At 43.9% G+C, this 69727-nt stretch overlaps 5 protein-coding genes and 1 long non-coding RNA gene across 22 annotated transcripts in view; 1 reads left to right on the forward strand and 5 right to left on the reverse strand.

The window, feature by feature from the left end:
* Window positions 1-4584, reverse strand: part of LOC101016766 (HLA class II histocompatibility antigen, DM beta chain) — a 7161-nt gene extending 2577 nt beyond the window's left edge. For 2 of the 3 annotated variants that reach the window (XM_009204886.4, XM_003897424.5), the window contains exons 1-3: window positions 3551-4570; window positions 1404-1685; window positions 1-232 (exon numbers count right to left, since the gene is read on the reverse strand). The exon at window positions 1-232 is cut by the window's left edge and continues 53 nt beyond it. In XM_009204886.4, the coding sequence (XP_009203150.2) occupies window positions 1-232; window positions 1404-1685; window positions 3551-3605 (569 nt within the window). In that variant the 5' untranslated portion in view covers window positions 3606-4570. Of the gene's footprint in view, window positions 233-1403; window positions 1686-3550 lie in introns of all 3 variants that reach the window. The other variant, XM_021936723.2, reaches the window with a different exon arrangement.
* A 2130-nt stretch (window positions 4585-6714) lies between these two features.
* Window positions 6715-16018, reverse strand: LOC103883612 (HLA class II histocompatibility antigen, DM alpha chain). Of its 7 annotated transcripts, none has more exons than XR_002521332.2 (6): window positions 15861-16018; window positions 13384-13668; window positions 12488-12766; window positions 12128-12256; window positions 7957-8103; window positions 6715-6921 (listed from the first exon to the last, which is right to left on the reverse strand). XR_002521332.2 is itself a non-coding variant. In XM_021936721.2 (5 exons), the coding sequence occupies exons 1-5, from the start codon at window positions 15946-15948 to the stop codon at window positions 8084-8086; spliced, it is 801 nt and encodes a 266-aa protein (XP_021792413.2). In that variant the 5' UTR covers window positions 15949-16018; the 3' UTR covers window positions 7761-8083. The 7 variants fall into 7 exon arrangements, 4 of the variants coding, with proteins under 4 accessions (XP_021792413.2, XP_021792414.2, XP_009203151.2 ...); XR_002521331.2 differs by having other exon boundaries at window positions 6715-6924; XR_002521330.2 differs by having other exon boundaries at window positions 6715-6924; window positions 7916-8103.
* On the reverse strand, window positions 16019-21761 carry LOC110742982. The gene is made up of 3 exons (XR_002521336.2): window positions 21058-21761; window positions 17662-17712; window positions 16019-16408 (listed from the first exon to the last, which is right to left on the reverse strand). It is a non-coding gene; the product is annotated as an uncharacterized LOC110742982 (long non-coding RNA).
* Window positions 21762-30147: 8386 nt separating this feature from the next.
* LOC116275446 lies at window positions 30148-32467 on the reverse strand. Its single transcript, XM_031667656.1, has 2 exons — window positions 32233-32467; window positions 30148-32004 (listed from the first exon to the last, which is right to left on the reverse strand). Exons 1-2 carry the CDS (start codon window positions 32435-32437, stop codon window positions 31898-31900), a joined length of 312 nt encoding a protein of 103 aa, XP_031523516.1. The 5' UTR covers window positions 32438-32467; the 3' UTR covers window positions 30148-31897.
* On the forward strand, window positions 32252-45046 carry BRD2 (bromodomain containing 2). Of its 4 annotated transcripts, XM_021936709.2 has the most exons (14): window positions 34458-34821; window positions 35210-36549; window positions 38072-38375; window positions 38630-38722; window positions 38971-39108; window positions 39647-39785; window positions 39872-40086; window positions 40181-40555; window positions 41069-41197; window positions 41388-41639; window positions 41758-42020; window positions 43587-43891; window positions 44100-44222; window positions 44315-45045. In XM_021936709.2, exons 5-14 carry the CDS (start codon window positions 38998-39000, stop codon window positions 44449-44451), a joined length of 2049 nt encoding a protein of 682 aa, XP_021792401.1. In that variant the 5' UTR covers window positions 34458-34821; window positions 35210-36549; window positions 38072-38375; window positions 38630-38722; window positions 38971-38997; the 3' UTR covers window positions 44452-45045. The 4 variants fall into 4 exon arrangements, with proteins under 4 accessions (XP_021792398.1, XP_021792401.1, XP_021792397.1 ...); XM_021936706.2 differs by lacking the exons at window positions 34458-34821; window positions 38630-38722 and adding an exon at window positions 32252-32696; XM_021936705.2 differs by lacking the exon at window positions 38630-38722 and having other exon boundaries at window positions 34522-34821; window positions 44315-45046.
* Window positions 45047-68992: 23946 nt separating this feature from the next.
* Window positions 68993-69727, reverse strand: part of LOC101017941 (HLA class II histocompatibility antigen, DO alpha chain) — a 5847-nt gene continuing 5112 nt past the window's right edge. For all 6 annotated transcript variants that reach the window (XM_031667658.1, XM_009204891.4, XM_031667657.1 and 3 more), the window contains one exon: window positions 68993-69727. This exon is cut by the window's right edge. The gene's annotated coding sequence lies outside the window, so the exon portion shown is untranslated.

Here is a 69727-nt window from a genome sequence, read left to right on the forward strand (position 1 = left end):
TAGGTGTCCCCGTAAGAGGGGGTTAAGGCTAAATAGGAGAGGGTCTGGTACGTCCAGTCTCCATTGGGCTGGGCAGTCTTCTGGCCACTGCTGTGAGGGATGACAAGATTCCCGTTCTTCATCCACGTGATGGTCACATCTGCTGGATAGAAGCCCCACACATAGCAGGCCAGCATCACAGGCTCCCTCGTGTTAAAAGGAGTGGTTTGGGCTACTTGCACAGATGGTGGCCCTGCATAGGAGAAAAAACATCTTTAGGAAGGAGGGTGACATTCTGGCCTCTTCTCCAACCTGGTTTCTTTTTCTATCGCAACTCTTCATAGATTTCGCAACCCACTTCCCACCCCAGCCCCCCTGCCATGCTGCCCCTTGAAAGGGAATCGTTAGAATATATTCCTGCATTCCTCTTTCTTCTCTCGCATTCCTTCATTGCCCCTTTCTTTCTTTCCTCCTCCAGAGTTATGTTTGATTACAATTAGTAAAAACCAGATCTGAACTGCAAGCTGTTCTGGAAGTCATTGTATTATACTTCAAGTACGTAAGCTGGAAAGTATTTGAAATAAGTAAGCTAAGAGTAATCCAGAGTTGTACATTGGGTTTTTTTAAGGTGGAAAAGGAATTTTTCTCCAAATCTTGTTTAATACATTAATTTGCTAGTTAAAGCCTTTTCTCCTCACATAGTTTAAGGAAACAAGCCTAACTTAAGATTCACTCTTAAATTTGGAATGAATGTAGTCAAATTAATGAGATTGCTAATACTGCCATATTTTACTGATTTACTCTCCTAGGTGACCCTCTTGCTTGCCTCTATCTTGACATTTTTCAAACACAATCTTAAATAAAAATCCAAGAAATTATGAGTGGTACCAAGGGGCTTGCATATTTAACAAGCACCTCCTCCAGGCAATTCTGAGAAAGGTGGTTCAGAAACCACCCTTGAAACACACTATTCTGTACTGTGGAGAGCTTCAAGTTTACTTTTACAAACTTCAAGCCATTGTCAATGCAAGAGTTTAAGTGTGAGAAAAAACATGTGTCAGGATCCCCTAGGATTCGGAATATTCCCATGCCTAGGCCCACCTCAGATCTAGAACACCAAAATCTGGGATAAGAAGGCATGAACATCTTGGGTACCCATCCTGAGATACCCCAGCCTCTGCATAAGCTTCCCTCATGATTCCTCGCGGTTCAAACCTCACCTCCCCTTCTCTACTCCTGTTCCACTCAGGTCAGCCACCTTGTTCCCCTTGAGGTTCAATCCTCCCTCTTTCTACATTTCAGATCCACACATTTTCTCTTCTTTGCTGCTCAAATCTCAAACCCCTGGGCCACTGTGGGATCCTCCCTGGCCTGCCCTCCTAACTGCACTTCCTGGTAGCCCCTCTGCATCCCTCTTTGCTCACGTGTCCTGTGGGTCAGTGATCCCCAGAAGGGCTGGGTGTGTGTGGTACAATTCTGAAGCCCATTGCGCAAGCGCTGCATCAGGGTGTCCTGTTGGTTGAGGTAATGTGAGATGCCATTGGCCACGGGATTCAGCACCCCAAATTCACAAGGGACCATCTTGTTCTCCTCTGGATCCCAGCAGGTCAGCAGATCCTTGTTGAAGGAGATACAGTATGTGAAATCCTTTGCAGTCCCATCATCATCCAGTAGACAGGTGCTTTCCACATGGGCCACAAAGCCACCTAGAGGAGCCAGGGAAGGGAGAGCAGGTCAATGTCTTCTATTGGCCTGACAATAAATAAATAATAAATATACATAAATAATAAATATACATAACATATAGACATATATTTAGGAGCTCTGCACTGAGCTCTTAAAACCCTTGTAATTTCCTGAGTGATAGGGATGGTAGGTGCACTTTTGTTTTTGTTCTAATATTTTGTCTTTGACCCTGATTCCTGAGATAGAGTGCCTAATCGCTTAGAATTTCCTAGATAACAGGAGTGTCTTTTGTTCTAATGGGGTAACTCTTGGTGGGCTCCTAGAGGAGGGGCTGGTCACCAGAAAGACCAAGCCATGATTAGAAGCCTGGAACTTTTAGTCCCTTCCCCCATCCTCCCTGAAGGGGAAGGGGCTGGATTGAGTTAATAATCAGTCATGCTTATGTGATGAAGCCTCCATAAAAATCCCGGAACTGTGGAGTTCAGAGAACTTCTCAGTTGGTAAACACATCCACGTGCCAGGAGGTGAAGTACCCCAATTCTGTTGGGACAGAGCTCCTGTGATTGGGACCCTTCCACACCTGGTATTTCTTCATCTGGTTGTTCATTTGTATGCTTTAAAATATCCTTTGTTAAAGGATGCAAAATTACAATCTAGTGTTCTATACCACTGTGGGATGACTATCATTAACAATAATACATTATATCATTTCAAATCACTAGAAGAAGGATATTGAATGTTTCCAACACAAAGAAATGATAAATGAGATGATGGATATGCTAATTACTCTGATCTTATCACTGTACATTACATGTACTAAAATACCATTATCCACCCCAGGAATATGTATAATCATTATCAATTAAAATAAAATATCCCTTATAAAAGTCTACAATAGTAAGTAAACTTTTCCTGAGTTCCATAAGCCACTTTAGCAAATTATCAACCCCAAGGAGGGGGTCATGGGAACCTCTGATTTGTAGCCAAGTTGGACAGAAGATGTAGGTAACTCGGGAAGCTACTACTTGTGATTGGTGTCTGAAATGGAGGCGGCCTTATGGGACTGAGTCTTTAACCTTTGGAGTCTATGTTAACTCCAGTTAATGTCACAATGGAATTGAATTATAGGATATCCAGCTAATGTAGGATAATTGGTTGCTATGAGTTAAAAAAAAAAAAAAAAAAAAACCCACACAATTGGTCAAAGAAGTGTTGAGTGTGAGCATATAGAAGAAAAAAAGTTGATTTTTCTTATATTCAGCTGAGAACCTAAGCCTTGGTGACATCCAGTTAGTCTGGCACAGATTTCCTGCTCAGGGACCGTCTACTGACCAAGCTCATACCCTGAAGTTTCTGAAAGCCTGATTTGAGGGAGTTGATAGAAATAGTAGATAAGTTTTTAGATCCAGTCTCCTCTTTATGCAAGACTAAGCACAGGGATAGGAGTGGCCCCCCGAGATTATTTGCATATTTAAACATGACAATCTGCCCAGAACACAGACCTTCACTATGGCAAATTATTGAGAGAGAATAAGGGTCAAGAGAAAGAGTCAGCCTTGTACTGTGCTGGAGATATTAAATATTCAGTTTGCACATATTTGCAAAGCACTTGCTGCATGCAGGCACTGGGCTAGGAGCTGGGGATGCAGCAATAGATAAGATGAACAATGTCCTTGCCTATATTCCAGCAGGGAATATACACTGCACAGATAATTATACAGATTAATTACATTAAAATTGCTACAAAGATAAAGTACAAAGTGCTATAGGAATACATACCAGGGAGACAAACTATCCAGGGGGTCATATGCAATTACAAAACGGAACACCCTTATCCTGAAACAGGAGCAGGGGAAGGGAGAGTCCCCGGAAGAAGTGTCCTTACCTGCTCTTGTGCAGCCCAGGCTGAGCCCCAGCAGCAGCGGCAGGAATATGATCATGCTCTGCTCTGTAGAGATGCCGGGAGTTCAATCCCCTGGACCAGCTCTTCCAGGGTCCGTGGGTCCTCACCTGTCCCAGAAGCTCCAGCCTGGGTAGATGATCTCCAGACACTGAGCAGAATACTATATTGCCCGGGTCCCTTGATCCCCCCAAATGAGTGAAATGGGGATACCCAGCCCCAAGATATTAAACCTGTTCCTTCCAGCTCACGGGAGTCCAGTGTTCCAAACAGGGACAGATTGGCTAGGTAGGCGGGGACAGATGCAGAGACAAATCGCTGAGTGCCTCAGCCTAGCGTCATCAGTTACTAGGTAAACCTCATCCTGCCTTAGGCTTAGACAACAGGTCTCCTGTTCTCTCTTAATTCTTTTTCTGCGGAACAACCAGTAGATTTCCCTAGATTACTGGAGAGAATAATCGCAATATTCCCAGGATGTATGCAGCCTGGGCTGCCCACTGGTTTAACTTTTTCCTCTCAATGCTCTCCCAAAAGACCAGGACCAGATAACCTCTCCTATTCCTTACAGGGAGGTTACCCAAGAAGATAATTACAAAAACCTTTGTCTGTCCTGAGATGAGAGGACCCAGAGCCCTTCTGGGGCAGGTGGCAGAGGCAGGGCTGCTGAGAAGGAAGGAGGCACAGACAGAGTACAGAATTGTCTGGTCTCAAAGCAAGACTGCAGAATAAGGGAAGCAGCGCCACTTTAGAGATCAGGAATAGGGGCCTGGAAAATCCCTCCATGGGCCTCCATTGTTGCTTCTGTTCTAGCCAGTCAAGCTTCATTTCCTCCTTAGTTATAATAGCTGCTTTCTGGAGCCAGTAAACCATATCCTCCTACACTCTGAGCAATCTCACGGGGTAGACTGCAGGTTAACACCACTCAGACTCCTTGAAAAATAGCTGGTGACGGGTCAGTGCCCAGAGCTCACCTGCCTTCCCCCAAACTCTAAACACCCCTGTGTGTTTCCTCTACTGTACCCTGTTTCCTGGGGGCAGGTCCCTGCATTATGAAGCCACTAGGAAAATGAGATAAAGCTTTCCTACTTTTCTTCCCCTGAAAAGACAGATTTTGGTTTTTATTTTTTGAGAATACCAAGTAAGATTTTATATTTTATTTATTTTTAATTATTTTAACCTTTGTTTTAGGTTCAAGGGTACATGCGCAGGTTTGTTATATAGGTAAATTGTGTGTCATGGGGATTTGGCATGCAAATTTATTTCATCACCCGGGTAATAAGTATGGTATCTGATAGGCAGTGTTTTGATCCTCTCCCTCTTCCCAACCTCCACCCTCAAGTAGGGCCCAGTGTCTATTATTCCCTTTTTTGTGTGTCCATGTGTACTCAATGTTTATAAAAGTGAGAACATGTAGTATTTCATTTTCTGCTCCTGTGTTAGTTTGCCTAGGATAATGGCCCCCAGCTCCATCCACGATGCTGCAAAAGACGTGATCTTGTCTTTTTTTGTCTGTGTAGTATTCCATGGTGTATATGTACCACATTTTCTTTATACAGTCTACTGTTGGTGGGCATTTAGGTTGATTCCATGTCTTTGCTGTGATGGATACTGCTGCAGTGAACATTTATGTGCGTACGTCTTTATGGTAGAACAATTTATACTCCTTTGGGTATATGCCTAATAACGGGATTGCTGGGACGAATGGTATCTCTGCTTTAAGTTTCTTGAGAAATTGCCAAACTGCTTTCCTCAATGACTGAACTAATTTATGTTCCCACCAGCAGTGTATAAGCCTTGTGTTTTCTCTGCAACCTCTCCAACATTTATTTTTTAATAATAGCCATAATGAGATGGTATCTCACTGTGATTTTGATTTGCATTTTTCTAATCATTAGTAATGTTGAACATTTTTTCACATGCTTGTTGGTCACGTGTGTGTCTTGAAAAGGCAGATTTTATGTATTTGCATATTTATTTTTTCACGGCTTTTTTTAAAGAGTCTCACTCTGTTGCCTAGGCTGGAGTGCAGTGGAATGATCTCGGCTTACTGCAATCTCTGCCTCCTGGGTTCAGATGATTCTCATGCCTCAGCCACCCGAGCAGCTGGGGTTACAGGCATGTGCCACCACACCTGGTTAATTTTTGTAATTTTTTTTTTTTTTTTTTTAGTAGAGACGGGGTTTCACTATGTTGGCCAGGCTGGTCTTGAACTCCTGACCTCAAGTGATCCACCCACCTCAGCCTCCTAAAGTGCTAGGATTACAGGCATACATTGTGCCTGGCCTGAAAAAGCAGATTTTAAATGGCAATTCATTCTTCTATCCCATTGTGAACTATACAGTTGATGGATTTTCCATTACTAACTTGAAACTCTAAATTGGCTTCCTTCTGCTCCTCAGTAGGTTTCAGGGCTGCCTCTCCACACCTTAGTTTCTGAGGACTCTTGGATTTCATTAAATAGTGAGCTAAACAAAAGAAGATGTGGAGGGGTCCCCTTGACACCACACTTAGCTGCCCTCCCCCAAAGTCCCTGATCTCAGGAAAATCTAATACCTACAGAGAAAATGGTTAGAAAAAAATACATACAAAGATCATTACCAAAAACAAAAGGCTCCTCGTGTAACTAATTGAGATTAACTGAAGCTCTGCCATAGCTCCCAGCCACTGCCCCCACTCACCTTGATTATATACTCCAACTCTGCTAATGAACTGTCAAGTGTGTTGGAGTGGGCAGAATATGGGGTGGGGAGTGCATAATTTGTAGAGCTTCTACTTTAGAACAGATACAATGCTAGGTAGGTCCATTATATACTATCTCATCTCATCTTAAAAGACTTGTTGGCCAGATGTGGTGACTCACACCTGTAATCCCAGCACTTTGGGAGGCCAAGGCAGGCACATCGCCTGAGGTCAGAAGTTCGAGACCAGACTGGCAAACATGGTGAAACTCTGTCTCTATTAAAAATACAAAAATTAGCCGGGCATGGTGGCGCGTGCCTGTAATCCCAGCTACTCTGGAGGCTGAGGCGGGAGAATCGCTTGAACCTGGGAGGCAGAGGTTGCAGTGAGCTGAGATCGTGCCACTGCACTCCAGCCTGAGTGACAGAGTGAGACTCGTCTTAAAAAAAGAAAATCACACACACAAAAAACTTGTTAATTGTCCTCATTTCCCAGGTTGGAAAACAGGTCCAAAGATTCACACCCAAGGTCTAAAGGTTGTAACTCCTCTTCTTATACAGCTCTTACACATGCATGTGCGTGCACACACACACACACACACACACACTTGAGCATGCCCACACACTCACTACGTCCTGGAACTGGGATGGCTCAGATAAAGGGAGTCACTGAGGCCTCTGCTGAGAAAGGGAGAAAGAGAAGAGTCACAATCCATAACCCAGTTCACCCAAGTCTTATCTTTCCCGTCCTCAGAGTTCCTTCTGCTCTGCGAACCACCGTCCCTTCCACTTTCTCTTTTGACAAGTTTTAAAACTGAATTTTCCCCCGCGCCCCCCACTCCATACATTTCCCCCTCACATTCCTCCCCATCCTGTCCAGGTAAGCTGTTATCCTAACCTTATAGGAACCAAGTCCTGGGATCCTTTTCAATGTCTACAAAGCCTAGCCCTGGCAAGGGGGCACTGGCTGTGTGGTCCTGTGCCAGCACTGAACATGGCCATAGCCAGTAACAATGAGGCTGAATGTAGTTCCCTCTTATGTCTAGATCTCTGCTCCAGCAGTCAAAGGAGATGTGAAACCTTCTGTGAGGCCACAACAGGAGATGACAGGAGAAGATTTCACTTCTCTATTAATTCAAACACTGAGGGAGCTTTTTAGAATAAAGAAGGACAGAAAACCCAGACACCTGTGCTCAGCAGTGTTTTCCTTCCTCTCCTCCTCCCAGCCCTTCCATTTTTACAGATATAGCTCTGTCTTCCCACCTCCAGCCAATCCAAAATAACATCTCAATTGCTCTGTCCATTGTTGCTTTTTGTTAATTATTGATATAGCACCAGGACTGAAGAGGCATGGAGCCCCAACAGGGTTCCCACATGTTGCCTTTCTTTTACTGACTCTACACAACCACCCAAAGAGTGAGTCCTCTCCTTTCCCACTGCCTCTGCCCTTAGCCTGGCCACCACATGCCTGCAGTGGACTAGTCCCAGGGTTTGTGTGCAAAGCATTACTGGGAACATTCAGAATGAGAAGATATGGATTCTGCTCCCGTATCACTTTGCTTGTAGGTCAGTTGGGGAGTGAGAACAAACACTTTAAATAGTTTATATTAAAGCAAGTAAGCAATAAGAGAGCAATAAGGCCAGTGGTCTTAAAAAAGAAGAGAGAAATCACCATGGGCATAGTAGACAGGGAGTACTCTCAATCAAGAGGACCTGGAATGAGCCTTGAATACTGGGCTGGATTTGTGCTGGAGAGGAGGAAGGCAGTTGGCATCGTAGGTCTGGTGTATAGCTTCACAAGCTTGACAATGCTGTGAGGTGCCATCAGGGAGGAGGTGTCCTACGAGGAGCTTGGGGTAGCTAAAACAAAGACAAGCTACAATAACATCACTGGCACTGCACATTGGAGGAAGTCACAAATGCAATCTCTTGTGTTTTTCTGAGAGTATGGCCATAATAATAAATCTCTTCTAGGCACTTCCTAAAGTTGCTCCATGTCAGTTCTCAGGTTCCTCTTTGGGGCAGATGGTTTTAACTGAAGTCTCCATTTTATAAACACAAAATTGCTCAACCAGTTAATCATGCCTCATAGCATAAGACCACATTCGTGACTTCAGTGTCTTTTCAAAACTACACACACCTACATCCTGCCAAGATTATATTACTTGCCCAATCTGTCCAATCCCCACCCCACTCCTGCCATCTACGCCTTACCTCACCTCCGCCCACACATACACCCTCCTACCCTGTCAGGATTCACTGCTCTAGATCTGACCTTTGGATTATAGTTTCTGTAGCCAGTTCACCATCCTTCCATCCTACAGCCAAATTACTTGAACTACTAGGGGATAGTCTATCTGATTTGCCACCACAACTATTTTTCCTTTTTTATTTTTATTTTTTAACACCACAACTATTGAAGAATGCTATCTTCATCTTACCCATGAGAAAATGGAGGCAGAGGGAGGTTAAATGGTTGCTGAGGTTTACCCAGATACTAAGTAATAGAATCATTACTTGAACTCAGGATTTCTTACTTTAAATCCTGTATTGCTAATAATCAATTGGAAAATAACTGCAAATTGCCTTTTATAATAACAATAAAAACCATAGCATATTTATGAATTAACATATCAAATATAAGAATTTTAAGAAAAAAGAAAACTTTATTGACGTGCACAAAGACCTGAGAGGTGTAGAGATATACCATATTCATGGATAGGCCATGCTAACATAATGACAACCTCTCCCCACATCTCTAACCTAAATGCTACCCCAATTAAAGTAACAGTAGGATTTCAGGAGAATTTAACAAACTGATTATAAAATGTACATGGAAATATAGTCCAAGAGTATCTTAGAATATTTTGATAAAGAAAAGAAAAATAAGTTTTTTGGGAAGATGGTAAAGGAATGGAGACTAGTTCTACTAAATAGTAATACATATTAAAAAGCCAAAATCATCAAACAATGTGATACTGATTAGTAATGAGAGAAAAGCAAATTAAAACAACAAAATACCACTCTATACCCACCATGTTGCCAACATTTAAAAGTCAAATAATTACAAGTATTAGTGAGCATAAAGGGAAATGTGAACTATCTTGCTCTGTTGGTGAGAGTATAAACTGTTTATGATCCCTGAATTACAGAAATTATAAACTAGTTGGGTGAAAAAAAATTAACATAGGAAATAAAGCGGCATATCCCAATCCTTAGGTTGAGTGCTTTAAGTCTTGGAAGATTTCAGTAAAGAGAAATTAGGGGCAGGTTCATGGAATAAGTTGAACTGGAGTTGGACCTATGGAGTGGGTTAAGACAGGAACAAGATAAGCAGAATAAAGAAGGCATTCCTGTGAGAGGAAAGAGCCTGGGCAAATGCCCTAAACCAAAAACAGATATAATACCTCAAGAAAGAGTGAAGAAAAAAGATTCATTCAAGAACATCATTCCTGCTGGGAATAGTGAGTAATATTTTTTATTAGAAAAGGGGCACCAGACTAGAGAGGATACTGAGTGCTTCTAGAGTACTTAAGTAACAGTATCATAGAAGGTTTGTTCAGAGAGCATCTAATCTAAGCCCATCATTTTATAGATGAGGACTTTGAGGCCCAGAGAGGCGAAGTGACTTGTCTAAGGTCACACAGCATAATAAAACACTTTTAAAGCTTGCCTGACAGGAAATATCTAGATAAGTTGGAAAATAGAGAGCGAGAGAGAGAAATTAGGAAGAACTAGAAAGCACCATATCTAGAATTAGTAAAGTAAGAATAAAAAGAAAAACATCTAAAATGGAGAAAACACAATACTTGAAGCTAGTATTAAGGTGTATTTCAGAAAAGAGAAAGAAGTCTACGAGGCAACTAAGTTCTCCTCTGAAGATCAAGACAAGTAATGATAAGATTAGGTTACTGAGCACATTTTGTATGTGCCAAACACTATTGTAAGCATTCTATAGATATTAACTTATTTAAGCTTCACAGCATGAGGATATGCTGCCTTATTTCCTATATTAATTTTTTCACTCAACTAGTTTATAATTTCTGTAATTCAAGGGTCATAAACAGTTTACAATCCCACCAACAGACCAAGATATTAGAGTTCACCTTTCCCTTTATCCTCACCAATATTTATTTGACTTTCAAATGTTGGCAACATGGTGGTAAGGTGGACACCATTGTTATCATCATCCTTTTACACAAAATGATACCAAAGCACAAGTTAAGTAACTTGCTCAAGGGCTCACAGCTAAACGCTGACAGTTACAATTGAATCCCCAGCAGTCTGGTTCCAGAGCCCGTGCTTCTTAACCAGCACACATGATGCTGTTAGAAATGAGATGGTTCAGAGACAGTGCTAACTTCTCTTAGGGGGAATTCTTATTTTAGATTAGACTCTAATACAATGCCAAGAACAGAAACTCCCTCACCAAGTAATTGCCCTCTCGACTTTATTGCCACCCTGTCATCCTAAGCAACTCCCAGACCCTAAGGAATGCAAGAAAGAACGCACATGCAAAGCAATTTACCACCAGTGGTCATGTGCCGCCAGCTTTCATTATCTGCCCAGGACAGCACCTGTGCAGTTCTCCTTGGACAGTTCACTCAGGCCAAGGACAGATTGTCAGGAAAGACATGTGAATTCTTTGCCCTTCCAGGCTGTTTTCACTTCATGTTAGGGGCTTCATGATACTGTTTTCCTAGAACTGACATGACTGACTGGAATTGCACCTGGGGACTTACTCTACCCATCCCTGAGCTTCCGTTTCCCAGTTACAGTGAGGGTTGAAGGGAGTTATATGTTCCTCAGGGCAGCCTACACAAGACATAAACATTTTCACAAACAGTAAAATACTCACACACACACACACACACCCCACACAAGCAGCTTCCTTAACCATTTGGTAAGCAGATTATTAGAAAATAACTCTTCCTTCGTTTCTCACATATTTTGCACAAACCGATAGAAGGAAAAACATCATGTACCGCCGAGACCGGGGAATAAGAACTCAGCCGGCAAATTAGGGGTTTTCCCTATTTCCCTCCCTAACGAGGGCAAGCTGTGTTCAGGTTAAGGCATGCTGAATTTGAAATGACAACCCACTAAAGTTGAGCTATCCAGAAACAAATACTGTGAGTTAAGAAAGAAGCCACCCTGATATAAAGAAATGGAGATGATTTATTGTCTTGTGCAGGGAAGGGATGTGGTTGTGATAGGCAGGCCACTCTGGGATCCCTGGGATGCAAGCCCAGGGATAGCAGAGTCCCCAGGTGGGAAATCTACACACACACACCCCAGGGATGTCCCAGAGACTTCTTCTACCCTGAGAAGAAGAGATCCTGAGGAACCTGAGCATCCTCTGTTTGGATGGCCGAAGCTGTTGGCATCAAACTCTGGTCTGGAAGAATCAGTCTGGGGAGAGACAGGGATGGAGGAAAGGCATCAGGGGATTCCTCCTCCTCCTTCTCCTCCTCCTCCTCCTTCTCTACCTCCTCCTCCTCCTCTTCTTTCTCCTCCTCCTCCTCCTCCTTCTCCTCCTCCTTCTCCTCCTCCTCCTCCCCAAAGGCTTTGCTCGCCCTGCCTTCAGCATACCCTGCAGAGGTTGATCTCTCCTTGTTCCCAGATCATCTCCAAGCACCCTTCCTACAGCACCCCATGATTCCTTTTTTCACTCAAAGCCATTCTTATGACACATAACTGTATGTGTGTAACTGGGTCCCCAACTGGGAAGATGTGCTCCCATGGTGCTGGATACAGGCCCCCACACCCAAGAGCCTGAGGATCGCTATGTGTCCCCCCATGCCACAAAATAATGCTGACACATGCACACATGCACCACCGTATCTGGCTCCCACGGCTCACCCGCCCCCTCCAGATGACATACCACCTGAGCAAGGCTTCCGGAAGTAGATGATGAGAACAATGCCCACGATGATGCCCAGCACACCTAGACCAAAGGCCACGCCACACAGCACATCCTCCAGCAGATCTGAGGGTAGTGCGTTCTGGGGCACTGGAGGAAATAAGGAGCGGCTCAGCCTGGGGACCTAGTTAGTGAGCCTCCCTCCCAGGGGAATGACTTGGGTGTCTGGGATGACATGGGAGAAACTGAGGCATGGAAGATTGGGATGGGCTTAGGGTAGGAATGGACTAAACAAGGTACCAGTGGAGAAAGAAGACTCCTCCCATGGGTCTATCCCTTTTTGCCCCCAAAAGGACCAGACTTCCAGGGAGAAAGCCTCACCCCAATAGGCAATCGCTGTGTAGCGGTCAATTTCGTGAGTCACAATGCAGGAGAAAATGTCAGAAGATTCCGGTGTGATGTTTAAGTAAGAAAAGGCCTGGAAGCTGAGTCCATCGACAGCTGAGACAAAAGTAGGCCCAGATCCTTCCACAGGGACGGAATGATGCTGCCAGTTCACTGTCAGCATGGGTGGGAAGAGATTACTGACAAAACAGACCAACGTGTTGGGTTTGCCAAACTCCAGGGGCTTCAGCGTGAACACCTCAGCGATAGGAAACCCTGGTGGGGGAGAAAAAAGAGACTAGTTTAGACGGTATCTCTGTGTTTGGAGGGTACATGGCATATGGAGGGGAGGGCAGAGAAGAACACAGTGGGTCAGGCTTTGGGAGACAGAGATGAGGGAGGAGTTGGGCTCCCAAGGGAGGTCTTCTTCCAGGCAAGGACTGCAGCTAGACCTAGAAGCAGAGCCCGATCCAGGCTACTCTGGACCCCTCCACCATGACTTCCTTCAGCACTTCCTGTCTAGAGCTCACATTGACGTCTAACCATGCACTGTCTTCTCACTAAGACATAGTCACATCATCAGATATTTCCACTCTTCCCATCCATCTTGCTGGGCATAGCAGCACAAGTGTTAATATTCAGTAGGTATCAACTGGTACCTGTTGAATTCATCACATTCAATACATAGTTCTGAATGCCTACTACATGCTAGGTACTTCTGCCCACCAAAAAACACAGGGTGCAGACCAAGGCTGGTGGAAAAATTAAGGTGATGGAGAGAACCAGAAGGTATTTGAGATGGGGAGGTGGTATCAAGGGGAATTATTCAGTGTACAGATCAATGAGGTTAAGAATGCAGCCCTCCTCCCTTCACTCCCCAGAAAACTCCTGACCTCTGGACACCGGGATTTTCCCATCAAGTTGTGGCCCTATTTGCTGGATCATCATCTCGCAGAATGCTTTGTCAAATAAAATGGCAGGAGCATCTCCCTGTTCCTGAGCCCAATCAGCAAATTCAGGCAGGCGAGGCACTCGAGTGTTCTGGGAAAAGTCGAAGAAGAAAAGCTGGTCCTCGTCGTAGGCCTCAGAGAGTCCCATACTGGGACTCCCATCCTGGCAGTACACTGTGTGCAGGAACGTGTGGTTTTGCAGGTCATCTCGCCACACTGGAGTAGGAGCTGCAAAGGACATAGGGTGAGGTTCAGGGAGGTGGGAGCCTTCTCCTCCAACTTAAAAAACAGCAAGGTGGGGCTGGGCGCGGTGGCTCATGCCTGTAATCCCAGCACTTTGGGAGGCCAAGGCGGGCAGATCACGAGGTCAGGAGTTAGAGACCAGCCTGGCCAGCATGGTGAAACGCCGTCTCTACTAAAAATACAAAAAATTAGCTGAGCACAGTGGCAGGCGCCTGTTGTCCCAGCTACTTAGGAGGCTGAGGGAGGAGAACTGCTTGAACCAGGAAGGCAGAGGTTGCAGTGAGCTAAGATTAAGCCACTGCACTCCAGCCTGGGTGACAGAGTGAGACTCTGTCTCAAAACAAAAAACACCACCACCACCAAAAAAAAAAACAAGCAAGGCCTGCTTCAAGGAGCGTGGGCTGAGGTGAGACCCTTTCCCGTGTCTGTTATTTAGACTCCCCCTCCCAATGGGGGTGAAGAACATATTATAGCATCTCTCCAAGCTTCCCTGGCCTATAAAAAGGCCAGTTGTCTAAAGTTGGCAAAAGTAAAAAGAGTTCTACTGTCTAAAGTGACAGATTCAGTCCAGGCATGGTGGCTCATGCCTGTAATCTCGACACTTTGGAACGCTGAGGCAGGCAGATTGCTGGAGCCCAGGAGTTCAAGACCAACCTGGGCAACACAGCGAGACCCTGTCTCTACAAAAAATACAAAAACTTAGCCAGGTGTGGTGGCAAGCACCTGTGGTCTCAGCTACTCTGGAGGCTGAGGGGGGAGGATTGCTTGTATCTAGGAGGTTGGGGCTGTAGTGAGCCGTGATTGTGTCACTGGACTCCAGCCCAGGTGACAGAATGAGCCCGTCTCAAAAATATATATATATAAAGGCCGGGTGCAGTGGCTCAAGCTTGTAATCCCAGCACTTTGGGAGGCCAAGGCAGGTGGATCACCTGAGGTCAGGAGTTTGAGACTAGCCTGGCCAACATGATGAAACCCCATCTCTACTAAAAATACAAAAATCAGCCGGATGAGGTGGCATGCACCTGTAATCCCAGCTACTCGGGAGGCTGAGGCAGGAGAGTCTCTTGAACCCTGGAGGCAGTGGTTGCAGTGAGCCGAGATCGCGTCACTGCCCTCTAGCCTGGGTGACAGAGAGAGATTCTGCCTCAAAATAAGAAGAAGAAGAATTAATTAATCAAATAACAATTTTTAAAATGCATATATATAAAATAAAGTGACAGATTCAGAGTTACTCTGTTCGTTGTGTGTTTGTGGGCTGCACAAAGACACCTAGCCAAAGAAGCAAGTGGAAGCCTGCATTCTGCTCACCACGCCACACATCCTGGCATAGGGCTGTATCCTCCCAAAGATTCCTTTGTCTAATTCACACTAGGCCACTGTATTGACTAGAGAAGGCCATGGATGGGTTTCTCACTCTTAGAAGGGAAGGAGGAGGAATGGCTACAGCCTCCCCAAGCCATAGATGGGACTGCCTCCCACTACCCCCAGACACAAATGGTAAATTGCAAAACCAGTCTCCAGACATTTCTTCAGCCACTTCATTGGCACCAAGCCTCTCTGAAAATGTCTTCTGTTCCTTAACCTACCAGGCCTCCCAAAGACAGCACTGGGAGAAGTGACGCCATAACTGCATAAAATAATCCCTCTTCTTTGAAGCGCTTGGCAGGAATCGCTCAGCGAGCAGGAAACCTTTAACCCAATACCCAGAAAAACAGACATTTGGAGGAAGAGGGACCTTCCAGATTATTCTTCCATTCTGGGCCATCCTCTACAGAGAATGAAACTAAGAGACTTTTCAAGAATTACAAGATAAGTTAATGATAGAAAGCAGAGTAGAATCTTGAGTGGAGGAGTGAAAATAACATCCACTTTGTTCAAATCCCAGCTCTACCACTTTCCAATGTTGTGAACTTGCACAAATAACTCTGAGTCTCACTTTCTTCATTTGTAAAACGGAGAGAACAATCTCCACTTCAAGAGATTGTCTTAAATGGAACATGTAAAGCATCTCTGATATCGTTTACCAACCATACATAGTAGCTGTCTTTCCCCACTCCCCTACTGTTTCCACTGCCTCAAAAGACTTCCCACCACTCACAAAGCACAGCGCTTTTCCTCACAAACGCTGGGTGGGCTCTCTAGGTTCAGGATGGAAGTAAATGGGAGTACCATCTTACCTTCCGGGACGGCCCAGGAGTGGGGTAGCAGCCACAGAAGTGGTAGCATCTGTAGCAGCGCAGCTCCTTGGTTCTGTTCATGACCCATACCTTCTTGCCACACAGTAGGTAGGAGCTACCAACCCAGCCAACCCTTGCACTTCCCCAACTCCCTCCCCCAGAGGGTGGCCTTAGATCATGTTTTGCCAGATAATTTCCAATAGCTGCCCTTGTCATTTTGTCTAAACCAATCAGAGAAGTGTAGGGTTTAACATCATCAGTCACTGGGGAGACGCCTGGGGCTAGCAACCTCCTGAAGACTTGGCTGTTTGACCAGGGCAGAGTATGGCATGTAACTGGGCTGGGAAGCCCAGTGGAGGAATGTTGCTTCATGGTGGAGTTCCTTCTTTGGTTTCAAGCTGTCAGCCTCAGTCTGTAAGCCACCAGCTGCTCTTCAGAGCAGTGCCACCTCCTGGCAGAACACTGCAGTGGGGAACCGCGTCTTCCTGAAGTAAACTCCCAGGGCTCTTCAGATCCTGCCTTCTCCTCCCTCCTGGCTCTTCCTCTTTCTGAAAAAAAATCATTCTCCTTCAGGCATTAGCTCTAATTCATTTTGCAGAAATATACTGAAAATACAAGAAATGCTGGGTGTTGGGCCCAGGGCTAGAAATACAAAGATGAATAGGCATAGTCTGCCTTCAAACAGCTTAGAGTCTGGTGCTTGGAGAGGGGGCCAAGGGATAATTACACAACAATGTAACGTATTCAATAAGAATGTGCCAAGTGCTTTGTAATTTTATGAGGATGCAGTAATTTTACGAGGATGCGGAATAGGAGGAACATAATCAGGCAGGCTCCTAAGTCTTGAAGGAAAAAGAATTTGACCAGCAGAACATAAGGGAAGAGAAAAACATTCCAGGGCAAAGGGTAGGCAGAAGTACAAAGATCACAGGCATCCAGAGGTCCTCTTTGGAGACCCTGTGTACTCGCTGATATGAATGTTGTGAAGGTCACTTGTGTGTTCCTGTATAATAGGAGGTAATGGGGGGTAGAGGGATGTTGTGATGAGCTACAAATTCAGGCAAGGGCCAGATCACATGGGCCCTGCTACGCCACAAGGAGGAGCTTGCTTTTTACTTAGCAGATGATAGGGATATTAAAACTGGGGGATGACACAATCATTTTAGCATTTTGGAAAAAATGTTCTGATTGATATTTCAAACAATGAACCAGAGTTTTTAAAGAATTGAGGCAAAACTGCTGGGCAAGAGTCTATAGCATACCAAAATGAACATTTGCACATACACACACCACTCCTGTAGCAATACAGCAATAATTTAAATGACAGATGATAAGAGCCTGAATTAAGTCATAATTAGAGGAGGTGGAGGAGATAGAATATCAAGATAATTAGGAAGTAGAATCTAAAGGGTTTAGCTACTGATTACTTGTGGGAGTGAGAAGGTGGAGGAATCAAGGATATCTCAGATTTCCAGCGTGGGTGGCTGGGTGGGTGGTCAGGGATGGACGGAATTGAAGTAGGAAAGAATGCCATGGGAGCAGGTTTACAGAGAGAAAGAGCTTGATTTTGTACATGTTGAATTTGAAATGCCAGTGGAACAGCCAGCTAAAACTGCACGGGAGCACAGTGAGTCATGTGGGTATGGACCCCAGGTATGGTCTGAAGAGCCTGATTTGAGAGTCATCAGCACAAATGTCAAAGCAGAGGCCATGAATAAGATCACCCAAGTAAACTGTGCAGAAGGAGTGGGAAGTGAAACAAGGACAAAAGTATGCATGGGCTCAACCCCAAACTTCATACCAGTTATCCAGGATCCAGTCAGGAGCATTTAACTACTTTATGTGCTTCAGACTGAAAGAATTTAATATAGAGAATTGGTTACAAAGGTTTAAAAAAAAAAAAAAAAAGGAGCATCCTAGAAATGTAAATTTTAAAAAAAGATTGCTATCTGGAAATCAGAAGCTGCCATCATCCCTGAGCTGGAATCTGGAAATCTACTCATTGCCTTGTGAAAGACATTGTCATAGTCAGTTCCAATCTACTAAAAAGGTACCACCTCCTTCAAGGCTAGAATCCTTGAGAAGGTACTTCCTTTGCTCAGGAGGCTGGAGTCCTGAGTCTCCCATTCTTCCTGCTGCTACATCCACCAGCTATTCCCAGCAACTGTCACTCTGTTTAGAGGCTGAAGCAGGACGCTTCTCAGTTTCTCTTGCCTTCTGATCTCCCACCAGTGCCTCCTACTGGCAGAATCTAACAGGAAGCCAGATGTCCAGGAAGGCTGGGAAATACACACCTGGCTAATTCCTAAGCTGAGCAATTCAGAACACAGTAGAGGAGGGTGTGTGTGTCACTGAGACAAAAGATAATAACGAGTATACTGAAATACCCTGGTTTGTAAGAATCTGGTGGCATGAGGACCATCCAGAGCACTGAGAAAAGAACAAGGTAGAAGCAGATCAGAGAAATAAAAAAGAGGTGTGCCACAAAGGAGGGCAAGGTCAGCATTTCTAAATGCTACTCAAAAGTCAAGGGAGGATTGAAAAGTGTCCTTAGATTTGGTGATTATGAGATGGCTGACAAATTTATTGAGAGCAGTTTCAGTGTTGTAGTGGGAGTCGACTCCAGATTGTGGTGGGCTGAGAAGTAAGTGGGAGGTGAGGAAGAAACTGTCAGTGTATATGCTTCAAGTTTGTTAGACAAAAGAAAGAGAAAGACAGAAGGGGTGGGGGAAGAGGCAGTGAGAAAGTTCTCATGTGGCAATCAAGTAATCTGAGAAATTAATATATGTGAATATTGTCCATCAGTGTTTCTGAGACTTTCAAAATTCGTACTTTCCATCATTTTTTTTTTTCTTTTAGACAAAGTTTCCTTTGTTGCCCAGGCTGGAGTGCAGTGGCCACTTACAGGTGCAATCATAACTCACTCCAGTCTTGAACCCCTGAGTTCAAGCGATCCTCCCGCCTCAGCCTCCCAAGTAGCTGGGGACTACAGGCACATGCCACTGTGCCTGGCATCATATCCTCTTTTGATAAACAAGTAATAGTAGCAGTAATAGCCAAAAACAAAAACAACTCCATGACCTCCTAGATATTCTGGAACAGCCATGTGTATACATGTGTGTGTGTCTGTGTGGTGGAGGCAGCGTGCCAGGGAAGGACTAGGGTTTGGAAATCATTGTAACCTTCCAAAAACCAAAAGAACATTTCCCAGTATTCCAACATTCAGGGACTAACCCATCAGTGGTTCTGGCAGTGAGGAGATTCAGGCCCCTCGGGATAGTAGAAAAGAAGTTTATGAGACTACCAGTGGAGAGACATATGGGACACAGCCACCTAGAGTCCTAAATCAGGGGTTAGCAAACTTTTTCTGTAAAGGGCCAGATGGCAAATATTTTAGGCATTGTGGGCTATCCGATCTCTGTCATGAGTACTCAACTGTGGCACGAAAGCCTCCATGCACAATATGTAAATGAAGGAGCGTGGCTGTGTTCCTAGTTTCCTCCTAGCTTTTCCTCCCACTTCTTGAGCATCTCCTTCTCAGTCTCCTTCATAGACTCCTTCCTTTCAGCTACTCTTTAAATACTGGTGTTCCCTGGAGTTTGTCCTCAGCCCTCTTTTTATTTATGGACACTAAAATTCAAATTTCATGTAATTTTCATGTGTCACGAAATATTCTTCATTTGCTTTTTTTTTCCCAACCATTTAAAAATGTGAAGACCATTCTTAGCTTTTAGGCCATTTTAAAACAGGTGGTAGGCAAGATTGTGCTAAAAGCCCATAGGGTGCTGAATGATGCTCCACACATGTGGTCAGAATTGATATATAAACCCACCCTTCAAAGAAGAACCTCAGTCCCCTTATTATTGGATTGGCAATCAGTTAACAAACATTTTGTGCCAGTTACACCAGTCTATTTGGAAGGAGATCTGGGGAAGAACAGGAGAAAGTAGGCTGGGTGGAAGGGCATAGCAATAGGTACAACAGACACTGCAATTTCTCTGGGTGAGAGGAACAAGGCAGAGGGGTCCAAATTCTCCATAGGGAGCACAGTGTAGACAAGACCAAGGTGAGGAGAAACATAACCATCCCTCACCAAGACTATGGTGAGTGGTGGTTAACTCCATTCACCCCTTCTATAATCGCAGTTTAAATGGTAACAAGTTCAAACATTTATAACTACTCTTCTTTCTATGTAATCCTTCCCCACCAGGACCTCCCAATTACCTCCATCATAAGTATCTCAGGAATAGTCTCTCATCAGTTTGGAAAGTGATAATTGTGGGCAAGAGATGAGCAAGGCAGCCAGTTCTGCCTTGTAGTAGTTCACTGTCTACTTTGTCATTAGCTATGAATGCCTCTGAAAATAATGGCACAGCCCTGGTAAATCCAGGAGGCTCTGGTTTTCTAACACTCAGCTCTGCTATCCCTTTCTAGCATTTAAAAATGGACTCTCTTTGGCCGGGCGCAGTGGCTCACGCCTGTAATCCCAGCACTTTGGGAGGTGAGGCGGGTGGATCATGAGGTCAGTGGTGAAACCCCATCTCTACTAAAAATACAAAAAAAAAAAAAAAAAAATTAGCCAGGCGTGGTGGAGGATGCCCGTAACCCCAGCTACTCGGGAGGCTGAGGCAGGAGAATCGGTTGAACCCGGGAGGCGGAGGTTGCAGTGAGCCGAGATCGTGCCATTGCACTCCAGCCTGGGTGACAGAGCAAGACTCCGTCTCAAAATAGAATAGAATAAAATAAAATAAAATAAAATAAGACTCTATTTTTCCCCCTAGCAGAGTCAAATTTCTTGGAAAAGTCATGGGCAACTGTGGCCCGGCTCTCATATTTGCCATTTAATCTTTTAACTCTCAACAATGCAATTGTTCACCAATACTTTTGTGTTGCCAAATCAAATGAACTACAGTCTCTGCAACATTTGACACTGTTGGCCATACCCTATCTCCTAAATTGGTCAAATTTTTGGCATCCCTGATGGCACTCTCTCCTAGTTTTTCCTCCTACTTTTCTGGCATCCCCTTTTCAGTCCCTGTGGGACTCCTTTCTTTCAGCAACCCTTTAAGTACTGGTATTCCCTGGAGTTTTGTCCTCAACCTTTACTCTTCTTACACTATACACTTGCCCTGGATGATCTCATTTACTCCCACATGCCTTCAGTTACCACCCATTTGCTAATGTTTTCCAAGCTTACCTCTTCAGCTCAGATCTTACTGAGTTCCACACTACCCATATCCCAACCGCTTCTGGTCAAATTCACTTGGATGCTATGCAACAGCAGTTCTTAAACTGTATTCTTCACAAGATAATAGCGTTCCTCAAGAAATAAAAAAAGTAAGTTTGATGATAGCAATCATTTATTTTTGAATTTATTTTCACATAGACATAATGCAACATCAAACACATTTATATTTTTATTATGCAACAATTTATTATATTTAATAAGTCTATTTTATTTGCAAGCAATAGAAACCAATTCTGGCCAACTTAAATTTTAAAAACGAGGATTTATAGGAAAGATACTGATCTAACTCATGAAATGAAAGTAATAGTTGAATAAGCTAGCCTCAGGTAGAATAGCCACAGGGACCTTAGAAGCAGGAGTTGAGTTGCCATTAATATGCTCACCTGCAAAGGCCTCCTGCCTCTTTATCTTTCATGTTTTGCTTTGCTGGGAGAGACTCTCTGACTGGCTCAGCTTGTATTAGGTGTGTACCACTGGATTCATTGGTTGTGGCCAGGTACAGTATTACCCCTATGGATTAGAGCTATTCCTAGAGAAGGGAGAATCGTATGAAAAGTAACCACCTCGGCCGGGCGCGGTGGCTCAAGCCTGTAATCCCAGCACTTTGGGAGGCCGAGACGGGCGGATCACGAGGTCAGGAGATCCAGACCATTCTAGCTAACACGGTGAAACCCCGTCTCTACTAAAAAATACAAAAAACTAGCCGGGCATGGTGGCGGGCGCCTGTAGTCCCAGCTACTCGGGAGGCTGAGGCAGGAGAATGGCGTAAACCCGGAAGGCGGAGCTTGCAGTGAGCTGAGATCCGGCCACTGCATTTCAGCCCGGGCGACAGAGCGAGACTCCGTCTCAAAAAAAAAAAAAAAAAAAAAAAAAAAAGAAAAGAAAAGTAACCACCTCAATACAGCTATTTTCAACATATGGCATCTCAGACAATTGTATGAGATCATCTGAGGCATAAACATAAGGTTAAATCTGTGTATTAACGCTCAAACAGCATTTCCTAACTACTTAGGTGACATTTGTCATCTACTTGATGATCTCTGGTCTGTCACTTGTCTTACCACATATTCAAATTACATTTATCATATGATTCAATATTGATTTATTAATTTAAAATTATATATTCCACTAATTTCCTTTGAATCTGACTGAAGAGTTTTTAAAATTTTACTCTGAAAAGCTCCAAGCACACACAGAAGAGAAAAATCTAATAAACTCCAACGTACTCTCATGAATTTCAACATTTTTCAACATTTACCATTCTTCCATTCATGTTTCATCTGTTGTTCTGCATTTTTTGGAGTATTTTAAAGAAATTCTGCCATTACATTTCACCAGAAAATATTTTTAGGCATATCTATAATAGATAATAACCTTTCTCTTAACATAACTATAATGCCATCACCACAACCAACAAAATTAAAAGTGACTTAACTTCATTTAACCCAATCTGTTCATTTCTCCTAATTATCTCCAAAATGTCTAAGAGAATGAAGTTTTAAATGAAAAGTAGTATCTTATAATTTTAAAACTGTGCCATTAGTTTAAAAAAATTGGTGAGTTTTCTATTTTATATTATGTTTCATAAATCTACTGATGGCTCAATAATGAATTCTAATTAGGTATTCCATAGGCAAATAAAGTTAGGAATTGCTACTCTGAATATATCTCCATCGCAAGATTACAAGAGTACATTCCCTTCCCAATATATTCCAACTCCTCTCCTATATTTAGGACTTCAGTGAATAACAAGATGTCCACCTGAGCTACAAACGTGGGTCATCCTTGACAACCCCATCTTCTTCAAACCTTCCCATTCAATTGTCCTAAGAATTCTAATAGCTCTTGAACCTTCCTTTCTTTTCTTTCCATTCCCACTGGTCAGGCCTTCAATGGTTGGTTTTCACTGGATTATTGCAACTTTCTTATAATTGGTCTCTCTCTCTCCAATCTTATTATTTTCCACAGTGCTGCCAGAAGGATATTTTTATTATGCTTAGTTGATCATATTATACTTCTGCATGAAAACCCTCCATGATTCTTAATGATCTACTTTCCTTGTCATGACCCTTAATGACCTGAAGTCTACTTACCTACTTCTATATGTCCTTTCAGGTGAAATCTCGCTCCTCTCAGGAAGCCTTCCTTGAACCCAGAGTTGAGATTAATCGCCTCTTCAGGACGTTTCCAAAGCACCCTGTGTTACACCGTTTTAATTGTATTATTCTCTTCCATTTATGTCTGTTTCATAGTCACCTCATTTCTACTGCAAGGACCTTAGGGGAGGGTGTACTCTCTCTCTATATATATAATGGATAGTAGATATATATATATATAGTGGATATATATAGAGTGGTTATATATATATAGTGGATATATATATATATATATGTATCTATATCCACCACCAAGTGACCTTTCACTCGATGAACAAATGGGCTACCAGTCTCTGAAGGTGCTGAACTGAGAATGGAAGAGCCTGCGGGTGATAGTGATGGATTGTCCCTTCTAACACAGATGTTTCAAAGGTAAATCTTGTCATCTTATCAGGCTTATCTATGAGCCATTCTTTTTTTTCTTTTTTTTTTTGAGACAGAGTCTCACTCTGTTGTCCAGGCTGGAGTGCAGTGGTGTGATCTCTGCTCACTGCAACCTCTGCCTCCCGGGTTCAAGTGATTCTCCTCCTGCCTCAGCTCTGGAGTATCTGGGACTACAGGCGTGTGCCACCACACTCGGCTAATTTATTTTTTATTTATTTTTTTAATTTTTAGTAGAGATGGGGTTTCACCGTGTTAGCCAGGATAATCTTGATCTCCCGACCTCGTGATCCACCTGACTCGGCCTCCCTAAGTGCTTTGATTACAGGCTTGAGCGACCGCACCCAGTTTCTATGAGCCATTCTACACCTCCACAGCCTTCCCTATGTACTCTACTACCCTTCCAATTCCATTCTAGGTCCTTCCCAAGCTCCTTGCCAACTACCGTTTTCTTCCTACTCCCTGCCACCTCCTGTTTGAGAGAGCAAACCTAGCCATCCAGCTCCCACATTTATTCTTATTTCTACCTCAGTGTATTTCTCCATACCCATATTCATCCTTCCCTTTTAGTGACATTACTATGATGCAGTAATTTTTACAACTACTCTACAAGGTTATAATGTATTATCTCCATTATATAAACAAGAAAACTGCGACTCAGAAAAGTTCATTTATTTAGCAAATATTTATTGGCCACCTTCTATGTGTCTAGCAGTATGCTGTGTAACAGATACCTGCCATCATCACACTTAAAGTCTAACGAAAATAGACATTAAACAAGTAAACATACAAATCTATAAACTAAAAGTTCCACATACACACAAAAAAACTTCTTAGAATTGATAAATTCAGTAAAGTTGCAGGATATAAAATTATCATATAAAAATTAATGATGCTTCTGGATACAAACAGTAAACTAGTGAAAAAAGAAATCAAAGAAAGTAATCCCATTTACAATAGCTACAACACCCCTCCACCACCAAAAAAAAACACAAAATAAAATATCTAGAATAAACCAAGGAGGTGAAAGATCTCTACACGGAAAACTATGAGACACTGAGGAAAGAAACTGAAGAGGTCACACAAAAAAATGGAAAGACATCCTATGTCTTTGGAAGAATTTGTATTGTGAAAATGACTGTACTACCAAAATCAATCTACAGATTTGTTGCAATTCCTACCAAAATACAAAGTCGTTCTTTGCAGAAAGAGAAAAAACAAACCTAAAATTAATATGGAACCACAGAAGACACAAATAGTCAAGGTAATCCTGAACAAAAAGAACAAAGCTATAGGCATCATGCCAACTGACTTCAAAATATACTAAAAGCTACAGTAACTAAAAGAGCATGGTACTGGCATAAAAACAGATACATAGACCAACAGAACCAAACAAAGAACCCAGAAATAATAGATCCACATCTTAACAGCCAACTGATTTTCAACAAAGGTACCAAGATATTCAATGGGAAAAGGACACACTCTTCATTAAATGGTACTGGGAAAACTGAATAACAATATGCAGAAAAATACAACTAGACCCCTATCTCTCATCAAATACAAAAATTAAATCAAAATGGATTAAAAACTTAAATGTAAGACCTGAAACTATAAAAATTACTGTAGGAAAATACTGGGGAAATGCTTAAGATTTTCAGCAAACATTTTTTGGTTAAAGACTTCAAAAGAACAAGCAAGAAAGCAAAAATAGACAAACGGAATTACATCGAGCTAAAAGGCTTCTGCCACAGCAAAGGAAACAACAGAGTGAAGAGACAACCTTCAGAATGGGAAAAAATATGTGCAAACTATCCATTTGATAAGGGATTAATAACTAGAATATATATCAACAGAGTGAAGAGACAACCTTCAGAATGGGAAAAAAATATGTGTAAACTATCCATCTGATAAGGGATTAATAACCACAATATATAAGGAACTCAAATTCAACAGCAAAAATCCTCCAGATAATCTTCTATTTGAAAATGGGCAAAGATCTGAATAGACCTTTCTCAAAAGACATACAAATGGCCTACAGGCATATGAAAAAATTGTCAACATCACTAATCATAAGGGAAATGCAACTCAAAACCACAATGAGATATCATCTGAATCTACTTAAATTGGCTATTAACAAAAAGACACAGATGAGATACTGATGACGATGCAGAGAAAGGGGAATGCTCATATACTGATGGTAGAAATGTAAATTAACATAGCCACTATGGAAAACAGCATAAAGATTCCTCAAACAACTAAAAATAGATCTACTATATGATTCAGCAATCCCACTGCTGGGTATATAGCCAAAAGAAAGGAAATCAATATATCAGAGATGTGTACATGTCCATGTTTATTGCAGCACTACCCACAGTAGCCAAGACATGGAATCAATCTAAGAGTCTATTAAGAAAAGACTGGATAAAGAAAATGTGGTGTATATATATACAATGGATACTATTCAACCATAAAAGAGAATGAAATCCTGTCATTTCCAGCAACATGGATGGAACTGGAAGTCATTATGTTAATGAAATAAGTCAGGCACAGAAAGAAAAATATCACATGTTCTCATATGTGGGAGCTAAAAAAGTTGATCTTACGGAGGTAGAGGGTAGAATGATGGTTACCAGAGGCTGGGAAAGGGTGGAGGTGGAAGAGGGATGAAGAGAGATTCATTAATGGTTAAAAAAATATAGTTAAAATGAAGGAATAAATTCTATAGTGTTTGATAGCACAGCTGGGTGACTACAGTTAACATTAATTTACTGTATATTTCAAAATAGCTAGAAGAGTAGATTTGAAATGCTCCCAACAGAAGGAAATAATAAATGTTTGAGGTGATGGATATCCTAATTATCCTGATTTGATCATTACACATCATATGCATGTATCAAAATATCACATGTACCCCCTAAATATGTACAATTATTATGTATCATTAACAAATTTTTAAAAGAAAAAGAATTCAGAGGTCCATAAACTTGGATGGAATAAAAAAAGTCAACTTTATTTTCAAAAAACTCTCATTGAAATTTAATTTTAAGAATGTAGAAAATAAATCTTTGCAGTACCAGCCAGCAGCTGTAACACTGTCATCAATAGAAAACACCATCAATTAATATTTTCATATCACATTATAGTTGTTACAGACATCTTAAAATATCACTTATAATTTTGGGAGTTGTTAAACTTGCCAATAAATCATGCTTTTTAATGTATTAATAAAGAAACACTGTATTGTATTAATACAGAAACACATAGTACTAGATCACACATTTCTTTAAATATAGTAGTGCCCCCCACATAGCACCAAATGTAATTACACGGTTTCTCCTATCCATAGACATACCTATGATAAAGCTTAATTTATAAATTAGGCACAGGAAGAGATTAACAATAGGACAATTATACTGTAATAAAAATTATGTGAATATGGTCTTTCTGTCTTATACACAAAGTATCTTATTGTACTTATTTTCAGACAAGGTTGACTTTGGGTAACTGAAATCACAGAAAGTGAAACTGCAGTTAAGTGGGGACCACTGTATTTTAATAACTATAGTTTATATTTTATTTTATGCATTTACAAATATCATCAGACAAGATCCAAAGGCTTCACCAAACTGCCAAAAAAGCTAATGGCACATAAAAAGCTTAAGGAGTCCTGATTTAATCAGTCATTCAATAAACATGAAATCCTTCCTGGAACCATCTCCTGTTCTAGCTTCCTTACATTATATTGCTCTGCTGCTTCTTGTTTGAGATCTTCCACTGGTTCCACTTCCTATTCTTGCTCCCTATATGAAGATGTAACCCAAAGCTCAATCCTTCACCCTAAATTGTTTTTATACCCGCTCCTATATAAACCTCGGCTACCTTCACGGTTGATTCAAACATCACCTCAAAGGTGACTCTCAAATCTACTCTTCCTAATCTTTTTTTATCTAACTTCAATCTTGGATCTTAAACTCCCTGTTGTGCCTAGTAAACAGAATAATATACCACCCAGAGTCAGCTGGGTTCAAATCCCAGTTCTGCTACTTACTAAAAGTGTGACCTTAGGTAAATACTATCTGCTATGGTTTGAATCTCCCCTCCAAAACTCTTGTTGAAAATTAACAGCCTTGGCCGGGCGCGGTGGCTCAAGCCTGTAATCCCAGCACTTTGGGAGACCGTGAGACGGGCGGATCACGAGGTCAGGAGATCGAGACCATCCTGTTAACACGTGTGAAACCCTCGCTCACTAAAAAATACAAAAAACCTAGCCGCTGCAGTGCCTTCCTGTAGTCCCAGCTACTCGGGAGGCTGAGGCAGGAGAATGATGTGAACCCGCAGGGCGGAGCTTGCAGTGAGCTGAGATCCGTGGCCATTGCACTCCAGCCTGGTGACAGAGCCAGACTCCGCCAAAAAAAAAAAAAAAAAAAAAAAAAGAAAAATTAACAGCCATTTTGACAGTTTTAACTGGGACCTTTAAGAGTTACCAGTCATGAGGGCTCTGCTCTCATGGATTAATGCTACTAATGTAGGTACGGGTTCCCATTTAAAAGGGTGCGTTCTGAGGCGGGGCATGGTGGCTCATGCCTGTAATCCCAGCACTTTGGGAGGCCGAGGCAGGCGGATCACGAGGTCAGGAGATCCAGATCATCCTGGCTAACACGATGAAACCCTGTCCCTACTAAAAATACAAAAAATTAGCTGGGCATGGTAGGCACCCATAGTCCCAGCTACTTGGGAGGCTGAGGCAGAGCTTGCAGTGAGCCGAGATCGCGCCACTGCACACTGCACTGCAGCCTGGGCAACAGAGCGAGACTCTGTCTCAAAAAAAATAAAATAAAATAAAAAGTAAAATAACAAACAAACAAAGGGTATGTTCTGGCCCCTATTCTCTCTCTATCTCGTGCTTGTTTGCCCTTCTGCCGTGGGATGATGCAGCACAAGGCTCTCACTAGGTGCCAATGCCATGCTCTTGGACTTCCAAGCATCTGGAACTGAGTCAAATAAACTACTGTTTATAAATTACCCAGTCTGTGAGTATTCTGTGATAGCATCAGAAAACAGACTAACCCGTCCTTTGCTTCTGTTGTTTCATTTGAAAACTGAGGGTGATAATATTAGTATTGACTTTACAGGGTTATAAGGATTAAAAGAGTTAATACACGTAAAGTACTCATCGCAGTACCCGACACATTTTAACTACTCAATAAATGTTTTGTATCACCAATCACCTCTCTTTCTGACCCCCTGACATTTTAATTTGATGTTTATTAACATGGACAGTGCCAGCCACTGGAAGACAGTTCCTATCTAACAACATAACTCTGATCAAGTCATTACTCAAAAAATTTCAGTGGTTCCCCACTGGTTCCAAACTTAACAGCACCGGAAACCTTCCATAATGTGTTCTCCAATATAAATTTACCTCCCATTTTCTCTTCTCCTGCTCTACTTCTTGTAGCTTATGTTCTGGCCAGATTGGACTAGACTACCCTCTGTGACAATAACCTGTGCTGTTCTACTTCTGTCTTTCCTCACATAATTCTAATGTCTCAGATATGTCTGAAGGCAATAATTTTGTCTATGATTCTTCCCCTATACATGGCACCCCATAAAACATACACATTTCAATTTTACCTAAGTCACATACTTACTTACACATCAATTCACCTCAATATTTGCTCAACTTGTGAGAAGCTAATATTGGCCAGATACTATGCTAGGACCTGGCGATACTAAAAAAAAAAAAAAAAAAAAAAAAGCAAAGCAAGAAAAATACATCATGGCCCTGCTCTCAAAATCAAGGCCTAGTACTGGAGAGAAACATGTAATCACATAAATGCCATTCACTGTGGAAAGTAAAATCCTAAGGGTAAGGGACACCAAAAAATGAGCAGTCAGCTCAACTTCAACGATAACAGAGATGTTTTCAGAGATGTTATTTAGGCTTACATAGATTGGGGAAAAGTCTACTCCATAAAAAAAGTGCATATGTGTAAAACACAGAGGCATGAAACAAAATGATGCGTCTGGGAAACAGTTCAATACAGCTGGAATATAGGGCCCAGGAGGAAGTGGTTAGACATGAGGCTGGAAAGCTAGGCAGACTGTTCTGGCAAACACAGGAATTTGGACTTCATCACATAGCCAATAAGGAATTAACATAGAGTTTAAAAGAGAGCTATGGCCAGGGCTATATTTTGGAAAGCTTTCTCCTGGCAGTATTGTGGCCGAGGCAGAGAGGAAAGTCTAAAGCAGCACTGTCCAATAGAACTTCTTGCAATGAGGCTGGGCGCAGTGGCTCACACCTATAATCCCAGCACTTTGGGACGCCGAGGTGGGCGGATCACGAGGTCAGGAATTTGAGACTGGCCCGGCCAACATGGTGAAACCCCGTCTCTACTAAAAATACAGACATTAGCTGGGTGTGCTGGTGGGCGCCTGTAATCCCAGCTACTTGGGAGGTTGAGGCAGAATTGCTTGAACCCGGGAGGCAGAGGTTGTAGTAAGCCAAGACCGCGCCACTGCACTCCATCCTGGGCGACAGAGCAAGGCTCCGACTCCGTATCAGGAAAAAAAAAAACTACTTGCAATGACACAAATGTTCAATAATCTGTGCTTTCCCATATGACAGCCACTACTCACATGTGGCAACTGAGAACTTAAAATGTGGCTAGTATATTGAGACACTAAATTTAAAATTGTATTAATTTAAATCCAAATAGCCATGTGTCTAGGAGATAATTTAGGAGACTGTTCGTACAGCTCAGGTGATAGAACTAGGACAGAAGGGTGAGTTGATGCATAGTTAAGAGGCAAAATTGAGTCTGTAAGGGTATGAGAAAAGGAAATCAACAACAGGCTCCCAGATTATAGGCTTTGGGGTTTAATAGCCGCCATTACTCGGGATAACAGAAGAGAAAGAGCAGGTCTGGAGTGTATAGAGATTGCATCAATTTTGAACATATTGGTGTCTGAGAGTTATCCAAGTGGGAATATTTAGTAGGAAGTTTAGCTTAAAGAGCTGTGTGAACTAAAGATTCAGACTTGAGAGGCTTTGAGCCATGGAGTCAGATTACTTAGAGAAGTTGAACAGAATTAGAAGCAAACAAGAATCACGGCAAACATCAACACATAAAAAGGGGCTAAGGAAGAAAAATCCACTGAGACTGGAGAGGAACAGTTAGACAAATAGAAAAAGAAACAAGTGAGAGTGGTCATACAAGTCAACGGTAGAGAGAATGTCAGGAAGGAAACATGATCAAATGTCTAATGCCTCAGAGGTCAAATAAGGTGAGAATTGTAAAGTGCTTCCTGACTTTGCCACTTAGGAGGTTCTTGGTGACATGTGCCAGAAAAGTTTTGGTGATAGCAGCCTGACAGAGGTAGCTTGAGGAGTGGGGATGGGGAGAGAGAGGGTGACAAAGAATTGAGATAGTAAGGATAATTTCAATTTCAGGTCTTGGCTGTGCAAGGGAGCTGAGAGAAATGAGTCTCTAAGAGGGCAGGTGATTGAGAGGGTTGTTCTCTTTTTGTCAGCAGGAAACCGAGAGAAAAGTTAAAAAGGTCAAAGGGCGGAGAAAGGAAGAGAGCCTTCGGGTAACAGAGAAGGTTGACCAGGTCAATAGTAAAGGATTTCCTTAAACCGAAGGGAGGACCTCTAGTGAAATGATAAAGGAATACACACTTGACCCAGTTTGCAGGTGGGAAATGGGAAGCCAGGAGCTCTGCAAGTTGGCCTTTCTGTTCTGTGAGGTGCCATCTGTCGGTGAGGAGAGATTAGGGTCTGCAGCGTGAAAATCTAGACCGTACTCTGGGTAATCAAGGGAGAGGTTATCGGCTAATGACAAAGGCTTACTTTTTAGCTGGCAACTGAATCACCATAACATTTTATGTTACCAATTCCAAAATTTTGGGGGGATTCACTCAAGATTGAGAGAGTAGAGGTCGTACCTTTAAGAGTATAAGAGGTTTAAACGGTACACTACGAGATAGAGAAGGAAAAGTGATCAGCTGGTAAATATCGTACAAGATAGAGCAGTCCAGGGACTCACAGGTCTCACTAAAGAAAAGTCTAGCGTAGGTTCATGGCACGGAGGAATTGTAAGGCTGCCTAAGACTAAAGCCGAATACGAAGTCCATGTCTGCGGTCCGCACCTCATCTCTCCGCGCGACAGGCGCGACGAGGGCGACAAACGCCCTGTCCAGTGGTCGCACCGCACGACACCAGGAAAGGGGCCCCTCTCTGCAGACCCTCATATCTCCAGGTCCAGGCCCCATTCTCCTCCGCTGACAACAGCTTCCTGGCGCGCGCTTCCGCTGGTTTCAGGCCAAGACCAGCCAAGGTGCACCTTACACCCACCTAGAAGGAAACAAGCCTGGTCGCCTGCGGCTACCCAGCTAGGCCACGGTAGTGGGGGAGGGGGCGCTGAGGCAGGCGGTCGGCGCCAGGGCGCCGGCTCCCCCCACAACCAAATGCGCGCGCTCCGAGCCCCGCTGCCGGAGCTGCGATTCCGGCCCGGACGCCTGCGCACTACGGCTCTCCCCGCCGCCTCTGGCACTCCTTTCCCCTCCCCCAGTCAGGGCGCACCCTTGCGCCTGCGCTGTGCGTGTTCCTGGTCTGCGGCAGCCATGCTGAACCCGTATGGAGAGGCGAGTGGGGGGGACAGAGTCGAGGACGGCGGGATAGGAAGCTGGGGATATGGACAAGCAGCAGCATTATAGCGCTCTGGGTTTCGGGACACAGGCCTGGGCCATGCGGCCCCCTTGGCCCCTTGCGCGACCCCCAGGAACATTCGGAAAACTAGTCCTCGTGGCTTGGGGGGGGGCAGCGGGCACGTGACCCCCGTCAGCCAATCTGGGCGCTGCTGACGTGGCCGCGCGGCCCCGGTGCTTTCCCCACCCCCCAGCCCGTTCGGGAAGGGAGGGGCTGGGGGCTACGCCCCCTCCCCCAACACGGCTTCGTTTTCCGGGGGGGGTTGACACCCCGGATTACATACCCCGTACCAAGCCGAGGGCAACTTTGGAGGCCCCCTGGAAGGCTTTAGGATCCAGGTGAGAAGGGGCCCTTGTGGGGCGGAGATGTTGTCAGTCAAGTGCTTAGCCAATGGTGGGGAGTCCGGGAGGGGGATTCTTGGGGTTCAGAAAAGAATGCTGAGAGTGGGAAGATTTGTCTTTCAAACCTTTTACAGCCAATGGGAGCGTAGAGGGGGGCGAGCGGGAGAGGGCCACTGGGGGGGGGGGATGGGAATGGCCAGCCTCATGCCTCCATACCAATTGGAGGGCAAAAGGGTTAGGGGGCGGTGTGGCCCCCCCATTCCATTCGTCCCCTGGGGGCACAGCAGCCGGGAGCCAGGTGAGAAGGGATCCATCGGCGGCCGAGGGGGGGTGACCTGGCGGTGGGCTGAGGAGTGGTGGCTGTGGCCCCTACCCGTGGATGTGAATGCTTTAGGAGTTGGCCACCCAGGCTGTGAACTGAGGTTGTTCCCAGGCGCCAACTTCTTTTCTCCCCAGAGCCTCTGGAGGGAGCATTGCTGTGCGCCCTTTGTGTTGGCGGTAGGGGAGCTCCAGTGGTCACACTGCAGGCTGGAGGTTACGCTTCGAGTCGCTTACCGAATTTGTGTGCATTCACGTGGACACGGCCTGTGGGGCCTTTTGCCCCTGTAGGATCTTTACTGAGCACGTGTCTACTCCAGGCTGGGGGTCTCACTTGAGGTCTGCTTAGGAACAGAAACCAGGCCCAAGGTGGGTGCTGGCAGTAGGGGGTCTAGAAAGCGTGGTCTGAGATGCGAGGGAGGCTCGGGACCTGGAATGATTTCACAGTTCCCAAGGTTTCGGGTTTCTCCAGGGTGGCCTCTTCCCTCGCCTCCCTCATCCCCTCCCCCAGTCCTGAACAGTTCTCTCCTTGTGTACTGCGGGGGAGGGAACGGAAAGGAGGAAAAGAGTTACTTTCCCAAATTACTGAGTAGCAGTAGCCTCCCTGGTGACTCATGTGGGGGAAGGGAGGATAGAGGATCGGGAGGCAGTGATTTTCCGGAATGCAGGGAATAAACGAGAGCAATGTCTGGCTGCCCTTTTCCTTTCTAAGGCCTGGTATTTTCTCAGCCTGCTAAGTTCTTCTTCTACGGCCGGCCCCCTGATGGGCCTCTGTCCTGGCCTGCAGAGCCCGGGTGGAGAAAAGCGGATTTGGGCGGTTGGGCCACTAGGGGGAGGGGAGGAGGCCTCTGCAAAGTTGCTGTGTCATTGCCCTCCCTGCTGCAGCCACCCGGACGGGGCCGCTTGTACTTTTGGGGGCCAAGGCCTGATCCCTGGCTGGGGGAAGGGGACTCTGCTCTCCCGATGCTCATTTTCCCCCGCCCTCCCCGGGTTTGCCCTACTAGGGGTAAGAAGACAGGAGACTGGCGGCCATTTTAGACGCAGTAACCGAGGTTGGAGCTGAAGGGCTACTGCAGAGAAGGGAGGGTGGCATGGTTGCAGCTAAAGGACCTAGGCCCTCACGAGTCCTTCCCGGGGGAGGGGGAATCTTACCGTGTATTTGTTCACCTACGCTGATTACTTTTCCCTGATAGGTACACAAGTTTGTTTTCTCCCTGGTAGCGAAGAAAGGGGAAACGGGGGAGGGGACGCCCCGCCAAAGCCCAGGTTTTCTCGGGTGGGGGAAATCCTTTCACTCTCTTGTAAGGGGGCGGGGACGGCCCCAGAGATGCTCTGGAGATCCAGACTTTGGGCTCTGGTTTATTCATAGAGTCTGCACCCTTATTTAGATAACCAAGTTATGAGGAAGACTTGAGTAAGTTGGGGGGAGGGGGCGAAACTGAGCTCCCAAAATGGCTCCTGCCCCTCCTCGGAGGCGGACGGCCGGGGGGAGGGGAGGAGGGGAGGAGGGGGAGGGCTAGTCTGAGCCGCAGCCGCCGCCTCCTCCGCTCGCCCTCCTCCCTGGCGCTGACCGATGGACCAGCCGCTCCGTGGGGAGGACTCCGGACCCTGGTGGGGGGGCGGGGGGGTTCTTTCGCCCCCGTGGCGGAGGGCCCCTAAGAGGCGGATACCCTTAGGAGTGGTGTGGCGTGTGGGGAAAGGTCCGAGCTCGCCTGGAGGGGGAGGGTTTTTCCCGTAAGTCACCCCTCACAGGACTTGTTTTTTCTGCTCTGAGCCAGACGCCGGAATGGAGTTTGAGGAAGAGGTGAGGTGGGTTACATTGGATGCGTTTGGAGATTTTAATCCCACTTCAGGGTTGCCGAGGTTTTTTCGAACGAGCAGAAATGTACTGGTAACCGTAGGTGTGAGGGGGAGGGATTAGAAAGGCGCTTGGACGTGCAAATTTGGGAGACGTATTCTAGCTTTTGTAGTCTTTGGGACTAAACAGTAAATAATGAGTGTTTTGCTCTTGTCTTTCCATTATTTGGTTTGGGGGAGGGAGTGGAGTATTTTTAAGACTTTGGCAAGCCTGTGTTTTACATTGTGGGGCATGGAAACGTTAGATCCCCTCGTCGCCGTTCTGAAGCCCGTAGCTGTTCGCCATAGAGGAACAGGCCGCGGCTTCTAAGATGGCGTCTTCTTCCTCGTTTCAGATTCTTCGCTGCAGCTGCCTTACCGCCGAGAACCACCACCCGCCGGGCGTCTTGCGGCCACACCCCTGGAGGGCCCAGGCAGGCTACGCCCACGCGACCCCTCCCGTTTCCCTGCCGGTCTGGCCAATGGAGGAGCTACGAATGGCACGACCTGCCCGAGCTTGGCAGTCTCCAGTTGTGCTGTGCATGGAAGCCTGGGAAGACTTTGTGGGAAGGGGAGGCGGGGAGAGGGTGCTGGAGGCTGTGGGGCGATGGCTTCCGCACCCCTTCCAACCATCCTCTTTGCCTGGATTCGGCGGACCACAGCTCAGCCAATTGGCTTGGAGATGTGGCGGGTTGCCACTTCCCTGTGGGTCTCTGCGGCACTCTTCTGCCTGGTGACTGACACCTTGGAAATGAAGTTTATGACGTCATCGTTGCGGCTGGCCAATAGAAAAAGCTCCCGCGGAGAGGTGTTCCTTCCCCTTCGACTCAGCTTCTTCACCCGCGTGAGCGAGCGCGCGCGCGCGGAGGGGGTGGGGGAAATCTCGAGCGGGGTGGCGCGCATGAGCGGCGAAGCTCCTCCTCCCCGCCTATATATAAAGGGCTGGCGCGGGGCTCGGCGGCGCCATTTCGCGCTGGAGTGGAGCAGCCTCTAGAACGAGCTGGAGGATTCTGCCTACTGATACAGAGCCTTCGAGTCGTCCGGGGCCGCCATTACAATCCACCTCCATCCGCTTGGAAATGGCCTTCGTCCTGGCCTATGACTGGTCCCAGCGGACAGTACAGACCCCATAGAAGCCCCTGAAGCTCCCCTTTTTCGGGCCCCGCCCAATCCTCGGAGTCTGTCCTCCCCTTCTACTCCGCCCTCAAGAGGATTTCAAAGATGGAGGCGGCGGCTCCCTAAACCACTTTTCGTGTTCATCCGCCTCCATCCGAGATCGAAACGGGACCTCGTCCGCCCCGTAGGCTCCCGACAAGAAGAGGGGATCCCTGCAGAGCAACAGCGGGCTATATCGACGACGGTGTCTGAGATCGGGGACCGACCGTCCTTTGAAGAGTCAGTCCCTCCTTAGTCGCCCGCCTCAGCGGAGGCCGCCGCCATTTTCTTGCTGTCCGCCGTCTGCAGAGCGCGCCAAGCTGCCTGGAGCTCTCCGAGAGGCCCCAAAGAGACTGCTTTCGTGCCGGTCCGGCAGGGGGTTTGTTGCCTGGAGGCCCAAGAGGAACGGCCTCCCCCGTACTTACTAGGTTATGCTGGACCGGGCGGTGAGGGGAACCGAGGCCACCCGGACTTCCCGCGGCTGAGGGCAGCGCCGGTTCCCCGCGGTCAAGATGCTGCAAAACGTGACCCCTCACAACAAGTACGTTCCCGGGAGCCGCGTGTGGGAAGGGGATGTTGCGGGCGGCGGCACGGGTGTGGGGCGCCGTGCTCGGGGGGAGTACGGAGCGGCCCCGGCGCGCTGCTGTTTGGCGGCGCGGCTGTTGACTCGGCCGCGCGGAGGGCATTGAGCGACGGTTTTGGAACGGTGGTGGCGGCCCGGCTACTGCGCATGGAGGGGAATACAGGTTGTCATTTTATACTCTTGATGCCGCCGTGGCCCAGTCTTCACCGAGTCAGGCAGAGCTAGTTTGGCGGTGGAGTGTAGTGAGGGTGGACAGCAGCTCTGGCGTTTGGTGGGTCGGTCTGGTGTCTAGCGGCGGTTTGTCATAGCTCTTTGGGGGGATTCACGGCCACCTCTAGCGCTCTGTAGGGTTGCCATGGTGATAGCTTAAGGGACTGGCAACGGGGAATCCCGGAGAAGGGTAAAGGGATCACTCTCCAAGTCTGCGGGTTCCTAACGCCCAGGATATGTCATTAAATCTTTTGTTTTCTTTGGGCGAGTGGGTTGTATGTGGTGTCTGTTGGTGGAGGCATTGTTTTTTCCTAATATTAGGGGTTTCGTTCGGAGCAGGAGGGTAGAGCTAAGCTTCCTCGTTCAGCACTGCGTTGTAAACAATGAGATTCCCATATAATGTCTTAAATTTTAGGTGGTAGGAAACTCATCGGAGGAGCACCAGAGGGACTGTAGATGAACCACTGTTGGCGTTTGGTGTCTGGAGTTGGTGCTATAGTGGGGAACTGGTAGTGGAATCGTGTTGTGTAGTGGGTGGGTGGAGGGGGCTATCACTTGGTGACCTTGGCTGTTTTGTACGGGTTTTTGACTTTCTTGGAGTGAGGAGACTTTCATTTGGTGCGAATAATTTTGGGGGCTTGGCAGTTTCGGGCTGTGAAGTTTGACAAATGCTTCCTTGTGTGGATGTTTTTTAAGTTGGTATGGTTTTTCATTTGAGTTTTTAGTCCATGTTCTGTTGTGGCATTAACTACCCAGACCTTGTGGAAAATGGTGCTCTCTCTTCTATCTAGGTGGATTATTCGGTGTCTTACCAGCATTTTATGGAATTTTCTATGTCCATAATTTGTTCTCTTCCTCTTTTCACCAGCGCTCAACCACCATGGCAACCACCAAACCCCCCAGTGAGGAGGAAGCTTGGGGTTTGAGTTTCTTAGCTCCTCCCATCTTGCTTAAGCCCCATCCCCATAGGGCTGTAGTTCTGAGATATTGTGCCCTATCAGAAACAATTTTAGAGTTTAAAATACGAAAAAGAAGTCATTAGAGTTCAGAAGGTGGGATCTAGATAGTATACTAAAAATACTAATAAAAGAAAGGCAGGGCAAGCAATAAAAGCTCCACAGATTGTTTGGATATTGTTTCTGCTTAAATCACTTGGCATAAGCGCAACCACCTCACTAGGGCCAACACCTGGATTTATCAGACCTTTGTGCAAATGCACTTTTTTCTGATTTGCACGATATTGCCCTAATTTTGTTTCCCATCTTTACAGGCTCCCTGGGGAAGGGAATGCAGGGTTGCTGGGGCTGGGCCCAGAAGCAGCGGCACCAGGGAAAAGGATTCGAAAACCCTCCCTCTTGTATGAGGGATTTGAGAGCCCCACAATGGCTTCGGTGCCTGCTTTGCAACTGACCCCTGCCAACCCACCACCCCCGGAGGTGTCCAATCCCAAAAAACCAGGACGAGTTACCAACCAGCTGCAATACCTACACAAGGTAGTGATGAAGGCTCTGTGGAAACATCAGTTCGCATGGCCATTCCGGCAGCCTGTGGATGCTGTCAAACTGGGTCTACCGGTGAGTAGAGACATTGGAGCCTGGGAGGTATGGGATGAGCAAGACTGCGTGTGAATGGGGGTGGTCTGCCTAGTGTAGATGCTGCGGCCCCTAGGGAGTTCCCATTTCTCCCCTGTAGGGCAGTTAGCCACCAGATTTCTGGATTCTTGGTCCTTTGTGATTGATCCGACCGCTTGCTGTAACTATCTTGGCATCTTTCCTTGTGCCCTCCATGTGTCCTTCCTTAACTTTTGTGCCCTGGCTCCATTTTACAGATTCCCACCTCGGGTTGGGGAGAGGACCACGGTGGCCAAAATTCTTAGCTTCTTCCTTTCCCTCATGCAGCCCATGGATAGCCAGCCCCAGAGGTAATGTCACAGGATGGGAAGTTTCCAGAGTGGGTGGGAGGTGGGTGGTTAGAGAAAGGCAGCAGGGGCCTCCCTGTGGGTGTCAAGAATATTTATTTATTTTGTCCCACAGTTTAACTGGGGCCGCAGTTTAAGTAAATATTCCTTTGATGCTTAGAGGGGGTGTGTGTGTGTGAGAGAGTCGGGGATCCGTAGTGTCTGTAAGCATTTATTTTCCTATGGTTCTGACCTAACATTTCTCTATTTAGGATTATCACAAAATTATAAAACAGCCTATGGACATGGGTACTATTAAGAGGAGACTTGAAAACAATTATTATTGGGCTGCCTCAGAGTGTATGCAAGATTTTAATACCATGTTCACCAACTGTTACATTTACAACAAGGTGAGTTTTTCTGTGTGTTCATTTAGCAGATGCAGATAAACAATGATTTCTATTATTGCTAGATGCTTTGTCTACATAAAGCTTAAATGCTTTGCTAGTAAGGGTGTTACCCAGGTAGAGTAGTCAGTTTTCAAAACCTGATTCTAGATGGTACTATTGAACACAGTGATGTGACTTCAGAGCTCCAGTTAAAGGTTATTTAAGTAGAACACTTCATACTTGGGGGGGTGGTGGCCCTATTTCTTAGAGAGCACCAGAGACCTGAGTAGACTAGGGATCTCTTTTCAGCTCTTAATCTCTTCTGAACTTTAAAGGACCATGTAGTTTTTTCTTTAGTATTTTGGGAGACACAGTTAAGAGAAAGTGGAAATTAGTAGTGGCCTGGAGTAGGAAATTTTCTTCAAGATTTGATGACAAGGTGACTTGCGGGGGGTATGGTAATGGGCTAGAGTCTGAATGCCTCTGAGAAAGATGGTGTATGTCTATCTTCTGTTGGCATTTTTTTTAACTTTCTTCATTGTTGTCTGTGTTCTCATAGCCCACTGATGATATTGTCCTAATGGCACAAACTCTGGAAAAGATCTTCCTACAGAAAGTTGCATCAATGCCACAAGAAGAACAAGAACTGGTGGTGACCATCCCTAAGAACAGCCACAAGAAGGGGGCCAAGTTGGCAGGTAGGAAGAGTAGGAGTTTTGCAAATGGACACCTAAAGATAGGGGAAAGAGAATCAAACTATACTTGCTTTTTTCCTTTTTCCTAGCACTCCAGGGCAGTGTTACCAGTGCCCATCAGGTGCCTGCCGTCTCTTCTGTGTCACACACAGCCCTGTATACTCCCCCACCTGAGATACCTACCACTGTCCTCAACATTCCCCACCCATCAGTCATTTCCTCTCCACTTCTCAAGTCCCTGCACTCTGCTGGACCCCCGCTCCTTGCTGTTACTGCAGCTCCTCCAGCCCAGCCTCTTGCCAAGGTATGATCTGTGGATTTCCTCTGGGCAGCAGGGAGGCAAGGGTCTTAAGTAAGGTGGGCTTGGAGTAATAGATTCCTTATCTTTCTTTCTGCAGAAAAAAGGCGTAAAGCGGAAAGCAGATACTACCACCCCTACACCTACAGCCATCCTGGCTCCTGGTTCTCCAGCTAGCCCTCCTGGGAGTCTTGAGCCTAAAGCAGCACGGCTTCCCCCTATGCGTAGAGAGAGTGGTCGCCCCATCAAGCCCCCACGCAAAGACTTGCCTGACTCTCAGCAACAACACCAGAGCTCTAAGAAAGGAAAGCTTTCAGAACAATTAAAACATTGCAATGGCATTTTGAAGGAGTTACTCTCTAAGAAGCATGCTGCCTATGCTTGGCCTTTCTATAAACCAGTGGATGCTTCTGCACTTGGCCTGCATGACTACCATGACATCATTAAGCACCCCATGGACCTCAGCACTGTCAAGGTACCCACTGCATGGGCAGATGGGATGCTTAGGCAGTGATGGGAGCCTAGGTGCAAAACATTAAGTATCCTTATGTGGGCACACAGCAGTCTTTGGTTCTTGGCAGTTTACTTTTATAAAATAATAGTGGAACAGAAAGAAGGTCTGGTGTTTGAGAATTCATATTTTCTGGAGTTTGAAACAGTAGGGTGGGGTTTCTTTGTCTTGGGAACAATACTGTTTATAATTAAGTACTAATATTGTGGCAGTGTTGGGTTAAGGAAGTTATGGGGTGGAAAGACAGTCATAGGCCACCTCTTCTCTGTCACTTAGAAATGATTTCTTTTTCTAGACATAAATATGTCTTCAACCCACCCAAATTCCTTTGACTTCAAACTTGAACCCCAGGGCACAGATCTTTAAGGTCATCCCCACTGTGCTCTCAAGAGAGGGCTCTTCTTGTGGTGTCTGGGGTTGGCAGGGAAAGGTGAGTCTTCCTGCCTGTGCAGCTTCTGATGCTGCCTCCTTCTGCAGCGGAAGATGGAGAACCGTGATTACCGGGATGCACAGGAGTTTGCTGCTGATGTACGGCTTATGTTCTCCAACTGCTATAAGTACAATCCCCCAGATCATGATGTTGTGGCAATGGCACGAAAGCTACAGGTGAGCGGAAAGGTTGGAGTTGGAAAAATAAACGGTATGGGGAGTTACTTTGTCATCTGTGTTGTGTAGCCTCAACATGAGGGTCTCGCTGTTCTGTACAGTTGTAAATTGGAGCTGTATCACTTGGTGGCTGGGTATGCAGGGCACCCACTGTTCATCAGCATAGTTTTGAGTTTGTGCCTCTTTATAGGATGTATTTGAGTTCCGTTATGCCAAGATGCCAGATGAACCACTGGAACCAGGGCCTTTACCAGTCTCTACTGCCATGCCCCCTGGCTTGGCCAAATCATCTTCAGAGTCCTCCAGTGAGGAAAGTAGCAGTGAGAGCTCCTCTGAGGAAGAGGAGGAGGAAGATGAGGAGGACGAGGAGGAAGAAGAAGAGAGTGAAAGCTCAGACTCGGAGGAAGAAAGGGCTCATCGTTTAGCAGAACTACAGGAACAGGTATTTTGTCACTCTTAAAAGTTTTTACTGGGTAAGAGGTTCATGCTTTTTGTCCTGATTTTTTTCTTCTTGTCTTTTTATCTTTATTTACTTTTTCCACTTCTTGTTTTTTCTGTAGCTTCGGGCAGTGCACGAACAACTGGCTGCTCTGTCCCAGGGTCCAATATCTAAGCCCAAGAGGAAAAGAGAGAAAAAAGAGAAAAAGAAGAAACGGAAGGCAGAGAAGCATCGAGGCCGAGCTGGGGCCGATGAAGATGACAAGGGGCCTCGGGCACCCCGCCCACCTCAGCCCAAGAAGTCCAAGAAAGCAAGTGGCAGTGGGGGTGGCAGTGCTGCTTTAGGCCCTTCTGGCTTTGGACCTTCTGGAGGAAGTGGCACCAAGTGAGTTAGAGTAGGAAGCAGAGACTAGTTGGGCTATTTCTCTTTCTCCAGGGGATGCCATCTCTCTTTGCAAAGATTTTTCTAAATGGCCAGTTAACAGATACAATAGGCTTTGAGCATTGGTCTCCAACCTTTTTGGCACCAGGGACCAGTTCCATGGAAGACAGATTTTTCCACTCGGGGTTTGAGGGGATGGTTTTTGGTATGAAACTGTTGCACCTCACATCATTGGGCCATTAGATTCCCATAAGGAGCATGCAGCCTAGATGCCTACCACATGCAGTTCACAGGTTCATACTCTTACGAGAATCTAATGCTTCTGCTGATCTGACAGGAGGCAGTGATGCCCGCATGCCTGCTGTTGACCTCTTGTGTGGGCCAGTAATAGGCTACAGACTGGGTACTGGTCTGGGGGTTGGGACCCCTGGCTTTGGGAGTCATAGGGTCTTTCACAGCTACTCTGACAATGAACTCTGAAAGCCATAAACTAGAAACAAATGAAGATGGCCGTGTTTCAATAAGTTTATTTGCAAAGACAAGTGGCAGATAAGATTTGTTCCCTGGGCCATGTAGTTTGCCTGTTACTCTAAATCAATGAGTCTAGACTTTTGTTTTTAGTGGCGTATCAGTTTTTGGTTTTTTGGTGTGTTTTTGTTTGTTTGTTTTAGACTCTAAGCTGAAGTGCAGTGGCGTCATCTCGGCTCATGGCAGCCTCCACTTCTTGGGATTAAGCGGTTCTGCCTCAGCCTCCCGAATAGCTGGGATTACAGGCTTGCGCCACCAAGCCCAGCTAATTTTTGTAGTTTTAGTGTTCGGCTGATTTCTGTAGTTTTAGTAGAGACGGGGTTTTGCCACGTTGGGCAGGCTGGTCTTGAACTGACCTTAAGTGATCTGTCAGCCTTGGCCTCCCAAAGGGCTGGGATTACAGATGTGAGGCACTGCACCTGGCCCATGGTGTAGTTTGGTAGTGTTTTAGGGAGTGGAAAGACCCATACCAGTATACCTAGATGGGTGTACCTTGTTTTATTGTGCTTCACTTTATGGAGATTTTTTAGAAATTACAGCTTTTTTTTAATTGAAGATTTGTGACAACCCTGTATGGAGCGAGTCAACAGTTTTTCCAACATGTTTTTGTGTCACATTTTTAGTAGTAGTTTTTCATTAAGGTATGTACGTACATTGTCTTTTTAAAGACCTAATGCTATTGCCCACTTACAGTCAAGAACATTGTGCCAAACAACCAAGTAATGTGACTCATTTTATTTTGGTACTCACCTTATTGCAATGGTCTGGAACCAAATTCAGAATTTTCTATCTCCAAGAGGTATTCCTGTATAAAGTTTTGAAAGCCCAAAGTAAATGTAATAAAATGCTTGGCAGGTAAGAGTTCCATAAAACGCTGTTTCACTATACAGTGTCCCAGTACCCCACTTCTGACTTGGCCATTGAATGGAAAAGCAGAAGCTCCACTCTGGGCAGGAAATAGGATCACTGAATTATAACAGTGGGAACATACTAGGAGAGGTTAATGAAGATTCTTTTGCTGACAACTCTTTTTGCCCATAGGCTCCCCAAAAAGGCCACAAAGACAGCCCCACCTGCCCTGCCTACAGGTTATGATTCAGAGGAGGAGGAAGAGAGCAGGCCCATGAGTTACGATGAGAAGCGGCAGCTGAGCCTGGACATCAACAAATTACCTGGGGAGAAGCTGGGCCGAGTTGTGCATATAATCCAAGCCAGGGAGCCCTCTTTACGTGATTCAAACCCAGAAGAGATTGAGATTGATTTTGAAACACTCAAGCCATCCACACTTAGAGAGCTTGAGCGCTATGTCCTTTCCTGCCTGCGTAAGAAACCCCGGAAGCCCTACAGTACGTATGAAATGAGGTTCATCTCGTGGTTCTGAGGACAGATTAGGAAAGATAATGGGGTCTGTTTGCTTTCAGGATTGTCAGCTCCCGGGATAATGGGATGTGTTGGTTGACTCCTCATGTTCAAGAAAGGAACTTGGGAACCTAGGGACCCATAATAAGATGCTTGGGGCAATCTTAATGTATCCTGATAAATTTCTTTCATTAGCCATTAAGAAGCCTGTGGGAAAGACAAAGGAGGAACTAGCTTTGGAGAAAAAGCGGGAATTAGAAAAGCGGTTACAAGATGTCAGCGGACAGCTCAATTCCACTAAAAAGCCCCCCAAGAAAGGTGAGTACATACTTACAGGCCACTACAGATTGACTGCATCCTGCCTTCAGATTCAGACTTGAACGTCTTTAACTTTCAAATTTGTTCTGCAGTGAATGAGAAAACAGAGTCATCCTCTGCACAGCAAGTAGCAGTGTCACGCCTTAGCGCTTCCAGCTCCAGCTCAGATTCCAGCTCCTCCTCTTCATCGTCGTCCTCTTCAGACACCAGTGATTCAGACTCAGGCTAAGGGGTCAGGCCAGATGGGGCAGGAAGGCTCCGCAGGACCGGACCCCTAGACCACCCTGCCCCACCTGCCCCTTCCCCCTTTGCTGTGACACTTCTTCATCTCACACCCCCCCACCCCCCTCTAGGAGAGCTGGCTCTGCAGTGGGGGAGAGGGATGCAGGGACATTTACTGAAGGAGGGACATGGACAAAATAACATTGAATTCCTAGCCCCATTGGGGAGTGATCTCTTGGACACAGAGCCCCCATTCAAAATGGGGCAGGGCAAGGGTGGGAATGTGCAAAGCCCTGATGTAGAGTTACCTGAGGCCATAGCTGCCCTATTCACTTCTAAGGGCCCTGTTTTGAGGTTGTTTGTTCTAATTTATTTTAAGCTAGGTAAGGCTGGGGGGAAGGGTGGGGCCGTGGTCCCCTCAGCCTCCACGGGGAGGGAAGAAGGGGGAGCTCTTTTTTTACGTTGACTTTTTTTTTCTACTCTGTTTTCCCTTTTTCCTTCCGCTCCATTTGGGGCCCTGGGGGTTTCAGTCATCTCCCCATTTGGTCCCCTGGACTGTCTTTGTTGATTCTAACTTGTAAATAAAGAAAATATTATTCAAGTTTTGAGTTACCTTAATATTTGTTTTTGTAGTGTTTCAAAAGGAACATCATAAGAATTGATAATTTTGAAGAAAATATTCTTGCAATGAGAAAAGGCAATAGCTACCCTATAATCGGATTGTTTTAATTTTTAAACCAGTAGGCTTTTGCTGTGTTTTTAATAAATCCATCTCACTTTTGTAAACTGAGTGCTTAGAACTAATCTTTAGGTCTACAATTTGCTCTTGTTTAAATGAAAAATAGTTCTGTGGCTCATTTATGCTTTAACCAAGAACTCAAAATGTTGAGGTAGGCTTTAGGTTTTTCCCTGTGGCACTGGATGTGTGAATTTTCTCCTGAAAAGATGTAAAATGTGAGAAAGGGGTGGGAGGTAGCCACAAGGTAAAGTACTTTATGCATTGAGTTTATTGCCTTATAAAAGGCAATTGGGCCTACTTCGTTGTTAAATTTTGCTGCCATGGTCACACATTGCAAATTTACAGATAGTTTATTAGAATACTAGAGTATTAACAACAATTAAATGGCAAAGCTATCCTTTCTGCATACCACCTTGTCTTGCTAAGGGGAGGGAAGGGTTGTATGTTGGGGGGTTGGGATGTGTGCATTCTGGAATTCGGGGCTTTAATACTGGAAAAGTGAGACATTTGGTTTAGTATAGTATACCATAGTAGGAAATGAATAGAGACATGGAAATTAGAATCAGGAATGTAGTAAAGCAAATGGTTTATTCTGCTATAAATGGCACCAGAAACAAAGTATAGGGTGGATTTTGGAAGCAATAAATTTTACTAGTGATTCTCAGCCCTCTTTAGGGAGTCTGACTAAACGGGCTTGAGCAACAATTTTCAAAAGCTCAGGAGATAGTAATAAAAAATTAGGTTTGTGAGCCACCTGCTATTCTTTGCCAAACAGTTTTAGAGGGGAACAAATCCTTGTTTCGACTTTTTCACTAACTGGTGTGCACCATTGAAAGTTCTTGAGCTCTGGTCCCCTTTTGAGAACAGATGCTGAGAATTCATAAGTAATAGACATGTTGGGCAATAGGTGATGAGACAGTTCCTGAAAATCGTAGTAAATAGATTTAAGCTAAGTGCATGTCCATGTCAAGGACTACATCTCATTTCAGAGGGAATTTAAGGATTGAATTGGCTTAGTTTTGGGACAAAATACAGAATATTTTGTCTGACTGCAGCCCCTTCTGCTCATGTACTTTTTTTGTTTTTGTTTTTTTGAGACGGAGTCTCGCACTGTCGCCCAGGCTGGAGTGCAGTAGTGCGATCTTGGCTTACTGCAAGCTCTGCCCCCCGGGTTCACGCGATTCTCCTGCCTCAGCCTCCCGAGTAGCTGGGACTACAGGCACCCACCACCACGCCCGGCTAATTTTTTTTTTTATGTATTTTTTAGTAGAGACGGGGTTTCACCGTGTTAGCCAGGATGGTCTCGATCTCCTGACCTTGTGATCCGCCCGCCTCGGCCTCCCAAAGTGCTGGGATTACAGGCCTGAGCCACCGAGCCCGGCCTGCCCGTGTACTTTTAAGGTTTGTATTCTGTAGTTGGGAAAAATAAAAGTTTCAATCTGACATTGGAGGCCCGTTAGTACTTAATTCCCTATAAGTTGAACCCAGACCACCCTAAGTGCTTTAAAGAGAGAGAAGGCCTGGCTCATCTGCTTGACTGCCGACCTGGCTGACACGGGCTTCACACCTGCCTTAAACCAATTGGACTAGTCTCTTTTGATTGACTTATTAGTTTGAACTTATTTCAAGCCTGTCTCACTTAGGGATTGTAATTGTTTTAGGACTTTGGTTGAGTTCCATCTTGGTTGCCAAAGGACTTCATTCCAAAATAGCAGTTTCCAGCACAACTCAAAAGAACTAGTTGTGGAGTCCTGTGGGCATGATTTCCCCCTATGCTCCTCTCCGCAACTGGAATCATAGGTTCTATTGCTGCTGCTTTTTCTCTCTCCCCTCATGCTGCCATTTACTCCCTTTTATTACATCCATAGGAAGCGTTTTGTTGGGATGTGGGGGAAGGTGAGAGTTGGTTTTATTCAGTCACACATTTATTGAGTTCCCTTGATTGCCTTTTCAGCAAACTTAGGCCCATAGACCTGGGCATTGCCAAGCCAGAGGGTATAAGGTAAAGATAAGGTCTTATCATGGAGTTTGCTTAGCACAAATAGAGTGCGATTATTAACCATCATGGTGTGATTATACTGGTTGAATCCAAGATACAGGCATGACTTGGTCTTCACAGACTATCCTTACTGTGCACACATATGTAGACCCCAGTTCCAGCCTGCCTGGAACCGTACCCAAACTCCTGCTCTTAAGTTCACTCAGGACTACCTTGATTGGAAGGCCCTGCTTCCATGAGTGACCAGCATGAGGGACTCCCAGGACAAGGACCAGAGCTGACTGGTGTTACTCTGGGGCTTGGTGCAAGACTGGAGGAAGATTTTCCTGAGCAACTAGAGAGTGGCTGTAATAGAGAGCTGGGAAGGAGATGTGGGAATGGTAGCATGGGACTAATGTGTTGTCACCATGATTTCATTTTTTCCTGGGTCATCACCCTAAAGATCCTCACAAAATCCTACTAGTTGGTCTCCAGCACCAAATGAGACAACAGCTTCTTGCTCTCAGAATTTATATTCTAGGTTCAGGGAAAGGGGCAGCATTAGACGACTAGTCACACGATTTTTAGCAAAAGTAGGTAATTCTAACAGGACAACGTGCAGAGATCTAGCAAGAATTCGGAAAAGAGGGTTCTCTTTTCTGAGAATGTGAGAGCTATTCAGATATCTCAGAAGGATGAGTTCCTTCCTGTTTGTAAGGGATGGATGGGTGTAGTGAACATTGCCAGCAGAAGAAACAGCAACTGAGAAGGTAACTAGGTGATGCTGAAGCAGCAGGGATGAAGGTGGTGAGTGCTTCCAGATAAGGCCGGAAAGCAGGGAAGCTAAATCAAGGAGAGCATTTCACCTGCGATAAGGACTTGAATTTACATCTCAAAACACTAATAGCTAACATTGAGCACTTAGTGTGTCCCATGTACCGTGCTAAATAAAAACCCTGTAAACTCATTTGGTCCTCACTATAATCCTGTGAGGTACATCTTGTCTGCGTTTAACAGATGAAGAAATGAGGCACAGAGAGATTAATCAATTTACCCAGTATCACCACATTGTCAGTGCTGGAGGTGGGTTTTGATACTAGGCGATCTGGCTTCAGGGTCCACATTTATAACTACTGCACTAGACTTCCAGTGCTGTGGGCCAGTAGGGAGCTAGGAGATAGACACGCTTTAAGGAAATTGCACTAGGGATAATCATGTTAGGGTTGGTGGGGTGTTGACAGTGGATAGTTTAGAAAGCAAGTGCAGCAGTTAATCCCAGCAAGTGAGAATAGTGGTGTAGAAGAGAGAGGCAGCAATGTAGATGAAGAAATGTAGGTAGATTTGAGAGCTATGTGGGAGATAAAATAGATGGGACTTATTCTCAAAATGTTCTTGTCTCCACACATTAAAGGAACAGCAGAGCACACGGGCACTTGCAGACATACACCTCTCAGAGTATCTAGCACAGAGCTTTCCAATAGTGGAAGCTTGATATTTTGTTGACTAAAGGAGTGCCACCTGGCTGACTGGCAGATTTGAATGGAGCTCCCTCCAGTGAGGCTTGCGGAAGGGGCGGGGGTTCTGAGGCTCTCGGAGACTGCCACTGAGGTATTTGGCGCCACCTGCTGGGCGTGTTACCCACGATTTCCTCCTGAATCTATTGTCATTTTTGTGCCCTGCTCCCGAAGTTAGGTGGTTCTTCCCTTCTTTCCTATACTTCAACTTTTAAAATGTGAGCCTTCATTTTTACGACCCAGAGGATCATAGAAGAAGGAGATTAGGCCTTTTTAGTCCTTATCTCCCTTTACCTCTGAAGCATTCCATGCAGCTTCCCTAGCATTTTATTTTTATGTATGTATGCATTTATTTATTTTTAAGAAAGAGGATTTCTGTCACCCAGGCTGGAGTGAAGTGGTGTGTAAAGATATAAACTTTGAAATTTATATATTTATAAAGATAAAGATCACTGTAGCTTCGACCTTCCGGGCTCAAGTAATGCTCTTGCCTCAGCCTCCTGAGTAGCTAGGATTACAGGCATAAGCCACCGCACCCTGCATCTCCTGGCTTCTTTGACTTGACACCACTTGTTCCTAGCTCTCATACTTTTCAGACACCCATTTCTTAGTCTGCTACTTTAAAGACTCTGCCTCTGCCTGCCATAATATATTGTTCCTTATGACACCTTCCTTTGTCCTCTTTTTATTTGCACAGTATTTTTAAGCAAGTTTACCCATTCCTCTGGAGGCAACTCCCACCCATAAAATCTGTGTCTCTGTTTAGACCTTGTATTAGTCCATTCTCACACTGCTATGAGGAAATACCTGAGACTGGGTGATTTATAAAGGAAAGAGGTTTAATTGACTCACAGTTCTGCATGGCTGGGGAGGCCTCAGGAAACTTACAATCATGGCAGAAGACACCTCTTCACAGGGTGGCAGAAGAATGAGTGCCAAAGTGAAGGGGGGAAGTCCCTTATAAAACCATCAGATCTCTAGTCCCAGCTACTCGGGAGGCTGAGGCAGGAGAATGGCGTAAACCCGGGAGGCAGAGCTTGCAGTGAGCTGAGATCCGGCCACTGCACTCCAGCCTGGGCGACAGAGCAAGACTCTGTCTCAAAAAAGAAAAAAAAAAAAGAAAACCATCAGATCTCACGAGAACTCACTATCACGAGAACAGCATGGGGGAAACTGCCCCCATGATTCAATTATCTCTACCTTTGACACATGGGGACTCTTACAGTTCAGGGTGAGATTTGGGTGGGGACACAGAGCCAAACCATACCAAACCTTAAGCCAAAGTTCCAACACCTAATGCCAAGTTCCCATAAGCTCGTGCACACAACATGTCTAGAAAAGATTCTACCTTTTTCCCCAAAACATGTCCCTCACAGTGAGTTCTCTAAGTCAGCAGTCCCCAATCTTTTTGGTACCAAGGACTGGTTTCGTAGAAGACAACTTTTCTATGGACGGGGGTGGGGGGAATGGTTTCCAGATGAAACTGTTCCACTTTAGATTACCAGGCATTAGGTTCTCAAAAGGAGTGTGCAACCTAGATCCCTCGCATGCTCAGTTCACAATAGGGTTTGCGCTCCTGTGAGAATCTAATGCTGCTGCTGATGTGACAAGAGGCAGAGCTTGCTCGCTGCTCACCTGCTGTGCACCCCAGTTCCTACCAGGCCACAGACTGGTAGTGGTCAGTGGCCCAGAGGTTGGGGGACCCCTGCTATAAGGAACAAGCACTTATATAGAGCTTACCATGTACCAGACACTTATGAGCACTTTTGCAATTTAGTCTTCATAATAATCCCAAGAGGTAAGTACTCATCACCATTTTATACATGAGGAAACAGACATTTAGTAACAGTTCCATAGCTGCCTAGTTTCTTCCCCTTATTTTCCCCCAATTCCCTGTTCAACCATTGAGATCTATTGAGCCTTCCTCTGTCCCTTCTCTCAGTGAATAGTAAGTGAATATTTCTACAATATTTCTGTTGAATTTCATTTGTCTAAGGTTTTTTTTCTTTAACAATGAGAACACGTAGTACTTGGTTCTCTTTATTATTATTCTTTCTACATAATAAAATATTTCTTACAACTCTTTGCCAAATGAGGACATTGCTCATTTTGTCAGACAAGCTAATGTTTGATTTGAGGTTGAAGGAGAAAAGGAATTTATTCTCCAGTGATAAGCATTTTTGCTGGTGTTTGACAAACAAAAAAAGAGCAGTTCTTCTATTAACCGCCACTGTCAGACCTCATGGAGTCTGACAGTTGCTATTCTAATTGCTCAGACTATGAGAAGGTTACACTGGTTCACTGATGAATACTTTCCCCTCTTCTGCCCCTGCAGATGTATTGGAACTGGCTTCTCTGTGAAGGCAGGTTGTAGAGACAATGACAGCTCTTCCAAATTACCTTGTCCTCCTTCATGGTTTTGTTTCTCACCCAGAGTTACTGAAAAAAAAAAAAAAGAGAGAGACATTTTGCAGTTTCATCTACCCATTTTCTTCTCTCTCTCAAAAATAATTTTTTTAAAAGACAGAGTCTTGCTCTGTAGCACAGGCTGGAGTACAGTGGCACGATCCTGGCTTACTGCAACCTCTGCCTCCCAGGTTCAAGCAGTTCTCATGCCTCAACCTCCCAAGTAGTTGGGGACTACAGGTGTGTGCCACCACACCCAGATAATTTTTGTATTTTTAGTAGAGATGGGGTTTCACCGTGTTGGCAAGTCTGGTTTCGAACTTCTGATCTCAAGTGATCTGATCCACCCACCTCTGCCTCCCCAAGTGCTGGGATTACAGGCGTAAGCTGCCACGCCTCACCCAAAAATAATTGTTTTAAAGCAGTTCTCAAGGTTTTCTAAGTTTGCTCATATTCTTTTAACTCTTAAGTAACTCCAGGTAAGTGGAAGCTGAAAAGTTACAAAATGATAGTTGCAAGGGCCAAGCAGTCCTGCCTCCCTGTCAGAGTGAAACTTTATTCTCTCTGATGCAAAATAAAATGATGGTTGTTCTTCCAGATCCATGGTTATCATGACATATTGTTCTATATTCTTGATTTAAGAAAGCACTAGCACTGCCCAGTCTCTGTGCCCTTTGATTGCTGTGTCAAGCTTCAGGTTGCTCACCCTGCCTTCCGTGAAGAACTTTCCTTACTTCGTCCCCAATTCCCTGATGTCTGGTCTGTGACCTGGTGCTGAAACTGGCTATGACACTGTGCTTAGACTTCCCCTTAAAATTCTGCATTCTCTTCTGGACCTGTTTCCAACTACAATGACACAACCCCCTGATGTACTGTTCTTGAATCCATCTCTACTATTCAGGCTGATTCCCAGCGATCTCATGTCCTTCTATCACTGCCTTTGGTCTTGCAAATACACCCTACAGAGCCCCACAACTATTTCACCAATCATTTGGCCAGGGAGTAATGCAAGAGACAAAAATTGAGAGCAGGAGAGAATGATGAGCAACTGAGGGAGCAGCTTGGGGTTGAAAGGCTACCTCAGAAAGCAGTTCTGTCATTGGGAGGAAGGTGGCTGATGTTACTGCAAGGGGTATCAAAAGCATCTGTCCTGAACTTCAGAGTCAGGTAGAAAACAAAACAGAAAGGACCTTCTTTTCCTCTGAGTCTGGGGAAACTGAGAGAGAAGGAGAAAGCCAGGGAAGGGTAACTGACACTTACTGAGCCCTTGCTATCTGCCAGGTGTATATTGATGGGCACTTTTCATAGTTACCTCTTTTGGTCAACATGACATTCCTATCACATATATATTATTATTTGTATTTTAGAGAGGAGGAAACTCTAAGTTAACGTGCCTAAGATCACAGAGCTCGTGAGACAAGATAAAGCTAATTTCAAAGTTTATATCTTTACATACCAAACATTTCTAGTTATATTCTAGATATAAGCAAACAAGGAATTCAGAAGTAAAACTTAGAAAAAACTTCCAGATATTGTTAACTCCACCAACCTGAGCTAAAGAATGAGGCTAGAGATGAACACACACACACGCACGCACACGCATACACACAGTCACACACACACCTCTATCTTTTTAGAACTTTATTTTTATTTATTTATTTATTTATTTTTTGAGACAGAGTCTTGCTCTGTCACCCAGGCTGGGGTGCAGTGGCATGATCTTGGCTCACTGCAACCTCCACCTCCTAGGTTCAAGCAATTCTCCTGCCTCAGCCTCCCAAGTAGCTGGGATTACAGGCGCCCGCCACCATGCTGGGCTAATTTTTGTGTTTTTAGTAGAGACGGGGTTTCGCCATGTTGTCCAGGCTGGTCTCGAACTCCTGGCCTCAAGCAATCCACCCACCTCTGCCTCCCAAAGTGCTGGGATTACAGGTGTGAGCCACCAGGCCTAGCCTAGAATTTTGTTTTTATTATTTTTATTTCAATAGTTTTAGGGGTACAGGTGGCTTTTGTTTATATAGATGAATTGTATAGTGGTAAAGTCTGGGCTTTTAGTGTACCCATTACCCAATAGTGTATATTGCACTGAGTAAATAGTTTTTCATCCCTCACCCCACACCCCGCTCCCCACTTCTGAGTCTCCAATGTCCATTATACTACTCTGTATGGCTTTGCACACCCATAGCTTAGCTCCTACTTACAAGTGAGTGTTAAATTAGGTTTAGCCTAAAGCTGCTTCCTTACATGTTTTAAGTTCAGCCTAAAGGTTTCTCCATACATAGTAAACTGAAACCTAACTGGATGTATAATCAGAATGAAACCTAGTCTAGTGCCAATCACTGAGTTTTGGTCAATCAAAGGTGACCAACAGTTCAAACTGTGTTCAAATAAGGCAAATACTGAGCTGTAACCAATCCAGCTATTTCTGTACCTCACTTCCATTTTCTGTACTTCACTTTCCTTTTTCTGTACATCACTTTCCTTTTTCTGTACATCACTTTCCTTTTTCTGTTCATAAATCTTCCACCACTTGGCTGTTCTGGAGTCTCCCTGAGCCTACTCTGACTCAGGAGGCTCCCCAATTCACAAATTGTTCTTTGTTCAATTAAACTCTGTTGAATTTCATTTGTCTAAGGTTTTTTTTCTTTAACAATGAGAACACGTAGTACTTGGTTCTCTGTTCCTGAGTTACTTCACTTAGGAAAATGGTCTAGTTCCATCCAAGTTGCTGGAAAATGTATCATTGCATTCTTTTTTGTGGATGAGTACAATTTCATGGTATATACACATCACATTTTCTTATCCACTCATCAGTTTATGGGCACTTAGGTTGATTCCATATCTTTGCAATTCTGTGTCTTTTTGATATAATGACTTCTTTTCCTTTGGGTAGACACCCAGGAGTGGGACTGCTAGATCAAATGGTAGATCTACTTCTAGTTCTTTGAGAAATCTCCATAGTATTTTCCACAGAGGTTGTACTAATTTACATTCCCACCAACAATGTATAAGCTATTCCTTTTCACTGCATCCTTGCCAACATCTATTGCTTTTTGACTTTTTAATATCAATGATACTAGCTGGGATAAGGTAGTATCTCATTGTGGTTTTAATTTGTATTTCCGGGCTGGGCGCGACGGCTCATGCCTGTAATCCCAGCACTTTGGGAGGCTGAGGTGGGAATTCGAGACCAGCCTGACCAACATGGAGAAACCCCATCTCCACTAAAAATACAAAATTAGCTGGGCATGATGGCACAGGCCTGTAATCCCAGCTACTCGGTAGGCTGAGGCAGGAGAACTGCTTGAACCCAGGAGGTGGAGGTTGCAGTGAGCCAAGATCTCGCCATTGCACTCCAACCTGGGCAACAAGAGTGAAACTGTCTCAAAAAAAAAAAAAAAAAAATTCCATTTCCCTGATGATTAGTGATGTTGAAGATTTTTTCGTATGTTTCTGTACATTTGTATATCTTCTTTTGAGAAATGTCTGTCAATGTCGTTTGCTCACTTTTTAATGGGATTATTTATTTATTTAATTTATTTATTTATTTTTGCTCATTTGTTTGAGCTCCTTCTAGATTCTGGATATTAGTCCTTTGTCAGATGTTTGCAAATATTTTCTCCCATTCTGTGGTTGTCTGTTTAACTCTTGATTATTTCCTCTGCTGTGCAGAAGCTTTTTAGTTTAATTAGGTAGGTCCTATTTATTCATTTTTGTTTCTGTTGGATTTGTTTTTGAGGTCCTATTCATAAATTCTTTGCCTAGGCCAATATTCAGAAGAGTTTTTCCAAAGTTTCTTCCAGAATTTTTATGATTCCAGGTCTTAGATTTAAGACTTTAATCTATCTTGAGCTAATTTTTGTATATGTTGAGAAACAGAGATCTAGTTTTGTTCTTTTTTCTTTTTTAGACAGAGTCTCGTCTGGGTTCAAACGATTCTCCTGCCTCAGGCTCCCAAGTAGCTGGGAGGCGCACGCCACCACACCGGGCAAATTTTTGCATTTTTTAGTAGAAACAGGGTTTCACTATATTGGCCAGGCTGATCTCAAACTCCTGACCTAGTGATCCACCTGCATCAGCCTCCCAAAGTGCTGGGATTACAGGCGTGAGCCACTGCTCCCAGCCCTAGTTTTGTTCTTCTACCTGTGGCAATTCAATTTTCCCAGCACCATCTATTGAATAGGGTGTCCTTTTTTCAGTGTATTGTTTTATCTGCTTTGTGGAAGATTAGTTGCTTGTAGGTATTTGACTTTATTTCTGGGTTCTCTATTCTGTTCCATTGGTCTACTTGTGTGCTTTTATACCGGTACCATGCTGTTTCGGTTACTCTAGACTTGTAGTGTAATTTGAAGTTGGGTAATGTGATGCCTCCAGATTTATTCTTTTTGTTTAGGATTGCTTTGGCTATTTAGGTTCTATTTTTGTTCCATATGAATTTTAGGATTGCTTTTCATAATTCTGTGAAAAATGATGCTGATATTTTGATAGGAATTGCATTGAAGCTGTAGATTGCTTTGGGCAGTATGGTCATTTTTCATATTGATTCTTCCAGTCTATGAGCATGGCATGGTTTTCCATTTGTTTGTATCATCTATGATTTCTTTCATCAGTGTTTTGTAGTTCTCCTTAGGGAGATCTTTCACCTCCTTGGTTAAATATATTCCTAGACATTTACAATTTTTGTAGCTATTGCAAGTGAGATTGAGTTCTTGATTTGATTCTCAACTTGGTCATTATTGGTATAGAGCTGTTCTATTGATTTGTGTATGGTGATTTTGTAACCTGAGACTTTACTAAATGCATTTATCAAATCTAAGAGTCTTTTGGAGGAGTCTTTAGCGTTTTCTAGGTATACATTATATTATTGGCAAACAGAGATAATTTGACTTCCTCTTTTCCTATTTGGGTATGCTTTCCCTTGTCTGATTGCTCTGGCTAGAACTTCCAGTACTATGATGAATAGGAGTGGTGAAAGTGGGCATGTTTGTCTTGTCCAGTTCTTAGGGGGAATGCTTTTAAGTTTTGGGGTTTTTCTTCATTTTTTTTTTTCTGAGATGGAGTCTCACTCTGTCACCCAGGCTGGAGTGCAGAGGCGGGATCTCGGCTCACTGCAACCCCTGCCTCCGAGGTTCAAGTGATTCTCCTGCCTCAGCCTCCCAACTGCCTCAGTCCCAAGTAGCTGGGACTACAGGCATGCACCACCATGCCTGGCTAATTTTTTTGTATTTATTTATTTATTTATTTTTAGTAGAGACGAGGTTTCACCATTTTGACTAGACTGGTGTTGAACTCCTGACCTCAGGTGATCCACCCGCCTTGGCCTCCCAAACTGCTGGGATTACAGGCGTGAGTCACTATGCCTGGTCGGCTTTCAATCTTTCATCCATTCAGTATGATATTGGCTGTGTGTTTATCATATCTGACTTTTATAATTTTGAGGTTTGTTCCTTCTATGCTTAGTTTGTTGACAGTTTTTATTATAAAGGGATGCTGGATTTTACCAAATGCTTTTTCTGCATTGATTGAAATGATCATATTTTTGTTTTAAATTTTGTTTATGTGGTGAATCACATTTATTGACTTGCATATATTGAACCATCCTTGCATCCGTAGGATGAAACCCACTTGATCATGGTGATTTATTGTTTTGATGTGCTGTTGGATTTGGTTTGTTAGTATTCTGTTGAAGATTTTTGCATCTATGTTCATCAGGAATATTGGTCTGTAGTTTTCTTTTTTGTTGTGTTCTTTCCCGGCTTTGGCATCAGGGTAACACTGGCTTCACAGAATGAGTTGGGTAGGATCCCCTCTTTCTTAATCTTTTGGAATAGTTTCAATAGGATTGGTACCAGTTCTTCTTTGAACGTCTGGTAGAATTCAGCTATGAATCTGGTCCTGGGCCTTTTTTTTTTTTTAAGATTTTTTATTACTGATTCAATATCACTACTTGTTACTGGTTTGTTCAGGATTTCTATTTGTTCCTGATTCAAGCTTAGAGGGTTGTATGCTTCTAGGAATTCATTCATTTCCTCTAGGTTTGTTCAGGATTTCTATTTCTTCCTGATTCAAACTTAGAGGACTGTTTCAAGGAATTCATTCATTTCCTCAAGATTTTATAGTTTGTATGCATAGGGGTGTTTATAGTAGTCTTAGATGATCTTTTATATTTCTATAGTGTCAGTTGTAATGTCTCTATTTTCAATTCTTCTGTTTGTAAATGCAGCTTCTGCACAAGATTCCTGTATACTGTAGAAAATTTTATTTTTTTCACCAAGCCCAATTAATTTAGCTTAGCTGGAGAATTATTAAGAAGTGTGAAGACACAAATAAGAAACGAACTACTTCATTCCACAAATATAAGTAAAGGAAATTCCAGTGATGGCTTTTGCCACATGAAGAGAAAGCAGGCTAAGTTGAACTATTAATATTCACTTTAGACTGCATAATTTCTAAATGGTAACTATTCATACCGACCATTCATCCTAACCATACCTTCAGGCTTGGCTTAGACACTGGGACTTTTGTGAAGGAAGAGGCCTGAGGGAAGAGGACCGTAGGAGATGGATGGTGACAGGAAAGCTAGGGGTGGGGGTAGGTGTGCATCTGGGCTTACGTTGACTATATAAGAAGGAGAGTCAAAAATTATAAGAACTTTTTAAGATTTTGGAAACTTGGCACCTTCTTCATTTTTACTATTTTTTATTGCTCTTTTCTGTTTTCTGATTGGGAATGGCAATAACATCTCAAACACGGGGAAAATACAAAATTATAAAACAACATTTTTCCAGGTGAACTTACATTTGGTGTTCCTGGGATGTCTATAGACAATATTACAGTAACTTTTGACTACAGAACTTTTTTTTCAAATGATATAATATTGATAAAGCAATTGTAGGGCTCCCAAAATAAAATGAGTTTGTGTTTTGAGCCAATGGATGAGAAATCTGCTGGAGAAATGGTCAAATTTTATGTATGTATGTAACAGCCATGTAGTGGAACAAAAATTTAAAGGCATTATATTATGTTTATTTTATTTTAATTAAAACAAAAAATGCATTTACATTATTTATTTAAATTATAAAATATTACAGAACAGGCCGGGCGTGGTGGCTCATGCCTGTAATCCCAGCACTTTGGGAGGCTGAGGCGGGTGGATCACCTGAGGTCAGGAGTTCGAGACCAGCCTGGCCAACCTGGTGAAACCCCCGTCTCTACCAAAAATACAAAAATTAGCCGGGCATGGTGGTGGGTGCCTGTAATCCCAGCTACTTGGGAGGCTGAGGCAGGAGAATCACCTGAACCCAGGAGGTGGAGGGTGCAGTGAGCTGAGATCGCGCCATTGCACTCCAGCCTGGGCAACAAAGCGAGACTCTGTCTCAAAAAAAATTATTCAATTGATGACATACATCAGCTTATGAGTTCAGGAATCTAGTGCTCTCTCCTTTAATTTCCTGCTATTTTCAAGTATAATAAAGCATTACACACACACACACACACACCCCTACCTCTTTAATTGTGAAAATTTCCAAACCTACAGAAAACCTGGAAAAAGTAAAATAATATTTGAAAGCTGCTATGGTTTGAATGTGTCTCCCAAAGTTATTAGGCTCTTCCTTTTGCTAGAGCTAGGACATATATATTAGTAAATCATTAGTTAAAACTGACATTTCTAGTTCAAAATATTTTTCTAGTTCAAATTTAATATTATTGTTTTAATTCAGCTACTTTTACTTGCTTTTTATACATTAAAAATCTTAGTTCTGAATTACATGAACATAATCACTGATTTGCTTTATTTTATATATAACATAAAATTGTTATATATAAAACATTGGAAACTTAATCCCCAATGCAACAGCGTTGAGAAGTGGAAACTTTAAAAGATGATTAGGTCATCTCTTAAAGAGATGGGCAGAGCCCTCATAAAGGGATTAATGCCATCGTCTCTTGAGTGGGTTAGTTGTCTCATCTCAGGAATGAATTCCTGATGAAAGGATGAGTTTGACTCCTTTCCTCTCCTCCATCCTTTCTCTAATCTTTTTTTCTTTTGCTGTGGTATGACACAGCAGGAAAGCCCTTGCCAGATGTTGGCACCTTGACATTGGGCTTCCCAGCCTCCAGAACTGTGAGAAATAAATTTCTTTCTTTCCTTTTCTTTCTTCTTTTTTTTTTTTTTGTAAATTACCTAGTCTGTGGGATTCTGTTATGGCAACACAAAATGGACTAAGACAAATACCCAGCATATAGATTCAACAACTGTCAAGATTTTGCCGTATTTGTTTGAACTGTGTGTGTATTCTAAATTCATTTCAAAGTAAATGAGAGATCTCCTAGCATTTCATCCCTAAATACTTTAGCATAAAGATGCCTTGATACATAACCATGGTACTGTAATCATACTGAACAAAACTGAAAACAGCTCTCTAATATCATCGATTACCAGTTCATATTCAAATTTCCCCATTTGTCTGAAAAGTGCTTTTATATCTGTTTTTCCCCAAAGATATTGCCAAGAATCATCCACTAAATTTGATTGTAATGTCTCTTAATTCCCACTATCCCACCCATTTTTTAAACATCATCTTTTTAGAGAGCCCAGACCAGTAGAATCTCTCACATTTTGAATTTGTGTGATTGTTTCTTTGTAGTTTCATTTGACTTATTCCTCTATCCAATGTATTTTTTATAGACTAGAACTTTTGGAAACAAAGGCTTGATTAGATTCAGATAAAAGATTTTTGACAATAATTCTTCATAGATATTGCTGTGTACTTTGCATTTCATCTTATTAGGAAGCATACACTTAATGTCTTGTCTTATTATTGGTGAGGCTAAACTTGATCACTCAGTCGAGGTGATGACAGCCAGTTCTCTCCTCTGTAAAGGTTTTTCTCCCATTTGTCAATAGCAAATAATCTATGACCATAATACTTTGGCATGATGTGACTCTCCTGTTCCCCACTATCTAGTCTCCTAAATGATTTTAACATGTACGATGGCTTCCCTGAATCAATGATCACATTAGGCTTACAAAATGCTGGTTTTCTAATTCCATTATTTTTCCCAACATTTATTCACTGCTACTCTGAAGGGTAGACCTTTTTTTCATCAATGGAACATTTCCTTGTGAAATGTCAGGATATATACTTGCTTTCTTTAAGTATCAGTTTTTTTTTTTTTTTTTTTTCTGCAGAGACGTGGGTTTCACCGTTAGCCAGGCTGGTCTTGAACTCCTGACCTCGTGATCTGACCACTGGCCTCCCAAAGTGCTGGGATTACATGTAGCCACCGGCCTAAGTATCAGTTTTCTGTGTTAGGAATTAGAAGATCACATCCAGTGGTAATATAAATGGGTTATTGTTGCCTACTTTTTAAAATCTGTATTCGACTATTAATAGGTACCCACGTATTTTTATATACTCAGTGCTTTTAATTATATTATAGTCATCTTTTTGATGTCTGAGTTGTTCCAATTTTGGCCAATGGAAGCTCCTTCAAACTGGCTGACCTGTTTTTTTTGACATGACTCTATTAGTCTTTGAACAGTGCCTTGTTTTATGAAAACAATGAGATACTCACACTTGCTTTGTATTTTCCATAACTTAGGCCTGTAACTGGTCACTTCTCCAAGAGGCTCTATTTCTTTTGAGTGGGAAATGATATCTAGAAACTACAGTCTGCCGTGGGCTGTGGTTACTGTAACGATTTTGAGGCCGGGAATGGTGGATCAATGGTGTCGAGACGAGACCATCCTGAAGCACGACGGTGAAACCCCCGCCTCTACTTTAAGAAATAATAAAACTAGCCGGGCGAGGTGGCGGCTCGTAGTCCCAGTTGCCGGGAGGCTGAGGCCGGAGAACCCAGGAGGCGAGCTTGCAGTGAGCTGGAGATCCGCCATGTATCTTCAGCTCAGCGCTGTGACAGACCTCGCCTCAAAAAAAAAAAAAAAAAAAAAAGAAACTACAGTCTGTGCACTGGGGATGCTCATTGCTACAGGGCTATTATTAAGCTCTTTCATTTGCTAGAGTTAGGACACACATATTAGTTAATCATTAGTTAAAATTGACAGTTCTAGTTCAAATATTTTTTCTAGTTCAAATTTAATATTATTGTTTTAATTCAGCTAGATTTAGTTGCTTTTTATACATTAAAAATCTTTGTTCTTTTTTTTTTTTGAGATGGAGTCTCGCCCTGTTGCCCAGGCTGGAGTGCAATGAATGGTGCAATCTCAGCTCACCTCAACCTCTGTCTCCCGAGTTCAAACACCCTCCCAAGGCTCACACTTCTAGTACCTGGGATAACAGGCGCCCGCCACTACACCCAGCTGAGTTTTTTGTTTTTTTCAGTAGAGACAGGGTTTCACCATGTTGGCCACGCTGGTCTCCAACTCCTGACCTTGTGATCTGCCCGCCTCGGCCTCCCAAAGTTCTGGGATTACAGAGATGAGCCACTGCCTTTGGCCTAAAAATCTTAGTTCTTAATTATATTAACATAATCACTGATTTGCTTTATTTTATATATAATATAGTTTCAAATAAAGATACAAATATTACTTAACCATGAAACAACTGAATGATGTTCAAAGTTTTGATAGTTCTTTTTGTCCTTAGAATATATTCTATTAAGTCAGCTGGGGCAACATAATGGGAGACCCCATTTCTATTTTTAAAAATGTATTTTAATTAACTGGATAGGGTGGCATGTTCCTGCAGTCCCAGCTACTCTACTTGGGAGACCGAGGTGGGAGGATCACGCGAGCCCTGGAGTTTGAGGGTGCACTGAGCTATAATCACACCAGTGCACTCCAGCACGCCAGCCTTGGCTGGCAATAGAGCAAGACCCTGTCAAAAAGGGGGAGAGAGAGAGAGAGAGAGAGAGAGAGAGGTAGAGAGAGAAAGAGAGAAGAGAGAGAAGAAATGTATTCCACCAAGAATATACGGTAGTATCTTTTTTTTTTTTTTTTTTTTGAGACAGAGTCTGGGTCTGTGGCCCATGCTGGAGTGCAGTGGCGCAATCTCGGCTCACTGCAAGCTCCGCCTCCTGGGTTCACGCCATTCTCCTGCCTCCGCCTCTCGAGTAGCTGGGACTACAGGCGCCCGCCACCACGCCCGATTAATTTTTTGTATTTTTAGTAGAGACAGAGTTTCAGTATGTTAGCCAGGATGGTCTTGATCTCCTGACCTCGTGATCCGCCCTCCTCGGCCTCCGAAAGTGCTGGGATTACAGGCGTGAGCCACCGCGCCCGACCCAGTAGTATCTTTTAATATCACTTGGAATACTTATTTTTTCTGTGTGGTTCAGTTCTATTCGTTTTAAATTTTAGAGGTTTTTTTGTCAACTTTTTATTAATATTGTATTTATACGTTTCAAAGGTCAATATTCACTTCTGACTTCTCCCTTCCTCACTAAAAGTAGCCATTTTTAAATTAATTTCTTGTTTATCCTTCCAATGTAGCTTTTTTCCCCCTTTGGAGACACGGTCTCACTCTGTTGCCCAAGCTGGAGTGCAGTGGCACCATCATAGCTCACGACAGCCTCGAACTCCTAGGCTCAAGTGATCCTCTTGCTTCAGCGTCCTGAGTAGTTAGGACTACAGGGGTGTACCACCATAACTGGCCAATTTTTTTATTTTTATGTAGAGACAGAGTCTTGCTATGTTGGCCAGGCTGGTGTTAAATTCCTGACCTCAAGTGATCCTCCCACTTCATCCTCCCAAAGTGTGGGGATTATAGGCACAAGCCACCATATCTGACCCAATCCACCTTTTTCAAAAAATATATATCTTTCCTTTTTCTTACCCCAAAGACAGTACATAGTTTAACCATTCTATTGTACTGTGAATTTTCCACTCTAGCCTAGAGATTCCTCCGCATTAGTTCAAAGAGATCTTTCTCATTCCTTTTTGTTAGACTTTTTCCTTTAATTGATACATGATATTTTAAATATTTTATTTATGAGGTACATGTGAGTGTCTGTTACTATGTCTGTTACATACAATGAGAGTAATGATCAAGTCAGGTATTTGGGGTATCCTTCACCTTGAGTATTTATCATTTCTATGTGTTGGCAATATCTCAAGTCCTCTCTTCTAGCTACTTTGAAATATACTATATATATATTGTTGCTGACTACGGTCACCCCAGTCTGCTATCAAACATTGGAACGTATTTTTTCTATCTCCTCCTTCTTTTTAACAGCTTTGCATTACTCCATTGTGCAAATGTACTATAATTTTTTCAACTATTGTACTCTTACTAGCGTGTTTCCAATAATTTTCAGTTGTTACAAATAATGACATATCATTTTTAAAAGGCAGATTACTATATAACAAAGATACATAATTCACTTTGGGAGGCCAAGGAGGACGGATCACAAGGTCAGGGGTTCAAGACCAGCCTATCCAATATGGGGAAATCCTGTCTCTACTAAAAATACAAAAATTAGCTGGGTGCAGTGGTGGATGCCTGTAATCCCAGCTACTCGGTAGGCTAAGGCAGGAGAATCAATGGAGCCCAGGAAGCTGAGGTTGCAGTGAGCTGAGATGGCACCACTGCATTCCAGCCTGGACAACAGAGCGAGACTCTGTGTCAAAAACAAAACAAAACAAAAAGATACATATTTAAGTTTGGCATTTCCTTACATGTATTAAAATATGTTTTAACAGAAAAATATTACTTCTATTGATGTGTTTTTGGTTAGGTTATTAACACTCTCCTAAACACTTGGGTTTCATGCAACAGTTTAGGAAATACCAGGTGTGCTTCTTAGTGAATGTGGAGATACTGGATTCGACAAATATCAATTGGTTAGACTAGTGTTTGGCACATTGGAAGTGCTCAATAAATGAAAGATAACAGTATTAACAAAACAATACTTGTTAATATCGGAAGAACAAATTTTAATTTATTTTTCTTTATGTGGACATGTCATCAAGGAATTTGAGAGCAGGGTGACTACATTTTGTTTTAGTCAGCTGGGGCTTTAAATATTTATTGAGTAACCACCATGTTCCAGGCATTACAGTAAGAACTTGTACCTGAAGCACATCCATATATTGAAGGCCTGAGGAAAGGAATAAAGGGCAACTGGGAATCTGACAAGGTCTCAAGAGCGGTGTTGGGAGTCTAGGGAGGAGGCAGCAGAACGTTTCCAGTGGACAGAAGTGCCGAGGAGTCCGCCTTGGAAGACCTTAGGCTTATTCAGATTTGGAGGCTCCATGTGGGGTGGACGCAAACCACAAGATGGAGCCAAATTACAAGTCATAGGTAGCAACCTCCTAAACCATAAGGAGAGGAGAGGAAGTGAATCCGCTCCTCTGCATGCATGATCACTTGTCTGGAAGCTTTTCTGAGGTCAGAGAAATAAGGAAAACCTGAGAAGTGGGACATCATTCATTGAAAGGCATCTGTTTGTAAAGATAAATAGGGTAACATGATAGGGAGAGACTGGAGATAGGTGGTTTATTTAGCAAAGTTGGTCAATGAAGCTTCTCTGAATTGGTACCACATGAGTTGTGAATGGGTGATGAATTGGAGACATTAATGTTAACATCTTGGGCAGGAGGATTCTGGGGAAAGATAGTGTGGCTGTTGCTTAATGAAAGAAGGATGAGTGGAGGGAAGTAAAGATGAGGACACATGCAGTGCCAGATCATATAGAGTCTTGTTGGCCAGCAGGGAATTTAGACTAAGCGAGAAAGAAAGTCTGAACTAGGGGAGTGCTTCGACTGATCCAGGATGGAGTAGAAAATTGAAGGGGTGGCCTGCCCCTCCACACCTGTGGGTGTTTCTCGTAAGGTGGAACGAGAGACTTGAGAAAAGAAATAAGACACAGAGACAAAGTATAGAGAAAGAAAAGCGGGGGCCCAGGGGACCGGCGCTCAGCTTACAGAGGACCCACGCCGGCCCCGGTCTCTGAGTTCCCTTAGTATTTATTGATAATTATCTTTACCATCTTAAAGACAGGGGAGTGGCAGGACAATAGGATCATTTTTAGGGAGGAAATTAGCAGTAAGACATAAGAACAAAAACCTCTGTGATATGAATAAGTTCAAAGGAAAATCCTGTGCCTTGAGATAAACCTTTTAGCAACATTGTTTCATCCTATCACATGGGGATAAACCTTGGACAATACCTAGCTTTCCTAGGCAGAGGTCCCTGCGACCTTTGGCCGTGTACGTGTCTCTGGGTAGTTGAAATTAAGAGAATGGTGATAACTTTTAACCAGCAAGCTACCTTCAGGCATTTGTTTAACAAAGACACATCCTGCACAGCCCAAAATCCATTAAACCTTGAGTCACCGCAACACATGTCTCTTGCAAGGACAAGGTTGGGGGTAGGGTCACAGATTAACAGCATCTCAAATACAGAACAAAATGGAGTCTCTTATGTCTACTTCTTTCTATATAGACACAGTAACAGGCTGATCTCTTTCTTTTCCCCACAGAAAATCTCTTCAGTAATTCCAACCCCAGTCATTCTTCAAGCTCACCTTATTCCCTGCAGCCTATTGCTGCTGAAGCCTCAGAAGAAGTTTGTTACCAAAGCTGGGAATACCTCCTCCTACACATATCCTAGTAATACTGATGTCTCACCCTGTTCATCCTGCCTCATGTCTCACAAGCTGTTCTCCATTCGCTGCTGAGTAGGACAGTGCGGTGGAAAGAACATGGGCTCTAGCATTACACAGACCTTCCAGCCACCTCCTACCTGTTTGACCTTGGGCAAGTCAAGTAATTTGAATCCTAGTTCCTTCTCTATAAAATGAAATCATTATACTTAACTTGCAGATTGGTCATAAGGAAGAAATAAAATAATTCATGTATGGCAGAATGATGCTTTTCTTTTTTCTTTGTTTGTATTTAGGTTTGTCACACAAGACAATAGCACATGTCACCTCCAAGGCCCTTCCTCTTGTGGCTTTGGATTTCCCAAAACCTGAAGCTCACTTGACATGATGCCAGGTGTCCCAGACACTGTGCCAGAGAGAGAGAGGGGAATGCCTTTGACAGGCAAAGGGGGAAGGTTCTCCTAAACTGAGGAAGGCACAGTGGCCTGTGGGTCTGAAAGAGCCCTGCTTCTTCGAGGCAGCCAAGGCAGGTAGGGAGGCCTCCCAGGGAGGGGGAAGTTGGCCGTGTGGTGCGTCTTTGCAGTCCTGCTCCCAGGCACTGGGGATCACTCCTCACTAAAGATTCCCCTGCCCCAAGCCTGGTGCAGAAGCAGCAGAGCTGCCACTTGAAAAGACCATACAGGTTAAGCCCTGGGCATGCTTGGAGTAAACAGTCTGGACAGATGCAGGAAGACAACAGGGGCTTCTCCAAGGCCTCAGCACTGTGTCAGGGCGCAGACCCTTGGAACAACTGTAAGAGACCAGAAGCCCCAATAATGACAGATTGAATTTAAAACCAGCCTCGTGGCAGGGGTTTTGAATCAGATTTAAGATTTTTTAAACAGCAGGTTTTGAATCAGATTTTCGATTATTTAAAGACGTTTACTATTTTTTTCATTCTGCGCACTATCTTATTAATCTTTTGGACCAAGATTCAAATCCACTACACGTGAAAAGCATTAAGGCTGGGCACATTGCATGTGTTGGGTAAACAGTAGCCAATGTTATTAAAACCAGCTGCAGACAGTCGGACCAGGCTGGATTTGAAGCAAACAAAATTGAATTAAATAGAATTCTACAGTGTTTCAATGCCCATTATGTTCTGGGTGTTGGAACTGTAAGACACAGACTTCTCTTGCTTTAGAGGAGCAGTTAGTGGCAAAGGCAAATTCATACACAGTCAACTGACAAAGGGCGGAATGTGGTAGTACTGTAGGGAGATGGTGGCCAGCATATTAGGGGCTGGGATTGGAAATGCTTCACAGAAGAGGTGACATTTAATCTGGACCCTGGAAGGGCAGGTAGAATTTTGATTGGTTGGTGGAGGAAGGCAGGTCCAGCACAGATAATAGTTTGTGCAAAGGCAGGGAGGAGTAAACATGCAACAACAATTTTCTGTGACTTAGGCATTGACCATTTTCAGGAGGAGCTATTATAAATATGGTTAAAATAGCCCAGGCTTGGTGGCTCATGCCTGTAATCCCAGCACTTTGGGAGGCCAAGGCAGGTGGATCACCTGAGGTCAGAAGTTCGAGACCAGCCTGGCCAACATGGTGAAACCCCGTCTCTACTAAAAATAAAAAAAATTAGCCAGGCGTGGTGGCGGGTGCCTGTAATTCCAGCTACTCAGGAGAGTGAGGCAGGAGAATTGCTTGAATCTGGGAGACAGAGGTTGCAGTGAGCTAAGATTACACCACTGCACTCCAGCTTGGGTATCAGAGCGAGACTCTATCTCAAAAGAAAAGAAAAGAAAAGAAATATGGTTAAAACAGTACACTGAGGACAGTTTGAGAAGGATCTTCACCTTGTAGGTTATGGAGCACCTATAAGAATTTAAAGGAGGAAAGGGAAAAGCAGAAATCCTATAAGCTTCCAGAGAGGAAAGAACAACAATGATTACATACAAAGTTTCATGACACAATATCTTTTGGCTTATCAACAATAACACAGGAAGCTAAGGGATTATAGAGAAATGCCTTAACAATTCTGATGGAAATGATTTCCAATCTTGAATTTTATACCCATGCAAGCTATTATTCAAGTTTGAGAGTACAATAAATACATTTTCGGACATACGAAGCATACAAAGTTTTCCTCATATGCACTGTTTCGCAGGAAGTGGAAAGAAGAGGTGCCTCATTAAAATAAGGCAGACACAAAGGGGCAATGACTGGATACAAGAAACAGAAGATCCAACTCGGAGGACAGGTAAATCCTGATGCGGACGGCGAAGGGTGATCTCAGAGTGAACGCTGTATCATCAAGGGCAAAGAGTTAAGACTGGAGCCGACAGAAGATTCTGGGAGAGTTACATCTGATGGTAAAATTGACAGAATGCCTGACGTGTTTGATTGTACTGCAAGGAATTTTGTGATTCATTAATAATAAGGACAAATACAGCCACACAAAGGAAAACAGGACAATTACACACTCCAGAGAAAACAAAGTCATCTAGAAAAGGAAGAGCAAGCATGGTTTGCTCTCTGGTTTGCCATTACATGGTCATACTGATATAAACATAGTAAGCATAGTAATTTTTACTATGTTGTAAAAATTACAATATACTCATATTAAAAGAAGGGGCATGGGAAGGGTGCATGATGTTCTTTGAGGATGAAAAAACTCTAAATCCCACTCTCCCACAGCAGGAGGTAAAGAGATAAAGCCTAAAGCTGAAAAATCTAGATGTAGCAACACAAACATGTTATTTAGAGATGGGAGGTTAATACCAACAGAACACATTAAAACAATTGAAAGTTATTTTCTGTGAGGCTGAGGATATGGTGGCAGAGGGGGCTGGAGACTGGTATTTCTGTAACAAATCTTGGAAAAAATATTTGACTCTTTAAACTATGCATATAACATAATTTGGTTAAAAATTAAAACCGAAAGAGAGTGGATGGGAAGAGGGGAGCTGGAGGCTGTCCCTGCAGACGCTCTCAGAGGGCGTGACCGGGAGGAGCTCGGGTGGAAGGGAGACTGGGTCAAGGACAGACAGAGGACTTGATGTTCTCATTATTTGGAGAGACGACGTGCTTATGATCTGCAGGGGGACCCTGCAAAAAGGCAGAGTTTGGATACAAAGGACAGGAGACTACCGGATGTCTGTTCTAAAACAGACTGAAAGATCAGGAATGCAGGAGCACAATTTGTTTTTTAAAATAAAACACTACGTACCTTGAGACTAGAAACAAATGTGAGTATACACGCAGACGCATACATCTAAAGGCTCTGGAATTATTCCTAGAAGTTCCAGTGACTTCAGGGTAGTATATGCAACAGTGAAAAAAAAAAAAAAACACCATACATTTCTTTGGTCAAAAGAACACAATTTTAATGACTTTATTAAGCCTTAGGATGGAGATGAGAGAAACACCTTCCCAATGATGCATCAAGTTAACTGCTAAGCAAAAGATCAGCAGAGATCAGAGATTGTTGGGAACACATGTATCTTGTGGCGTCTTCTGAGAACCAATTTATTCCTCTTTCTCTGACAAGAACTTGACCCCTTGCCCCGGGGCTGGGTGCTTGGCAGCCACATTTGTGTGGGATCTTGTCTCCTGTTCTAACTACACAGGGCTGGGATGGACACCTGCTCCACGTTTGGCCGGTCATTTATTTTTCCAGTAATTTAAAGCTGTGACTAGGAGACAGAGCCTTTGTGGGTTGTGAGGGCTGAGATGATATAAACTCAGGAGCTTTCGGGTGGACATGTTCACTGAAAAGGACTGTCAGTCCACAGAGAGAGAACACCGCTAACATGCAGGGGGGTCTAGAGAACACAGACCGTGTGGATCCGAGAGGGTTGGAGGGGCAGCTCTAGCTTCTCTGGGCTTTTCGGATCCCAGTTCTGTTCCTGGGAGGCCTGGCTAGAATCTACCCTTGGGCCCTGCACTCCTCCCCACAGCTATATTGCAAACATCCTATACTTTGCATGTGATCACACGAAGAGGGTTTCTGTTACTGGCACACAAAAAGTTTGCCTGAGATGATTCTCCTCCACTTCCGTCAGGGTCTTCTAGTCATTGATTTCAGCTTA

This window comes from Papio anubis, chromosome 6, assembly GCF_008728515.1.
Source record: "Papio anubis isolate 15944 chromosome 6, Panubis1.0, whole genome shotgun sequence".
Classification (NCBI taxonomy): Eukaryota; Metazoa; Chordata; class Mammalia; order Primates; family Cercopithecidae; genus Papio; species Papio anubis.

What these genes read in the sequence shown, in the direction of transcription:
- BRD2 (XM_021936706.2), top strand. Translation starts at nt 36,521, where the DNA reads ATGCTGCAAAACGTGACCCCTCACAACAA. An exon ending in CAGCCCAGCCTCTTGCCAAG is followed by an intron (nt 40,087 to 40,180) that starts GTATGATCTGTG and finishes TTCTTTCTGCAG; the next exon opens with AAAAAAGGCGTAAAGCGGAA. An exon ending in TAAAAAGCCCCCCAAGAAAG is followed by an intron (nt 44,223 to 44,314) that starts GTGAGTACATAC and finishes TTTGTTCTGCAG; the next exon opens with TGAATGAGAAAACAGAGTCA.
- LOC103883612 (XM_021936721.2), bottom strand. Translation starts at nt 15,948, where the DNA reads ATGGGTCATGAACAGAACCAAGGAGCTGCGCTGCTACAGATGCTACCA. An exon ending in CTCCTGGGCCGTCCCGGAAG is followed by an intron (nt 13,669 to 15,860) that starts GTAAGATGGTAC and finishes TGTCCTTTGCAG; the next exon opens with CTCCTACTCCAGTGTGGCGA. An exon ending in CACAGCGATTGCCTATTGGG is followed by an intron (nt 12,257 to 12,487) that starts GTGAGGCTTTCT and finishes TATTTCCTCCAG; the next exon opens with TGCCCCAGAACGCACTACCC.
- LOC116275446 (XM_031667656.1), bottom strand. Translation starts at nt 32,437, where the DNA reads ATGTTCCTGGGGGTCGCGCAAGGGGCCAAGGGGGCCGCATGGCCCAGG. An exon ending in CGCACAGCGCAGGCGCAAGG is followed by an intron (nt 32,005 to 32,232) that starts GTGCGCCCTGAC and finishes GTTTCCTTCTAG; the next exon opens with GTGGGTGTAAGGTGCACCTT.